Raw genomic sequence first — 72089 nt, 5'->3', positions numbered from 1 at the left:
GTAATTTCCCATTCCTGACCGAAAACCAGCATTTTATTTGTAATCATCAGCACTGCGTGATTTAAAGTAGCCTTGCAAGTATGCTTGTCAAACATCTCTTCCTGACTTGTGGTCCCTGGGTTTTACCTAGATGACCATTTCTATTTTAACTTTTTGTTTTGTGGCCCAGTTGAGCAGTTCAGTTTCAGAATCTATTACATTTTTCAGATATTCATATGAATAATTTAATTTTAAAATCCATTTTGATTTTTAAAAATGCAAATTCAACCTAATTTGAAAACTGACTTAGTCAAAAAAAAATTTTGGAGAGGTAAGGATATTCTCATGTCAGGGTCACTGGTTCAAATCTATGCCTATCATTAGCTATTATTATCAGCTAGAAATTCATAAAAATATGGCACTTACACTTTTAATTCCACCTTTCTACCATTGTTTAACCCAGAAACAACTCATGTACTTTTCATTCAGCCCAGTCGTGTCTGAATGCATTATGTCTGCTAGACTCTTTTAGAAATTTCAATCATTTCTCTCATAAAAAAAAATACTTTCAGAGATTCTGTCTCAAATTTTCATGAATACACAAGGATATTTTGTGGGAAAATAAATTTACAGAAAGGAATTACACATCTGTTTTAAGTTTAAATTTATTTAAAATAATTTGTATTTTTTATGTTTTTCAGATCTGAGGTTTAAAAATGTTACTTTTCAGATATGTCATTCCACTATAACAATTAACATGATAACACCATTATGCATAATAAAAATTACAATTTTAAAAAACATCATACACAAAATATTAATTCTCTTTTTGGCCAAATATTTCCTTCATGTATAATCATAAAAATTTGTCTTTACTTTATGTATAATTTTATGTTCATTTTCCCTTGGTCATTAACTGTATCAACACAGGGAAATGTCATCTGTGTTTTTCTAGCATTATCTTAGCACTTAGCAGGGACACAATGTATGTTAATTTATCCACAAACTCCATGTATATTTGCATCAAATTAGAGATACTTAAAATACTGACACTTGACAAAGGAAAGACTATGAAATCACTTTGAAGTAAACCCAAACATACAGCTGACTGCCAAGTTTGTGGCCAAATGTAATTAATCTTGGAAATGGTCAGCTATTGAAAGGCAGTTTCTTATATTTCTGGTATTTCAGTCATTTACTCATGAAATAAATCGTAGTAACAATTTAGAATATATATTACCAACATTGGTAGATCATCTTTCAATATTGCTATCCTCTCCAGAAACAAGTGTCAGAAAACTAAGGTAATATGCTAACTATAGATACACTTGCTCAAATGTCACTCATTAATTTATTATATTACAACTATGTGCAGCAAGAATTGGCTGAAATTTAATGCTCCTTCTGATTGCCACACAATGCTCTACAGAGTCAGGTCATAATTTCTGATTTACATAAATTTGCCCTGCAGTTTAGTATAAATTCTGTTTCCTGGTTACAAACATATATAAAATTGATAACTCTGGAAACTTCTTCAGAGAGGCATATAGATTGTGTATGGACACATACAACAGAGATTTAACTGATCTGCAAGTTCAGGGTAATTTTCCCCAGAAAACTGATGATTGAGAAAAAAAATAAAGTGTAATTATAACAGGATATGAAAAGGGCCCCGAGAAATGGTGCATGGCTCAGAAAGAGAACATTTCAAAAGTACTGTGTATTAGTGATGAAAAGAGCAAAGGAGAGCATACTATAGAAGAGACAGAACAGGTAGGAAAGGATCTGGGTCCCACCCAGAAAGCAATGGGAAGTCTTGAATGGTAAATAATGGATTGGGGCAGGAGAAGAAACGGTAGGTTATGCCATTTTAATAGATTACTTTGTCTTCAGGGAGAGAAATTCATTTGGAGGGCAAGAATGTGGGTTTTGTCAGGTCATTTGGAGAAGACTTCAGTTTGCTGAGCTAGGTAGAGATAAAGGTAGTTAGACTCTTGTTGGAGTAAAATAAAGGTAATGGATACATTAATATCTATTGATGATAAAATAGTAAATAGCTTTTTGACTTTGGGGGGGTGATTTAGACAATGTCTAAATTTAGTTATTTTTAGAAGTTGCTGTGCTGGGGCGCCTGCCTGGGTGGCGCCTGCCTGGGTGGCTCAGTCCTTAAGTGTCTGCCTTCGGCTCAGGGCTTGATCCCAGCGTTCTGGGATCGAGCCCCACATCAGGCTCCTCCGCTAGGAGCCTGCTTCTTCTTCTCCCACTCCCCCTGCTTGTGTTCCCTCTCTCGCTGGCTGTCTCTGTCAAATAAATAAATAAAATCTTAAAAAAAAAAAAAGTTGCTGTGCTGGGGTACCTGGGTGGTTCAATCAGTTAAGCCTCTTTGGCTCAGGTCATGATCTCCCGGTCCTGGTATGGAGCTCAGCTTTTACCTCCCTGCCAGGTGGGGAGTCGGGTTCCCTCTCCCTCTGCCCCTCCCCCCCTCGCCCCCCCCCTTGTAAATATATAAATAAAATCTTTTTTTAAAAAGCTGCTATGCTTATCATTTACAGATTAAGAAAACTTCCTTTGAATTTTTCACCACAAAGCACTGTAGATTAAGTTGTTTTTTAAAAATCTATTTCAGTGGCACTTGGGTATCTCAGTCAGTTAAGCTTCGGACACTTGATTTCTGCTCAGGTCATTATCTCAGGGGCCTGGGCTGGATCCCACATCAGACTCCATGCTCAGTGGGGAATCTGCTTGAGATTCTCTCTCTCTCCCTCTGCTGCTTGTGCTCTCCTTCTCTCTCTTCTCTCTCTCTCTGTCAAATAAATAAATAAATCTTTTTTAAAAATCTATTTTATGTTAGTTGAGTAAAATAACATATTGGACCATTATGCAAAAACAGTAAAGCTGTAGGTTCTTTTTAAAACTTATGCTCTAAAATACACTTGGTTTTCATTAAAAAATAATCCGATCATTATTTTAAAAATTATGCATGAATTTTCAGGCTTAACAAAAACATAGTTCTAATATGGCAATCTCTCCTTTTAAAAATTAGATTTATCCATTATATATGTTCATTTAAAATTAGATTTATCCATTATAAGTGAACATATTAAGTGCACTTATGGGTAGGTAAATTTAGTTATGTGCTGTTATTTTTAAGGTAGCAAAGATGTCTTACAAAGGACAGTTTTCCCTTAAATATGTGTTAGTGTATATATATGTGTGTATATACGTATGTATATAGAAACACATACATATGTATTTAAATCCAATTGAAAATTCAGACTTTGAAACTGTCATTGTGCTTGAACTTTGTCTAGTGCTGATTTCATCCTAAAGCAGCGAACCTTATGATGATTTAAAAATTAATTAATAATCTAAGTAAGTTCATTATCATTTAAGATCTATTTTAGCCACACATTTTAATATTCTGTTTTTGTTGCAGAGCTATTTAGACACAGCCATTCATGGATAATAAGTCATTTATTCCTCATTAACTGTTAGGATGGATGTAGATATTCATTACAGCCAGACAACAGACTCATTTAACTGCATACAGTACATGATTATATACCACACCAACGACTAGAATGCAAATTCTATTTCACATTAGCTTCATTTTTAACCTAAGTATTTGCCAATAACTCAGATATTCTCCTTTATAGCTGATCATTTCCTTTTAGCTTTTATGCCAGAAAATCTCTGGGTTTTTATTTTTAAGAAGGAAAAAAGAAAACTAAAGGGAAAAAAGAGGAGGAAAAAACCCAAATGTTGTGGACAGAGTAAAGTGTGTAATTTAGAATGATAGTTCTCTGTGCTGTGACTCACATGTTCTCTTAAAATTTGTCTTTGAAACCATGTTTTCCCTGTTGGAAATTTATGCCTTAGTCAGCTTAACCTTAAACCAGATGAGTTTTAGCTTTTAAATGCAGAAGACCTTAGCAAATCATCATAGAACTGGTCACAGTTGCAAACTTTGAGCCTACAGTGAAATGCAGGAATTTGCCACCTTCCTTCCACCAATAATGGAATACCACTTTACATTACATGAAAGTATATTAAAAATAAATTTATAATTTTTTATAAAATTAACATTTTAAAATTAGCAGCTGTGCAAAATATGGATTTCTCATGATGGTGGATTTTTTTTTTACCATTTAACAATAAATCCATCCTCTAATAACCAATGGCAAATCATTTTATTAATATTATTTGCCTAAGAGATAGACAACATTAAGATTACAAAACATGGATTTGGAAATATTTTACCCATTGTCTCGGATATACCTTTGCTGGAGAAACATACTTTATAGTTATGGTAGCACATGTGTAATTAAATTTTAATTTCTGGGTATTTAATACAACTGGGTATTTTTAATACAACTAACGTGGTTTGCAAAGTCATCAAAGAGAATAATGTTTAAGAAAATTTCAGAGTGAAATGATATTAAAATGTAGGTTGAACAAATAAAATACATAAAATAAAATATAGATTGAAAGATATATAAAATAAGCAAAAAAAAATAACAGGACAATCCAGATAAACAATAGCCACAATATATGCCAAGTTAAGGATGCTCTGTAGTCAGGTAAATAAGATAACTGGAAAAGCCTGATGACAGTAATTTGTTTTATAGTAGATTTGGACAGGTTACAAAGAAATAAATGGAGTTTCAAGATAACGTCACCCAACGTGACTACTTTTTAATATAATGGGAAAAAATATTTTCGGGTCTAATTATTTTACCAACCTTAAGAAAGAACCAAGTGGTAGTAAGGAACATTACATATTTTAAAAAATATCAAGCCTCATGTCAAATATGGTCCATCAACAGATAATCTGTATGTACTTTACTAACAATTCATGCTACATTGAAACACTATGAAAATGTATTTTTAAAGTATGCTGCACTAAAATTGGAATAAACTGTGATAGAGTCACCTTATTTAAATATTCACTTATTTTACAGAATGATCTTGTCAATGCACATTGCATATCACTATGTTGACTGATAAAAAGGAGGGGAAATATGGAGCACGTCATCTTTCTACTTCCCTTAACTCCTGAAAGACAGCTAAATTATCCCATTTGCTTTCTTACTAATCCTAGAAACATTTCAGAGAATTCTTAAATGCAACTACTGACAGCTGTTAACTAAATGAGCAGAATATATACCTGAACTGAGATCTGTACACTATGGAATCGTTCTGATTCCAAAATATGAATTGTGATTCTCCATTGTTTTATCTCCACAGTTGTATATTATGTGGTCTCCATATGATCTCCATAGAGCAATTTGAATTTTGTATTTCCATTTAGTAAAACACACATATCAAAATGAAAGTCCAAGTTGACCAGTGAGTGCAAAATTAAAAGTCTTGCAGTCCTCACATCCTTTGACAGGTCCTGTCCCCCAGAGCAATCTACCTTTGTCTATTTCAATTGCTTGAATGTTTACTTCTTTTTTCCTAATATGCTACTACCCTATTTCTTGAATCATCAAATTTCAACAAAATTAATTGAAATGTCTGTCTGAAAAAGTGATGAATTCTCACATATTCTCTTTTAGTACTTTTTTTCATTTATCAATTAAATGTTTGGTTCATTAGATTTTATCCCAGTGTGCAATATAGGATATAGATACAAATTTAGTTTATTTTTTCCAACTGGTTTGTCAGTTGTTACATCACACTTCAGGGAATAATCTATCTTTTCTGCATTAGATTGAGATTTCCTAAATTTCCGAAATAGTTTAAGTCTAGTCCTGGATTTTTCATTCTACTCCATTGATCTTTGCCTCTACATTCATGAATATCATGCTACTCTAATTATTGATACTTAAAATTTAATCTGGCTGAATGCTTTCTCTGCTTATTTCTATTAAAATTCATTTAAAAAATAAAAAATTAAAACTGACTAACCCATGGATGCATGATTCTTATACATTATTAAACTATATATAAACTACATGTCAAAAACTGCACAAATCTTAAAGAGAATGATTAATTTTCTCAAAATACACACTCCATATAATACCATCAGAAAAAAAAAATGTTATATTACCAACCAATTGTCTTTTCTACACTAACCTGTGTTTACACTAACCACTGTTCTCTCAACTATCAACATTAATTTTTTTTGCCTATTTTTGAATAATAAATTAATACAGGGATAGAAATGTCTGGCAACTTTCGCTCAACATAATGGTTGCAAGATCCATTCATGCTGTTGCTTCAGGAAGTAGTTCATTCATTTTTGTTTTATGAATACACTACAATGTATTTATAAATTATATTGTTTATGAACATTTGCATAACTTCCACTTTGATGGTTTTAAAAATATGGCTTGTGTGTGCAATCTTGACATATCTATTTGCGTACAAATATATGCATTTATGTTTCGTATATCTAACTTGTGTTTACTTGGTCATGGGTATTTATATGTTCGTCTTTAGTGGATATGCACCCTAACGGTTTTCCAAGTGCATGTGTTGATGTGTACTTCTTGCAGTGTCTGAAAGGTGCACTTGCTCAATATCTTTAACACTTGGTATTTACATTCTTCATTTCTGTCCATTTTTGTATTTGAGCTAAGAGTTGTTTGTAGTAATGCTTTATTAACCTCCTAATGTCCATGAGCTTAGTAATCAGGACCTGTTTCATTTCTAATATTAATTACTATTTAGGGGCTCCTTTTTTTTCTTTGCTTAGCCTGGCTAGATATTTATAAATTTTATTGATCTCTTGAAAAGCACATATTTTAGTTCACTGTTGTTCTGTTTTCATTTTTATTCATTCCTTTATTATTCATTTTCTTTTTCTTGCTTTAGGCTTAACTTTTTTAACCTAAGATGGGCCTTAGGTTATTAATTTCAGATATTTCTTCATTAACAAAATACATATTTTAAATGTTATAAATCTTCTAATACTGATTTCATTGCATTCCACAAATTTAGACCTATTGTATTTTTAGTTTTATTTAGTTCAAAATATTTGCTAAGTTCTCCTGAGACCATTATTATTTACAGATGTGTTATTTAATTTCCTAATATTTGGAGAATTTTCCAGTTACCTTTCTGTTATTGACACCTACTAAGGGATGCCCACTAAGAAAGTGTATGTGTCTTGCAGCACTTCAGCTGTATCCCCTATAAATACGCTGGAGCATTGTTAATGTGGTAGTAGAGTAAGCACCGGGGAGGAGAAGTAGCCTGCCATCTCATTATTAATTCTCAGTCTTTTACTGGGCTGTGTTGTGGAGATTCAGCCTTAACAAGTGTTCATAGCTCTTCACCCCTCCACCCCTCCTTTTAGATTAGGGGAGGGGTACCAGTCTGAGTCTTGGGTCATTGTTGCTATGAGCTATAACCTTCTGATGAGCTACAAAATTGATGCAGTGGAGAATTTATATGATGAAAATATTTGTTGCCCAGACATTTGTTGGCACTACAAAAATGACAAAAGAAATCATTTTAGAGATTTGATTAAGTGGAGTTATATATATTTTTATTGTTCTTATTTCACAATGGATATAAATAGTGATTGTGAACAATTTGGTTGTCAAATTAAATGTAGAACTTTAAAAAAGAGAGAGAGACATTTTTGTGGTATTGTTCTACAGTTATATTCTTTCTATTTCTCTCCTGGATCTTATACTCAAACCTAATGCCAAGTCCAACATTATTTAATGCTTATAATAGAGGTAATTCATGTAAAATATTTAAGACTATTCAAGTCTTATGTGATCAACAAATATTAACATATTGTTCATCTTTCTCTTTAGATATTGGTAGTAGTGGTGGTGGAATGGTCTTATTTGAAGTATAACTATAGTAATAGTACTGCCAAAAGCAAGTTAATACTCAGATTATTTTTATGACACTTATTTTAAATATAAGTATGCCTGTTTATTTTTGGAAAATAAACAGAAGACCCCATTGAATAGATAAGAAAATAACAAGATGATTAAAATGATCTTCTAACAACATATATATTCTTTAGTGTTAATGGAAAAACTTCTTGACTCAGATTTGAATTAACATATTTTACGCAAGGTAAATCCTATACAAGAAAGAGGTCTTTTTTTATTGATAAGATTGTTCTTTTACAAGAGAAACTGAGGCTCAGTAATGTTTCTGATTTTTAGAAAATCAGTATAATTCTGTACTTAAAAATTGGCACATTGTGTGAGTTCTGGTACCTTCAATTGCTACCTTTTAATATAAAATTAATTATATAAGAATGATAACTATATAACCTTATGTTCTCTAAATTCTTCCCATTAAGCTATTTAATTATTTTACATGTTTTCTATTCTTCATTCAGTCTTAAACACTATAAATTTTTTGCTTTATTACATGTAATAAATGTAGCCATATTCTGCTGATATTAATATTTAAATACATTTGTTATAGAAGAATACAGAATGATTCAACAGCTACATAGATATACATATGTGTGTATATGTGTGTGTGTGTGTGTGTGTGTGTTTTAAAGATTTTATTTATTTATTCGACAGAGAGAGAGACAGCCAGTGAGAGAGGGAACACAAGCAGGGGGAGTGGGAGAGGAAGAAGCAGGCTCATAGCAGAAGAGCCTGATGTGAGGCTTGATCCCAGAATGCCGGGATCACGCCCTGAGCCGAAGGCAGACGCTTGACCGCTGTGCCACCCAGGTGCCCCATGTGTGTGTTTTATATATCTACGTATGTGTGTGTATGTATGCATGTGTGTATATATTTTTTCTTGCCACCAACTCATTTTGAACTGAATAGCTGAAAAAAAAATTCCTAATTGAGACAGTTTAATCTGGATCCCACCTAACCCCTCTGATGATAAAAGAAAAGTAGGAGTAATATCATAAACACTTTGACCCCTAGAAACAAAAACATCAATGCAAGGATGAAAACTATTTTGACTTATCAGTCATATTTCATTTTTCTCCAATGATGATTTTTTTTTCTTCCTTCTGATGACAAGAAAAAAAAAAGTGCTTGGTTCCAACATTAAAGAACATATTTTATTTATAGCCAGGCAGGCTTGAAATTCTTCATTTTAAATCCCTGCTGAACTTTAGAGAAACCTTTAAAAACTCAATTACATTTATACTAGGCTTTTACCCCAGCCTTCAGAGTCCAGAATTCAAATGCTCAGGGAAAAGCAACCAGTGCTAAAAATCTACAGGACCATATGAGTGTCTTAAATGAGAGCTATCCCTAAGCTTTGTTTGCAAAAAAACATGGACAGTGTTCCTTTTCCTGGGAAAAAATGTTGGGTGGTATTCAAATGAAAATGGTTGCTGATTGCTGCACATGAAATAATTCTATATTGTTATATCTTTTTAGTGGATTTTTTTTTTTAGTTTTCATTATCAGAATGGCAATTTATCAGATTAACTTTTTAAGGATCAATCGTCAAAATTACTAATCAAAGTAACGTTAAAGGAAACTAAATAACTTCTGATCAGTTACTTTTTTTAGCAAGCATTTTCTAAACAACAGCTTAGTAGCCATAAGTCCATATGGATATTGCACTTCTATTTTACTTTTAACTGAATTTAGAAGATGCAGAAAAAGTATATTCCTACATTAATGAAGACAAGTAATTATTGTAAGATAATTAATCATAGAGATTTTCCGAAGATTGTAGCTAATCACAGAAGAAGACATTCTTCCTCAGGAATTCATATATTATTTCTTAGAAACTTCAAATGAAGAATTAGTTATGTTTATTTTTGTCTCTAAAGAAAATAGACAAAACCTGTAATTTTGATAAGAAAAAATGTATAAATAAATAAATTGTAATCTTTTTGAAAATATTTCTCAGTACTAAAGACTTATGTTACTTATATACAATGCTTATCTACTTATGTACAGAGTAACTCTAACATTTAAATAATTCTAATTGTGAAATCAGGTGCTGAAAGTTTGTCCTGAAAATTTCCAAACCTTCGATTATATAAAAAAAAATTTTGGCATTGACTGTCATAGCAGAAAAAAGTACATTATAAATTCAAGATATTAAAACATACTTAGTTAATTCAAGTAACAAATGTTTCATGCTTGAGTACATATGAATCATTTAAAGAAAGTTGAACTTATTGTTCATAACAACAGCAAGTCTTGGTTCTTATTTTTATGAATACAAGTAAATTTTTACCTATATCCAAAGCATTGATTTTAATTACCAAGTTTATTCCAGTTAATCTTCAATAACAAAAAGATCAAACAATACTCAAATAAAAGCTTTTCTTTAAAATATGTAATCAATATTATTACTAATCGTGGTCTTTATCATTTGATTTTGTTTTCTTATAAACATTGATTGTTGACTTGCAAGGATCTGGCACCTAGTAATTTGTTGGCAACATACAAGTGAATGCAAGTCTAATCTTCAAGTAACTCATAATGTCATAGGGAAGACAAGTTTCCCAAAAAAGATGTGTAAATAAAATGTGGTAGGTGCAGTGATAGGTATATTGAAAGAGTATTAAGAAATGTTCCTAAGGGGAAGAAGAGAAAGAAAGAAAAGTGACAGAATATCATGTTAGGGTAGTATCTAGTAGAATGTGATGGCACAGCTGATCGTAAGTGGTGAATGGAATTTAGCTGGGGGAGACATGAGACATGTAAAGTAGTACAAAAGTAAATTTATGGATTTAGGAAAAGAAGACGTTTGTGTAGACAACTGTGAAATGTCTACACTTAGAATATAAAGTGTTCAATGGTGTTATCAGATGAAGCAAGAGATGCTGGTAGTAGAGTTGGGCAGAACCTCATTTCCTCCATTGGGAACTCACTGTATATCTTATAATGATAAGGGAGCACCGGAGAATTTTAAATACAATAGTAAAATTAATATTCTAATGTTTACCTTTTTTCCCTCTCTAGTTACTGTAGGGAGGATGGATTTGAAGGAAATAAGAAAAGAGACAGGGAATTAATCAGAAGATGGCTCTGGTAGCTCTGGCATGGCTTTATAAAGGGAAGGAAACTACATTGGGAGGTCGTAGAAATAGATAAAGCAGGTTGTTTTCTGCGTTATTCCTTATGTCACTGTGATTTCAGAGAGTTATAATATGATTTGATCTTTTGCAAAATGTAATTAAATGGCAAGGAATAGAACTTATTGAAATACAATTTTATTTTTACACAATTGTAGCAGATAGGGTCATACATATCTCTCAATCGTTTTCTGATTTTTTTTTTTATAATAGAGGCTTAAAAGTTTAAAAAGTACGTTTCCGAACTTCAATTGATATTCATGTTGTGATTTTGGTTCTATCTCATGTGGTTCCATATGAGATTTGAATTCAGGACCAGTTCAAGGGGGATGGTTGGAAAATGAGTGACAGCCATCCTCTAGCTCTGGAGCAGTGTGATTTTCGGATCCAACATTCACAGCAGTAGGTTCTCATTTCCAAGATGATAATTAATAGGGTATGACTCCAGGGTCAGCAGTTAGGGTGGCAGTTTTCTGACTGAAGCAGAAGCAGCACGCCTTTGGTGGGCTAGTTCTGCTGATGTAAATATTGCTTAAAAATCATTCCCAAGGAGGGTGTCTGGGTGGTTCAGTAGGTTAAGCATCTGCCTTTGGCTCAGGTCATGATCCCAGGACCCTGCTAACCTCAAGTATTCTAATTAGAGTGCATGCTTATTTTTAAATAATTTACAAACATGTACATATTATGAATTAAATGTAGTAAATAAAGTAAAATAAAATAATGAACCATAGTAAATTGCCAAAATTTGATCATTATGACCTATAAACCCAGCAATTATGATTTATAGTTGTACTTCCTCAGTTTATATAAATAGTATCATTTCTTTCCTGCTTCTTACTGCTTTTATTTTTGTACTTAATACTGTGTTTTGATTAATTACTATTATGCAGCTATTTATTTAGAACTAAATTGTCTGGTTATCAATACAAAATATTTTCAAAAGATATAGAGCATGTTATTTACTCAGTTCATAATTTATATACATTCATGTTATTTTATAATTTATTTTCAGTTTGCAAACAATTGTACAATTATTATCCTTACACACTCTAATTTGTGTGCATATGTGCAAATGACTCTAGGGTATATACAAAGAGATATAATTGTTATATGTATTTATTCCTACTTTAAATTATGTATCTGAATTTAGTTTCACCACCAGAAGGCCACACATCTGGCCTATATAATTCTAGCACCTTGCAGAATTGCTTCACTGAGTTATGCTTAATGTTTTGTGCCCATCATTAACAGTAGTTTCATATAAAAAACTGCATCGTGGAAAGTACTCAAGCATCTACTGCAGAAAACGCTGTCACTGCATAATCCTTTAGTGTTTTGCCATACTTCCCACAGAAATTATTCCATTTTCTGAATTATCTCTAATTATAATGTATAAGATTTTACAGGAGAATGATTATGAATTCAATAATTGAAAGGTATCTATTCCATCATTTTCTACTTTACTCTGTAAACCAAAATGACAACTGAAGTTCAATTAAAACAATTATGTTGGTTGTTTAGACGTGTATGTTTGCTTTGCTTTACTAATTCTGTCCATACTATTCTTATCCAAAATGTATTATTCACATGATGTATTTATTATTTTATCAAGCATTTAGAAAGCCACAGTGATTTCCAATGATAGGCTTGAATAAAATCAGTCTTAATATCTAATATCTACCTTTTCTCTTGGTGTGTTAAATAGTATATTTTACACCCAGCTGAATATATATTAATAATTGAAGGTAAAAGGAAATGTCATTTCTTCTCAATAACAACATGAACAGCAAACAATATAGATAGATGAGACCGGCTTTCCGCAGGTATAATTTCATTGCAAGTGATGTGTAGTAAATTAGATACTCATGAGGATAGTTTGCCCCCACCAATGTTCTCAAAGGCCCATTAATTTAAATGTAAATTAATATAAAATGAGAAGGATCTTAGAAACCTTTCCAGGTTAATAACAAATGTGCTTGGACATGTTGTTCATTCAGTCTACATAATTGAAAACTCGAGATAAAATCTCAGTAATGATTCTTCCAGCATTATTTAAGGGAAAGAGTGAGAATCTCTGGAAGGCATGGGAATTCTGGAAATTATAAATGAGTTTTCCAAAGTATTTTATATATTCTTTAGGAAAATGTATAGTGATCAACCCTTCAAAATTCAACTGCATGTTATGAGTACATGAAAAATCACTTCCTAAGGAGTGATGTTAGTGAGATGGCAGAATAAGAGGTCCCCAACTTCTGTTCCCGCACATAAATGATAACCTGGTCACCATCCATGGACAAAAGTGCATTGATGGAAGTTTTGGAATCCAGGTAGGAAGATGCAAAACTTCAGCGAAGCTCAAGAACAAGGAACTCAGCTTTGAAAAAGCAAGTCTATGCTCTGGTGGCAGGTTTGCCAATGTGGTCCTTCTACAGACCAAAAGCAGACCTATTTCCTTTATAGACTTGGCTACAGCCCTATGTGGATTAGATCTGCAGTGAATTCAATCCACTAAGGGATCCAGGAACAGTCATGCCTACCCATACCCTTAGTGATTGGCTCAGTGGGTAGAGACCTGATTGCAGATTCTGAAATGGCTCTGTGACCTGGCTCGTGTAACACTCTGTCACAGTTCCAGAGCAGTTCTGCATGGCCAGGTGCCTCTCCAGGCACTTGACAGGTGTCTGTGCAGGGACCCAGAAGGACCCACACCCATCTATTTCCCTGGTAAAAGGCCCACTGTCTGTCCATGGCAGCCCCATAAGTGGTCCTGTTAACTGGCCTGTAGTCTCAGAGGCACTCTCATCCACCTGCGTATCTGACAAGAACCACGTCTGCCCATACCTTAGTAACAGGCCTGCTGCCTTCAGGCTCAACTGTAGACCTGGGAACAGCCATATGACCTGACAGCCCTGCTTGTCTAGATCCCAGATGCAGTCCCATCAGTTTGGGGGTCTTGCCCACAGGTACCTAAAAAGGTACTCGAAATCACTGATCATCAAGGAAATGCCAACAAAGACCACAATGAAATATCACCTTATACCTATTAGAATAGCGATATTAGAAAGATAAGAGATGGGACACCTGGGTGCCTCAGTCCGTTAATCATCCGCCTTCGGCTCAGGTCATGATCCCAGGTGCTGGGATCAAGTCCCGCACTGGGCTCCTTGCTCAACAGGGAGCCTGCTTATCCCTCTGCCTGCCACTCCCCGTGCTTGTGGATTCTCTCTGTGTGTGTCACAAATAAATAAGTAAAATATTTTTAAAAATTAAAAAAAGATAATAAGGATTGGTGAGAATGTGGAGAAAAGGGAACCCTTGTGCACTGTTGATGGAAATGAATATTGGTACAGCCACGATAGAAAACAGAATGTATATAATTAAATAATTATAATTACATAATTAAATGAAAATAAACTTTAAAGGTGCAATTTTAAATACATTCTAATTGCTTAGTATATGTTTACAGCTCCCATAAGTTCTAAATTCTTGACTTGAGGTGACTCATAAGAAAAAGGTTATCTTAAATTGCACAGAGGTTTATTTCCTACTAATTATATTTCTGTTTTCTTTTTTCTACCTCATCAACAGTAGCCTGAGTTTACCACATCTTTTCTAAAATTTATTCTTACAAAAATAATAAAATATAAATCACTCTGGAAGTAAAGGGAAAAAAGGATTACCAAATATATATTGAATGTAAGATATATTAAATTATTTGTGGTTTAATTTCAAATTCAACTGAGTGTCTTTTTTTTCTCTAAACCTAGAAGCCCTAGAAAATATCAAATCAACCAACACAAAATTAAGTGCAGCTTTGACATATGACCACTTTATAATTTGGTAACCAGTACAAAGTATGCAGCCATAAAGTCTAATTTCCATTTTTTCTTTAAAATAACATCCTGAATTAATAGTGCATCTGCATATATTGTTCTACCTGTCTGGAAACCTGTCAAGTTCCCAGTGAATTTAGTACTATCCTGAATTTGATCCTATTAAAATACAGAACGATGTAGCTTTTTTTTTTAAATGTGAAGCACTACAATATTTACTCCATTGCTTTTAGAATTCCATGATTCTATTTTATGATAACATGAAGCTGATTAATGCATTCACTCAGCAAATACTTATTGAGCACTTACCATGTCTCATTTTCTTAATAAATTCAATAATCCACTCATTGCTTTCTGCTTCAAATGTACTTGTCTAACTGACTAGATTCAGTTATTTGGAAAGAAAAAGACCCTCCTATATGAACACTGAGGCCTGTTATGGGTTGAATTCTATCCCCCAATAAAGCTATGTTGAAGTCCAAACCACTAGTATCTTAAAATGTGACCTTATATGGACATAGGACCTTTACAGAAGTAATCAGGTTAAAATTAGGTTATTAGTGTGGGCCCTAATCCAATATGGCTGTTGTCCTTCCTAAAGGGGAAATTTGGACACAGAAACAGACACATATAGAAGGAAAGCAATGTCAAGAGGAACAGGGAGAAAACCATGTGAAGCTGAAGGCAAAGATTGAAACTATGCCGCCACAAGCCAAGAAATGTCTGGGGCAACTAGAAACTGATGGAGGCAAAGAAGGAAACATCTTCTCCAAATTACAGAAGGAAGGTGACCCTGCCGACACCTTGATTTTGTACTTCTAGTGCCCAGAACTGTGAGACAGTAAGTTTGTGTTGTTTTAAGCCACCAAGCTGTTGGTACTTAGTTATGCCTGCCTTAGGAAATTCACAGAAAGCCTATTTAATAGACAACATAACTTACGTCTCCTAGACCTGACCTGATATGTTCTTAGCATTTTACCTCAGGTAATAGTTTATGATATTGAATCATAAGATTCTGAGTTCTTTTGTATTTGCATAACTTGACCAGTAAAATATACATAGCTGGGATGAGAGATAATATTTCTAATGTGTTTATTTAAAAAATTATTGAATGCTGACCATATGCCAGTCACTTTTTTTAAGGTTTTACGAACAAAACAGTGATAATCATCATCATCTCAAGATTTTCAGAATCATGGAGCTTTCATTAAAATTGACTCATCAAATAAAGGTCAAAAAGAGATTTAATATAACCAAGATGGAAAGTAAAATTAGACATGTTGCTGTTTTTGTTATTGCATATATCTCTATCCTTGTCCTGATCCTTATTTCTATATTTATCTCTATCTGAATTGCATCTTTGTATCTATTTCTTTCTTTAAAAAGATTTATTTACTTAGAGAGTGTGAGCAGGGGGAGGGGCAGAAGGAGAGAGAGAAAGAATCTTGAAAAGACTCCCCACTGAGCACGGAGCCCAATGCCGGGCTCGATTCCAGGACCCCCGAGATCATGACCAAGTCAGATACTTAACTGACTGAGCTACCCAAGTGCCCCTATATCTATTTCTGTACACACATTATCTAAGTATTTAGAAATGAAGAGAAGGAAAGCTTTATTTTCAACAGAAAAAAAAAATACTAATTCAATGAACTTAGAAATCTATGTACCCAAAGATAGTGTCACAATGCATAGTCCTCTAATACTAATATTAGAATTTCATTTGTACATTATGCAATGTAATATAACTGTGATTGATCATGTAATTCTTGGGGGAAAATCATAAACTTTGTATTACTATTCAGAAAATTTAATTAAAATGCCAATAGCATCTTAGGATTTACTTTTAGAATAATCAGAAACTACAATTATTCTATCTTGCATTCAGAGTTGTGCCATAAGAAAATGAAAGCAATTTTAGCAACAAAATAATACCAAAACAATGAGGCATCACAATGGTTATGTCATCATGAACTAACTGATTTTATATTAACTTTGTGAATTCCAAAGCATATGATATCGCCTCTGTCTAAACAAAAATGTTGACGTTGGTGTAAACATGCTTTCAATTACTTTCATGTATCTAAATATATTTTTTCTCTTTTAATTAATGAAGTATATCTCTCAGCCATAATCATATCAGAAGTTTTATTTTAAACCAAACTTAAACAAAACTAATTTTGTACTTTCTGAAGAGTAATATCTCAGTTGATAGAAATATAGAATATAATTTTGTAGCACTTACTATGTGCCAGACAGAATTCCAAACAAAGTGTGTGTGTGTGTGTGTGTGTGTGTGTGTTTGCATACATATGCAAACATGAAGAAATTCTCTTCATGTTTAGATAGGAATACACTGTTTTTATTATTAATTTTCAAATGAGGAAATTATAAGTGATGCAACTCAGATTTCAATTTTAGTAACCTATCTCCAAAATTCATTCTTTAAAAAACCATGCAAGAATTTGCAACATGAGTGGAGCTAGAGTGTATTGTGGTAAGCAAAATAAGTCAGTCAGAGAAAGACAAATACCATATGATTTCAATAATATGTGGAATTTAAGAAACAAAACAGATGAACATAGAAGGGAAAAAAACAAGAGAGAGAGAGGCAAGCCAGAAAACAGACTCTTAACTGTAGAGAACAAACTGAGGTTTAGTGGAGGGGAGATGGGTGGGGAGATGGGTTAAATGGGTGATGGGTATTAAGGAGGCCACTTGTGATGAGCACTCGCTGTTGTCTGTGAGTGATGTATCACTAAATTCTACACCTGAAACTAAAAAAAAATTCTATAATTTATAAATATATGAAAATATTTAGCAGATATATGTATATATGTATTTATTATATATGCATGCAAATATATATTAAAATATATCATCTTACTATTAAAAAACATACACGATAACATATGCTTATAGTAGAGCTATTTATATAAAATTACTAAACTTAATAATACATGAAAAAATTTTTCTTTGCAAATATTAGTACAGATTTATCCATGACTTCAGAAAATTATGTCTTTTGAGAGTACAGAAGAACTAATATCAGCATGAGTTACAGTCCCCTTAAATTTCTGTTTTTTTTTGTTTTGTTAGTATCTATTTGAATTGACTATAAAGTCATACCTCATTTTGTTGCACTTTGCTTTCTAGCACTTTGCAGATAATTGTGTTTTTTTTTTACAAATTGAAGGTTTGTGGCAACCCTGCATTGAGCAAGTCTGTAGGGGCCATTTTTTCCAACAGCATTTGCTTACTTTGTGTCTCTGTGTCATATTAGAAATTCTCACAATATTTTAAATTTTTTCATTATTATTATATTTGTTATGGTGATCTATGACCAGTGATCTTCGATGCTACTATTCTAATTGTGTGGGGGTGCCATGAACTATACCCATATAAAATGGCAAACTTGATAAATGTTGTATGTGTTGTGACTGCTCTACCCACCAGCTGTTTCCCCATCTTTCTCCCTCTCCTCAGGTGTCCCTATTGCCTGAGACACAATGACATTGAAATTAGTCCAGTTAATAACTCTACAATGGCCTCTAAGTGTTCAAGTGAAATGAAGAGTCACACAACTCTCACTTTACTTAAATCAAAAGCTAGAAATGATGAAGCTTAGTGAGGAAGGTATGTCACAAGCCAAGATAGGACAAAAGCTAGGCCTCTTGCACCAGTTAGCCAAGTTGTGAATGCAATGGAAAAATTATTAATGGTTGACACACAAATGATAGGAAAGTGAAATAAATAGCCTGATTGCTGATACGGGGGAAGTTTTAGTGGTCTAGATAGAAGGTCAAACCAGCCACAACATTCCCTTTAGCCAAAACCTAATCCAGAGCAAGGCCCTAATCCTCTTCAATTATATGGAGGCTGAGAGAAGAGAACCTGCAGAAGAAAAGTTTGAAAGTAGCAGATGTTGGTTCATGAGGTTTACGGAAAGAAGCCATCTCTATAACATAAAGTGCAAGATGAAGCAGCAAGGGCTGATGTAGAAGCTGTACCAAGTTATCCAGAAGCTCTAACTCAGATAATTAATAAAAGTAGATACACTAAACAACATTTTTCACTGTCCTAAACAAACTGTTTTGGAAGAAGATGCTATACAGGACTTTCATAGCTAGAAAGAAGTCAATGCTTGGTTTCAGAGCTTCAAAGGAGAGGCTGACTGTCTTGATAAGGGTGAATTCAGTTGGTGACTTTAAGTTGAAACCAATGCTTATTTACCATTCTAAACTTCTAAAGCTCTTAAGAATTATGGTAAATCGATTCTGTGTATGTTCTATAAATGGAATAACAAAGCCTAGATGACAGCCCATCTGTTTACAACATGATTTAATGAATATTTTAAGCCCACTATTGAAACCTATTGCTCAGAGAGAAAATTCTTTCAAAATATTAGTGCTCATTGACAATGCACCTGGTCATCCAAGACCTCCGATGAAGATGTACAATGAGATTAATGTTGCTTTCGTGCCTGCTAACACAATATCCATTCTGCAGCTCAATAATTAAGGAGTATTTGTGATTTTCAAGTCTTATTATTTAAGAAGTACTTTTTGTATGGTTATAGCTGGCATGGATAGTGATTCCTTGGATGCATCTGGGCAAAGTAAATTGAAAACTTTCTGGAAATGATTCACCATTCTAGATCCCATTAAGACAATGTATGAATTATAGGAAGAGGTCAAAATAGCAAAGTCAATGGGAATTTGAAGAGGTTGACTTCAACCCTCATGCATGACTTTGAGGGATTCAAGCCTTCAGTAGAGGAAGTAACAGCAGATATGGAGGAAATAAGAAGAGAACTAGAACTAGAAGTGGAGCCTGAAGATGTGACTGCATTGTGTAATCTCATGATAAAACTTGAATGGATGAAGAGTTGTTTTTTGTGGATGAGCAAAGAAATTGTTTTCCTGAGAAGGAATCCACTTCTGGTAAAGATGCCGTGAAGATTGTTGAAATGACTACAAAAGATTTAAAAATTTCATGAACTTAGCTGATAAACCAGTGGCACAGTTTGAGAGGATTGACTCCAATTTTAATAGAGGTTCTACTGTGGGTCAAATGCTATCAAACAACATTGCATGCTACAAAGAAATAGTTTATGAAAGGAAGAGTCCATCAGTTGTTGTCCTATTTTAAGAAATTATCACAGCCATCCCAACCTTCAGCAACCACCACCCTGATCAGTCAGCAGCCATCAACATCAAGACAAGACTCTCCATCAGCAAAAAGATTACAACTTGCTAAAAGCTCAGATGATGGTTAGTAATTTTCAGCTATGAAACATTTTTTAATTAAGGTATGTGCTTTTCTTAGACATAATGCTATTGAACACTTAATAAATTATAGTCAAGTGTAAACATAACTTTTGAATACACTAAGAAACCAAAAAATCCATTTGACTCTCTTTATTGCCATATTCACTTTATTGTGGTGCTCTGAAATCAAATTCACAGTGGCTCTAGATATGTCTGCATTGGATGAAATACCTTGATTTTTCTTTCCTCCTGCCTCATTATCCCCTATGTGTATTATGCACAGCATTAATCACACCTTCTGACTATAGAAATTTCTTAAAGAGAATTCTCCCTAATTTCCTTCTAAATAAAAGAAAGTAAGAAATAAGAAATTCTTCTTTACTCTTCCACTAAAAGAATGAAGCAACATTTATGTTTGATAGAACTTAAGAGTTTTTGCCATAATTTAATTTTTTAATTTATATCATATAGTAAGATAATTTTAAATTAGAATTGCCTTGAGGATTTTAAATGTTTTGTTGAAAAACTACAACTTCCTATGTGTTCTAAAAAATTTAGTGAAAGGTGTTCAGCAATAGATAATGTCTTTTTTAAAAAAATTTTTAAAAATACTTGACAATAAATTAGAGGATATAAAACTTAGTTTAAAACAGATTTTTTAGCAGGCATAAATTTAACCAAAGAATCAGTGGTTTTGTTGTTTTGTTTTAAGAATCGGTGATTTTGAACTTAGCAAGGATCTCTAACAAAACCATTTGTTCTAATCCTCAAATGCTAAGACAAAAATGAGATTTTTATCAGTATATTATAAACGAGGCAACAAGAGCCAGATAGATTATGTAACATTGGAAAATTGACTCATAGTTTCTGGAGGGCAGTGGTTTGGGAGGATAAAGGGGAAAGTTCTATGGTCCTTATTTCTGAACTTTATCTCTGATATAAAATATTTCACTCTATTTTTGATTGAATTAATGTTATTTCAAATTAAGTTATGCTCAAAACACTACATACCTAGTAGTGCCTTCTTTGAGTAGAATTTGAGTATATTCCTGTTAAAAATGAATTTATGTCTCCAATAATAAATTCAAAATCTTGCTGTGTTCATTTTATGTGTTTAAATACGATAGTATGGATTATATTTTGGAACTAATTGTGGAGACAACTTCAATTTTGTGTTTTGTCAAAATAATTTAGGACTGATCATAGAACACCGTTTTTACCTTCTAGATACAAAAACACATTTTCGTAACTTGAGTACTTTGGAGAACAGTAATACTTGACATTTTTTACTTCTTAAACCAACATAAATAAACATTAAAATTGATTTTTTAGTTTGTCCCACCCAAAAATTTAATTCTTGCCAATGAAAGAGGTCACATGTACAGGTTAAATGAAACTTCTTCTTCTAACATGAGGAAACTTGCTCGACAAAAAAAAAATATTTTGGTTCACCACATTCTTTCCTTCTCCTTACAGTTGCCCCATTATGTGAGCTTCATTTTCATTGTGAGACCTATTTTATATTTAACCCTTGTATTGAAATTTGACTGGATAAGAAATTTAATTTAGTAATTCCAAGGGGGAAAAAAAGGTTTACACGGTGCATGAAAAACATTACATAGATATGACAGTTTCTGCCAATACTAGAATACTAAAATTAAGTCAAAACATAAGATTACTGAATGCCCATATGGGTGGGTCTGCTGGAGTTACATTTTTTAAAAGGAATATGAAAAGCATTTACTTATATATCCACACAATCTGTATATAGTTACTGGGGACATGAATTTTTTTATGCACTGAAGTCGGTGTTCTGTCAGAGTACAAGGAAGAAACCCATCACATAGATAACCAAAGCATGAAAGGATAAAATGCAGATTATAATATGATTAGAAAAGAAATTTGTTATTACAGTAAAATTAACTAGATTAGATAGAGAAAAAGGGGTATCAGATAGAATTGAAGACTAAACAAATGCCATTTATACAGTAGTTTAAGGCAGAATAAAAGGTGAAACTAATAATTCTTTTATAATCACATAAATCAAGGTCTGAGTCTGTTATCTTTCAGCTGTGTAACTTCAGACAAATCTTTTAATATTTTGGTACTTCTAAATCTTGACTGTTCTGGTTAAGCTCTATGCTAATTTCTAACCGATATTCCATAATCTACAAACCCAGAAAAGAAGAAGTCACTGTCAGTGCTTACATAGAGGAATTAATACAATTAAATTGCTAAAGTAGATAATATAACTTGGAAGTCATGCATAAAATGTCTTCGAATGAAGTGATATAGTTGAAAGGAATCTGCAATGGTCTAGGTAAAAAACAAAAATTTTCTGCTCTGTTTTTGATACTTAAAATAGAAGTACGAAGATATAGTGAAGTCAAAACCCCACCCTGGTGCTATGCTCTGCTAAGTTTGCTACTTCTATAGTACTGTTCTAAATTAAATATAGGTCATGTTTTTGAATATTCAGCAATTCTCTATGAATCTAGACTCAGCACAGCAGCAAGGCAATATAGTTAAAAACAATCTGTAGTAATACCTTGTACATAGAGAGTTAGAGAAAATAACTATTGGAAAAAACTATCAGTAGGAAATTTGACACAATGGAAAGCTGCCACTTCCCATATTAGAAATGAATACTACTTCCTGCTCCCAGGAGCAGCTTTCTACAGGCTTAGCTTCAGAACTGGAGTAAGATATTTGGGTGGTGTCTACACCATAGTGCAAAGAAACCCAATTGTGGTATGAATTGCCTTCATTTGCATAGAAAATTCAGATTCATTCCTGTTTCAAATCAATGCTATGATTGAAAGACAAATGACTTTGTTTTATTCCTGACAAATATTTTATAGCATAATATTTGTATGATGTTATACCTTGCTGCAGAAGAAATCATTAAAACAAATACATATTAAAATACTCTTTATATATTTTGGAATTGACAACTTGATTAACGTACATCCATCACAGTGAATGGCAACATAAATGCCATGCCAGGAGTTCTGTAATTACCATGATCTTTCATAGAATAATTAGAGTTAAAGGGAAGGTTGACAGCTTTCCTCTAGAGAAACAGTAAAGTATATGAAACATCTTACCAGAGTTTAATTTTGATGGCATGCTTGCTACTACTTTATTAATGATGGGTTTCTACAATGTGAGTCATGAATCAATGAAAAAAACCCAAAAACACAAAAATTAATATGGAGGGGGAAATATGTTTTCATTTGTATCACCTAAGAATTTCTTAAAATTCTCACAGGAAACAAAAATTCCAAAAATAAATTTTATGTGATATAAAATCAATTTCATTTTTATTCCAAACTCAATTCAAAAGAGGAGACAGTAGGTTTATACATGCCAATAGTAGAAGCATGAGTAGAAAGTAAAAATGAGTAAAACGAACATGGTAATACCAGAAATAAAATTATTAGTAGTATTAGCAACAATAACTATTACATATTGCTCTTCTATTAGGTTTGAAGGCAATTAATACACAGTAAGTCTAATTTTCAGTATAAATACCTTTTATATTATTTCCTATTAATTCCTAAAAAATTTAGTTACAGAGTAACCAACAACTATATAATGGTAGTTAATATTTAGTTCATATCTTTCTAGCTTAAATGGATAAATAATCCATTTAAGACATTTCATAATAAAGTATGAAATTCAAAATTAAGTATGAGGTCTGGATATTTATAATCTAATGTCCTTCAATTCTAATTTCCATAGTACAAATAGTCTAAAGAACATAAGACCAGACTAACTTATAACAACTCAATATTTTTTTTTATTTTCTGTTTTCCATGTGAAATTAAGAAAGATATTTTTTGTGTCCCCTCTAAATAATAGTAAAATTTTAGATTGATGTATGTCCACTATCCAAATCATTCACTGATGTTTATCAAGTAATCTGTGAGAAATAGTTAAAATAATCCAGAAAATTATGTTAGTAAGTATATATTAAATACCAAAGAAGAAATAAAGCCCTTAAGTTAATAACAAAACACATTAAGTGGAGATAATAAAACTGAGCCTCCATCTCTAAATTATATACATGGCCGAGATGGATTGGGATTATGAATGTGACAAAATTGTTGAGGTCAGAGAAAGAGTGACAACCCATTTCCATGAAACAAAATTAGCCACACTAGGAGACTAGGTTTCTGATCATAACTCAAGCAGATTTGTGGTGAGGGTATAATGAAATAGTTCACATGTTTAATTTTTGTTTGTTTTTTTTTAAATATTTGAGTAAAACTGAAAGTTTTAGGGGACTCAAAAAGGAAATTTGGGCTGGAGCTCCAAATTTGTGAGTCTTCTGCCAGTGGGAAGGAATTAAAGATGTCTATCTGGGTGGGAGTGCTGTAAAATGAAAGGAAATCAGATCCAGGACAGAGTCTTGATAGTGGTCAATATTAAATAGCTGGTGGAGAAGACTTGTTTCTGTAAAAGACATTGACGTGGAGGAATATTAATGGAAATAATTTGTTTAGTGAATGCAAAGAAAGAAAATGTTTCAATAGTACATTATGATAAACAATATTAAATGCTAATAACTACATACTTTGAGGAATGAATAATAAGTGCTTGAAAACATGGCTTACATAATGCCATTACTAAGAGAAGTTTACGTGGAGAAATGGGCATAAGATCAAGAATAAGTGGGTGAATTTATTGCAGGTAATTGGTTACCTAGGTAATGGAAAGTCAGAGGTAAAGAAGTATGATGCCCAAATTAAGATATTATCAACAACAGAAGTCACTACAACTTTTACACTACAGGAAAAAAAGGAAGAAGGGAGTTACCCAAGACCCAGAGGGCAGGTTCATATATAGCAATCTGAAACCATGTGGGCTTTTCTGGTAAGAGTGACAGAGGAGGCCAATCATTGCTAGGGAGCTAGTCTGAGTTTGGGGATGGGGATAGTCACTCTTCTCGGGCTAGGAATTGCTAAGGGTTGCATGGAAGAAGATAGCACGTGATGAACTGGCATCAATGGTTTAGTGCCCCAACCAACAAACTTAACAGTAACAATTTGAGAGACACTTCAAAATTTTTGGAGGTACCTGAGAAGTAAAATATTGACTAAAGCAGTTCTCCTAATAAAGAACATTGGCTTTTTTCCCGTCTCTGCCTTATTCTGCTTTGTCCTCACTCCTTCCTTCTGGGATAAACTCCCAAATACTTGTTTGCTCCCAAATATACTATCTAGCCTGGGTACCAGACTTAGCTTTTGGGGGAAATCCCATTTAAGAGTTTGTGTTAAAAGTAGCCCCAAAAAACAGACTTTTGGTGTAGAATTCTTTATCCAGGTCAATGACTGGTCAGATGGCAAGAAAAAGCTGATTGTTGACGTGTGTGTTAATAATCCCAGACCTGCTGTGGCATCACAATGATTAAGAACTCACTTGTGGAGGTCTGGAATGGACCTGAATGGGAAACAATGGGTTATGTAGTGCTGTCCCCTGGCATTTGAAGGGTATGAGGGCAAAAGTGATTATAAGAATTGTGCTTTTTTGTTAACCACCTGTAGCCTTGAAGATAGAATGGCAGGCTTAGGGTAGCCAATTACCAACTCAGTGGAAATGTTGAAATCCAGACCTTCAAAATTATTTAAATAGACCCTCATCTCCTGCATTTGATTCAGACTGTGGAGAAAATCACATCAAGATGGCAGAGCTGGAAAGAAAACAAAATGTACAAACTTGATAGATTTCCAACGCTAAGGTTAAAGACCTGAAATGGAGTTTTAGGACCATTATTTTGGGTTTGGAGATTTTTGAATGGGTGTATCTAAAAACCTGTAAATGTCCTAGATTTCCATGAACTCTAGGAGAGCAGAAGAAGCTCTAACCTACTTGCTGGAGGAGATTGGCTTTATTTTGCCTGAAGACTCAGAAAAGATCCAACTGTAAGAAATACATTTCTTGATGATTTTCATCCATTTACTCTCATTGCTCTCAGAAGAAAGTATTTTATCATCATGGTCAAGGCAGGACTTGGCTAATACTGCTGGTGGAAGAAATAATCCATATGGGATTGGACCTTCACATGTTAGACTGAAGAAAGAGTTGATTGAAATTGATAAATAAGAAGTAGTAAATAGATTTGGACCATAAATTAATGGTCCAAACATGGAAAGTGAGGAAAAAGGCAATAAAAAAAATTAAAATTACACATTTGAAATACTAAATTAACTAATAAATTGGTTCTATTATCTCATTGAATGCATAAAATAAATACATTCAACAACTATTATAAAAATAAATTTCTTTCTAAATAGAATAATGTAACCACACAAATATGTACATTTAAATAAGGCAAAACAGAAATTTTCTATGTTGTTAAATTACAAATATGATTTACCAATAAAGTATAAATATTATAAATAAAATATGAAACTTTTAAAAATAAATAAGCAGGACAGTTGTTCTTGATATATATTCATGTACCATACCTATACTATATGTTCACTGGTAATTTCTGGGGGAAAAAAGCTTTCCTCAATCTGGGCTTATATGTTTATTATTTAAATTAAAATAATAATCTTCTTGATTTTGCAACTCTTAATCTTTGAACCTCCAAATGACTCTTATCTATAAGCATAATATTTTTTTAAATTAGGAATATACTCTCCCTGGAGGACAGAGTACCACATAAACTGAGTGTAAATTTTGCTATGTAGTGCATATTCCCTATTTTAACAGTTTTCATATTAAAATGTGTAAATAGGCCAGATCAGCTATTTTCTTATTATCTTCATCTGTATACTTAAAAACGTATTAGAAATTTTTTTTCTTTTTCTCCTTTTTTTATGGGTTCCTTATACTTTCATGGCATAATTTGTAAGACAATTTTACACTATTTCATATGATGTCTGTATAGGTTATCAAAATTGCCATTTTACAGATTAAAAAATGTAGTTTCGAGGACAGTTCCAGCGCTAGTGAAGAAGGATTGAAACCCCCATCACTCTCACACTCCTACGTGAGCTTCTGTGTCCAGTGCTCACAGGCTTGGCAGGCAAGGATCAAGGTCAAGTGTCTGTGTGTGCCTATGAAAGGGAGGGACCCTCCCACAGTCTGGCCAAGAGCAGAATTGAGAGAAATAGGCCCTGGTCTCACTGGATTGTGCCCTCACGAGGACTACTGTCCGTACCAGCTGGTTTAGCTGGGGTGACCTGGCACCGAGACTTGGGAAGGTCAGAGTTGAGTGCCTCGGGTGACTTTGAGGACAAACTTCAAATATTCCTATGCAAAATTTTAAAATTTTAAGTCTTACCAAAAAAGATACACCAGCTTTTTCTCTTTTTTTCTTTTAAAGATTTTATTTATTTGAGAGAGAGACACAGGGAGCAAGAGAGAGAGATCAAGAAGGAACTGGTGGAAGAGCAGAGGGAGAGGGAGAAGCAGACTCCCTTTCAGAGCAGGGAGCCCAATCTGGGGCTTGTGGAAGCAGATGCTTAACCAACTGAGCTACCCAGGTGCCCCTAGACCATCCTTTTCAAAGAGTCTTCCTTATCCCTTAATCCTAAGGTAAAGACCATTGAAGTTGAGTATTTAAATACAGAAAGAAGGTGATGGAGCCCCAGTGGATCTGGAAGCCTCTAATCCCCCCTTCCTGCCCTGCGACAGGCCACAGTGGCCCTCTTCGTGCAAAAGAATCACTGGTGTCCAGGGAGCCCTGCAGGTCTGGATGGCTACAGGGTGCCTTCCGGGGTGACATTTGCTTCCTTGAACACAGTTGAACTGTTCTCAATACTGGAATCAGGATGGGTGGGTTTGGCATTTCATCATTTCCAGTTAAGGCTGAAATAATATTTTCCTCTTCCACTCTTGTTTTCAAGAGTTGGTAACTTTTTTTTTTTTAAGATTTTATTTATTTATTTGACAGAGAGAGACACACAGCCAGTGAGAGAGGGAACACAAGCAGGAGGAGTGGGAGAGGAAGAAGCAGGATCCCAGCAGAGCAGGGAGCCTGATGCAGGGCTCGATCCCAGGACCCTGGGATCACGCCCTGGGCCAAAGGCAGACGCTTAATGACTGAGCCACCCAGGCGCCCCAGGAGTTGGTAACTTTCTAAGACCATTACGATCTGGGCTGAGATTTTGTTCCAAGCTCAAGTGTCTAGAGAATTTTCCTCAGCAAGACTGAATGCTACAAGGTGCTCTCAAAAGTCATATTCTTTTTTTTTTTAATTGAGATACAATTGACAGATAACATAGCATTAGTTTTAGGTGTACAAAATAATGATTTGATATTTGTATATTGTATATTGCAAAATGATTATCAGAATAAGTTTGTTATATCCATCACTACACATAATTACATTTTTTTCTCTTGTGATGAGAATTTTAAGATCTACTGTCTTAGCAACTAGAAAAATATTTCTATAGGGAAAACTCCTAAAATAAGTTGACTATTATGTTATTTGATTTTAGATTCTGCAAAATTATAGGCCTGATACATTTCATTCAGTTGGTATTAGAATATATGTATCCAATTAAAAAGAGCTCCTTCAAAAGATTACTCTCACAAATTGAGATATTTCAAAGCACACTTAAAAATTTTATAATAACATCCTATGCAATGTTAAATTTTTTTCTTTTCTTGTTTGATTTAAACCTACATATCAGTTTTTCCCCATTTGCAAGCTTTATTTTCAGTATTATCTAAAAACATCAAACCTAAAGTTTAATGCACATTTTTAATATTTTGACTTAAAATGTCTAATGTTTTTCTGTAAATAAAACTTTTTTTACAAAAGATTCAGTTCAATAGTAATCTAGTACCTCTGTAAGATCTTAGACTGATTTGACAGTTTGGAGTTTTTTTTTGTGTGTGTTGTTGTTGTTTTTATTATCATATTGAATATGGGCAGCAAAGAGAAAACTTGTTACCATGCTGTTTTCTCTCCCACATTTCACAAAAGTTTCATGTTTCCTTTCTGTAACTAGCTTACATAAGAATATGCCTCTGGTCTAACAACTAAATTTTATCACAATAGGTTGAAAGTCACAGGATTTTGCTTCTTGGGTTTTTTTTTCTTGTGTTTTGTTCTTCTTGAGGTAATTATGAACTGCATAATATATCACTATCAATTCAAAGTACATTTTTGCTTCATAAGTTCTTTAATTTAATAAAAATAATTTTTAATATGATTCTGTGTCCCAGCAAAATGCAAATATTCATATTAGTACAAAATATGCACTATTATTAGCACAAAATAAATTTTTCTTAATATTAGCCTTTTAGACTGGATTTATAATAACATTTACACAAATGTCAGATTTTTTTTATTGGCATAATTGGTTCCCAAAAATTTTAATTTGTTTATTTTAATTGGATGGAAAAAAATTAAACCGTTATTGGATTAATTGGCTTTTCTCATAGAAGTATCTGAAGACACTGATATAAAATTACTACGTTCTTAGGGCGCCTGGGTGGCTCAGTTGGTTAAGTGACCAACTCTTGATTTTGGCTCAGGTCATGATCTCAGGGTCATGAGACTGAGCCCTTTGTGGGGCTCCCACTCACTGGGGAGTCTGCTTGAGATTCTCTCTCTCCCTCTCCCTCTGCGCCTCCCCCCCCACTCTCTCGCTCACTCTATCTCTCAAATAAATAAAATCTTTAAAAAAAATAAATAATAAAGTAAATAAAATAAAATAGTATTTTTTTAACTGTTTGTTAAGTATTTCTTATGCTAAGGGAGCCAGTATACAAGAGCTATTGCACATACCCAGATGTTCTATGAATAGGGCAGCATTTGGATAAATAACAAAATAAAAATTGATATAAATTGTTAGTATATATTACATTGCCTTAGTTTTCACAAAATCTACTTATTATATTGCAGTAAGGTTTTCACATGATCAGGTTAAACTGATGTATCACCAAACGAGATTTGCCTTGAATCACAGTAGTTCTAAAAATTCTCTTATAATTTCAATTTGGAGAAATTTTGTATGTTGAGGATTACAATTAGATTTGTTAATAGAATTAGTAAGCAATATTTAGATTCAAAATTATTTGAATATAAAATATTTCATATCATTAACATTATTGTTTTAATTTTAGCATATAGATAAAATTCACTTTCATAAAGATTCATCACTGATTCTTAAAGTAATATCTAGATCCATGCAAAATTAATTTTCCTTCAGAATTGCATTACTGGGGTGATATAAATAAAACTTTTAAAAAAGCAGTATGTTGCCTCTCCTTTCAGTCGAGACTCTACCTTGATCATAGTTTGTTGTTATTGTTTTTCGTTGTTTTTATCATAGTTTCATTAAACATTTCTTTTTAGGATTAGTTTATGTGAATTTTTCTTTTATAGTCAAGCAAAGGGTTTCATTTATTTTTTTCTAATCTGCTTACAATTTATTGTAATGCAACTCTGTTGGAAATTTCCTAAGCATTTTCTTTCTGTTCTAAATAATTTTTTCTATCTTTAAAAAGTTTTTACACCTATTAAGAGCCAAAAAATAAAGCATAAATTTGCTTGTTTTTTACAAGTGTATGTTGTCATAATATCAAACAATGGTTCACACTACATGAGAGCCTATTGTGGATATTCAAAGTTTTCCCCAACAATGGCCATGATTTGATCCTTTTTTAAAGGATCTTTTGTTTTATTTGTCCGAGTGAATCTGTCTAAATTAAATCTAGTTGCTTTGTATTTAGTAATTTTTTCCATTGGATGTCTGAGAGTAGTTACAAGCTGGTCTTTGAAATATGCTTCATAAATTATTCTAACTTTTAGAGATTCTAGAAAATATTATAAATGATGTTTGAATATTCGAAAGACTGTCATTGTAAGTAGCACAGTTGTGATCACAGTTGTGAATGCCATGCATTCAATTACACACCACACATGTCACAAAGAAATCTTAAATTTTAGCCAAATTCTGGCTTGTAATTTTTTTCCTTTTTATTCTTAATTAACATATAATTATTAACATTTTAATCAAGGACTATGATAACTGGTTGCTTCTCAATCTTCATTTAAGTCAAAAGTCTGCGTTTTCACAAGTAAAAAGAAATCAATGAAACTAGTCATGAGTTTATACTTAGCTGTTTTCTTACTCTCATAGTTCAAAAATATGTAATATAAATCGTAGTTGTTTAACATGATATTGGCCTTGCTACAATCTACTTGACCTAAGTGACATTTCCTTTTAAACCTTTATGTATATTATATTATATACTTTTACTAACCATTAAACTATAATCTTGTTTGAGTCCTTCCTGAAGAGTAGTCATTTGTTTTATCACGTTTTTATCTAACATGTTTTGGCATGTTAGAAAGAAAGCAAGAAAAAAAGAGAGAAAGAAAGAGAAAGAAAGAAAGAAAATACTTATAGTAAACAATGAGTACTCTCTGTAAGTTTGGATCCCCAGTTATTTAAAAGTTTGGTTTCTTTTTTAATTAGAACCACTGACTGACATTTACTCAATGTTTGCTCACATACATCTGGATTCTTCTTCTTCCACTTAAATCTATTGCTTGAAACTGCTATATTTAATATTATCTTGGTTCTGAAATAGCATTTTTTTTCTGAGTTAGAGCCTCAGAATTGGGAGTAGAACAATCTTTTAATTACTGTTAGATTAATTTTCTAAGATTTTTATTTAGAATTTTATGTGTAGGTTTAATGTATAAAACTATATGTATATCCACACATATAAATGTATAAAGATAAATTTATAATTTAGTTTTATATCTGTTATCCTCTTCAAGCACTTTAAGAGTTTTGGAATGAAAACTTAGCAATCATCACAAAATCAATGTGAAATATTCATTATTGATTTACCTCAAATATATTTCAAAATTACACACACAAATGCACAAATCATGGCTAATATAGAGCCTCTAATGTTTTTTTGAACAATTAAAATTATACTTAAAATCAGCTAGATTTGTGGTGTATTGGCATTGATTGCACTTTGCATTATTCTTTACAGTTTGTCTTCCTCATATCACTTGGTATACTGCACTTCTCATTTCTAATTCTGTTTTCATTTGTAGCTTTGCATTTTTTGTTTATTAGATTGTCAAACACTTATCTATTTTATTTAAAAAACAAACAAGCTTCTGTATTTACTTACCAAGTCTTATCAAGTTGAGACTCCTATTTATCACTGCTGTGTTGTCAGAGGAAAGAATATGAATCACACACATAGAACTTTGTGTTGTTTTGTTTGTGAGGCTATATGGCACTGGGATAGAAGTCCATGAATAGTAGGTAGCTTGGAGTCTCAGTAGATAGAAATGTGCCTCTTTTTTAATCCTTATAGAAGGAAATTATAGATGTATTATATAAAAGGCCCTTCTGCAAGGATGCAAAGAACTGGAGGGTTGTGGAAGTATAGCAGAGTAATCACTTGAGAATGTAAATGTTTTTAAGGTTATTTTGAGTGTTTAGATACATTTTCATATGACTCCCCTTTTCTGAAGGATGATGAGGAGGAAGGGAGTTGGATTGTGTTGGATACAACACATACCTATAGACTATAGTTTTTGAGTTTCATTAGACAAAATGTTTATAGAATATTTGAACAGAATCCAAAGATGTTTCCATGAAGGACCCTTTAAGATATAGTGTGGTGGCAGTGGATGGAGCACAGGAAAAGGAGACCAGGATCTACATGGCTCATTCAGGGCACAAAATAATATCATTTTGATGGGGATATAATAGGGAGCTGAGCAATGCTTTTTTCTTACATACAGAAAACAAAATAATCTGACAACTCAAGGAATTCCAGATCAGTAGTAAAGAGTCTAATAGTGAACAACATTGGCAGAGAATCAAGAAAAATCCATGAATTGATGTAAGAGCAAAGAGCTGCTGTAAGTAACACCTAGATGCAAGATAAATGCTGATCAGCACATAGTGACCCTAAGCGAGTGCTACATTACCATATGAGGTACTAGCAGCAGCAGCAGCAAAAAAAAAAAAAAAAAAAAGAGTTACAACTTATCTGCCACTTTTCCCATAGAAAGTTGGAGTCTTTATCAACTCCTCTTGAAGTAGGCTTCTGACAATTTTGGTTAATACAGTATAGCAGGAGCAATGCTAAGTGACATCCAAGGCAAGATCACAAAAGGCCCTCCAGCTTCATGTTGGTCTTCTGACAAACTTGTGCTATTAGAATTGACTTTCTGAATGGTCCTTCTCAGATGCTACTTTTCTGGCACCTGTTTCAGACTGTGAGAATTTCAAGCCACATAAAAAATTCCCAACAAGTTACCTTGATCAACAATCCCAGCTGAGTCCAGCCTAAGAGCAATCCCAGCCCAGTCATCAAACATTTAAAAAAAAAGAATCTTCAGTGAATTCCAGTCCCCATCATTTATGTCACTGTCAGGTGTTAGAGTCCTCTAGGCTGAAGACCTAGTTATTGGGCAACAGGAAAAAGCTGTCCCTACTGTGTCCTCCCTAAATTCCAATGCAGAGAAACCATGACCTTGATCAAACGGTGTCTCATACCTTAAATCAGGCTCATTGGTTACATAACAAAAGGTAAACCAGAACAAAAATCACAAATATATAGTGGTTGATCGGATGGGAAGTTTTACAATGGGCTGAGACAGAGTATATATGAGCTAAGAATAGAAAAGCTGAGTTATTAATATGTATATTTATTTACCCTTTTATATTTCATTTTGAATTTTGTGACAGATACATATATACATCCATACACACATCAACATGCAGTGACTACCACCTCTATGCACACTTAGGTTAAAAACCAAATTTATGAGCTAGTAATATATGCCAAGTGTTGCTGTAGATTCTTTTACCAGATATTCTTATTATACTTTCTTGACAAGACTAGAAACCAAGTGAATATTTCTGTTTAGAAAAAATATGTCACAGTAAAAATATGTTTCAGCGAAAAATTGGTAGATTTCTTGCAGAAAATTAGATGTGATACATTGACATTTTGTTATCCTTTAAATAACTTTGACTTTATTAATTCTACAATATTCAAAGAGTTCAAATATTTAATTTTATTATTTTTGTTTTCATAATTTCATTAAAGTATAAGTGACAAAAGAAATTATATATGTATATATGTTATGTGTCAGTATAAATGACAAAAGATGTTATATACATGGTATGTTTCAGGTTCACCAATGTATTAAGTTTAAAAATTTGCAAATACCCAATTACCATCACCAAGATGGAGATCATTTCCATAACCCAGAAAAAGTTTCTTCATTCTTTCCAGTTAAACTTCACCTGCCATTCATTGAACATCTCCACTTACTGATTTTAGTCAGCATAACTCAAGTGTGCTTGTCCTTTTATTTTATATAAATGGAATCATAGGTGTAGTAGACCATCTCTAACATGACCACTAATAATTCCCACTTCCTAATATTCATGCCCTGATGTATTTCCCTCCCACTGGAATATGCTGGACTTAGTTACCAATATGGAATATGCCAAAAGAAGTTTAGCTTCTAATGTTAGGTAATAAAGAGACTGTGTTTTCTACCCTGGGAGCTCTTGCTACTTCCCTAGAAAGCCAGCCTCAATGTTCTGAAAGCTCCACACAGCAAAGAACTTAGGGAAGACTCGTAGTCCAACAGCCCACGAGAAAACAACTCCTCCCAACATCTGCATGAGTGAGTGTGAAAACAGATCCTCCCTCTATTGAGCCTTCAGATATCACATCCCCAGTCAACACTGACTTTAAGTCAGAGATACCCAGTTAAGTTGTGCTCAGATTCCTGACTCAAACTGTGAAACAGTAAATTGCTTTAAGCCGCTAGGTTTTCATGTAATTTGAAAAGCAACAATAGATAACTAATACATATATGATGCCTGTTTGCTTTGTTCAACATGATATTTTCAAGATAATGTGTATTTGAAATCACCATGGAAAGCATATATCAGTAGCTGACATTTTGTTATATCTAAGTAGTATTACATTATATGAAAATATCAGAATTTTTCAATCATCCCCAGTTGTTGGAATTTTAATTGTTTCCTTTTTTGGTCTACTATGAATAAGGCTGAATGATTTCCTATAGACATATATTTTCATTTCTCCATAAAAATTGCTCCTTTTTCATGACATATAAGTACGTTTCCCTTTTAAACTCAACAGTGTTAACATTTCACACACCCATTAGCAGTATATAAGAAGTTAACTTGTTCTACATCTTCTCCAATATTTTCCATTATAAGTCTATTTAATAGTAGTTGTTCTAGTGGTATGAAGCATAATCCATTGTGGTTCAGTTTGCATATAATGATGTTCAAGTTTTTATGTCCTTATTCAATATTTGTATGTTTTTAGTGAAATTACGCTCAAGTTTTGTACTGTTAATGTATTTATTTATTTATTAAATTCAGTGGCTGCCTTCTAAATACTGATTGATAAAAGTTCTTATCTATCTTGGAAATGAGTGTTGTAGATTTTTTTTTTTTCAGCTATACCTACAATGAATATTTTCTCCCAGTGTGTGGCTTATGCATTCATTTTTCTTATGGTGTCTTTTCATGAGCAGATTAGTTATGCTTATTCCTTTATTTACCTTTTACTTTTATCTTTATTCCTTCCTACATATTTGAACTTCTATCTGGTGTCGTTTAACTTCAGAATAAAGAAATATTCATCATTAATTGTTGTGCAGTTCTCCTGAGACAAATTAAATTTAATTTACTTCAATTTATTTTTTAATATACTTATTTTGTCTCATTTTGGAAATTATTTTCTGAGATAAAGAATTCTACGTTTACTTACACACTGTTGGTGGGAATGCAAACTGGCACAGCTACTGTAAAAAAAGTATGGAGTTTCCTCAAAAAGTTAAAAATAGAACTACCCTGTGATCCAGCAATTACATTACTGGGTATTTATCCAAAGAATACAAAAACACTAATCCAAAGGGGTACATGCAACATTGTTTACAGCAGCAGTATTTACAATAGTCAAGTTACGGAAGCAGCCCAAGTGTCCATTGATTGATGAATGGATAAGGGGTGTGTGTGTGTGTGTGTATAGATGTAGATATAGATATATAGATATAGATATGTATATATATATGAATATTATTCAGTCATAGAAAGAATAAAATCTTGCCATTTGCAATGACATGGACGGAGCTAGAGAGCATAATGCTGGGATGCCTGGGGGGTTCATTTGGTTAAGCATCTGTCTTCAGCTCAGGTCATGATCCCAGGATCCTGGGATTGACCCCCAAGTCAGGCTTCCTGTTCAGCAGGGAGTCTGCTTGTTCCTCTCCCTCTGCCCCTCCCACCCCACCCCCCTCATGCTCTCTCCCTTGCCCCCTTGTGCTCTCTCCCTCAAATAAATAAGATCTTTAAAAAGAGAGCATAATGCTAAGTGCTAAGTGAAATAAGTCAGCTGGAGAAAGACAAATACCGTTTGATTTCACTCACATGTGGAATTTAAGAAACAAAACAAATAAGCAAAAGGAAAAAGAGAGAGACAAACCAAGAAACAGATTCTTAACTGTAGAAAACAAACTGATGGTTACCAGAGGGGAAGTAGGTGGTGGGGGGGGGGGTTAAATAGGTGATGGGGAGTAAGGTATGCAGTTATTGTGATGAGCACCAGGTGATGTATGGAAGTGTTGAATCACTATATTGTACACTTGAAACTAATATAACACTATGTTAACTAACTGGAATTCAAATTAAAAAAAAAAAAGAATTCTAGGTTTACACTTTATTTTGCCCCTAGCACTTTAAAGATATAATTCCAATGTCTTCTTTCTCAGATTTTGGTTTTTTTTCTGATGAAACTTCAGGCATCATTTTTGTTTATTTCTTTATTTGAAATGTGTCCTTCCCCACTAACGCCAGCATTTGTTGTGACTTCCTCTTTATATTTAGTTCACAGTCCTTTGTGATGTGCCTAGTCTGATTTTCTTCATATTTATCCTGCTTTGGACAGACTAAGTTTCTTGGATTTCTGAATTGAGTCACTGATGACACTTTGGGAAAATTCTTGGCCTCTGTTTTCTTAAATATGTCTCGAATCCAATTTTTTTCTGCTCTCCTGAGACTCCAATTAAATGTATGCTAGAACATTTGATGTTTTCCACAGATCTTGGATATTTTCATAATTTTTATATTTTTACTCTTCATCTTTGATATAATTTATAGATTGGCTTTAAGTTGACCGATTCCTTTTTTTCTATTGTGTCTAATTCACTGTGAATTTCAATAATGATTTTTTAACATTATTGTATTTGTCAGCTCTCACATTTTCATTTGCTTCTTTTAATAGTTTCCATTTCTGCATTGAAAATTGCCATCTGTTTAAGTATGTATCAACATTTTCCAAATTTTTTAACTACTATTTTTTCCTAATTTAAAGTTTTTGTCTGATTATTTCTAAATCTTCTGTTGGTACTTTTCTCTCTTGATTATGGATATGTGTTTGTTCTATTTTGGAATTTCACAATCTCACTTGTATGAAGGTCATGGTCTATAAAAAACAAACAGCAGAGTCTGATACAAAAAACATGATTTCCAGAACAAATCCCATATTCTATCAGGCTGCTCTATTATGACTGATATCTAGTCAGTAGCTTAGCTGCATCTGGCCTTTTTACACAGCTTTTGTAAGATTTACTTGGCCACTAACTTCGGATATTTTGAGAGCATGATCAGGACCTACCCTTTCATAGGAATGGGAACTGAGTGTCTTACTTTGGTTTATAGCTCTGGTACAATCCAGCTCTACTATGGGAGATTCCCTTTGCTTGTCAACATACTACTAGATTTGGGGGGTGGGGGAGGGTTTCTACGCTCTCTGCTTCTGCTCAATTTTTAACTGTCTCAAATGTCCTCTCTTCACCACACCTGCCTGTTCACAGTCTTTATCAGGCTGCCACCTGGCACTCATTCTTGCCATTCTTGCTTTTGGAGTGTATCTCAGCCCTCCTGCCTCGTCCTGGGACTTGGTCTATTGCCTTATACCGTGGAGGGCCTTATGCACCTTTATAGGGAAGTATTTCAGCTCTGATTCCTGCTCCCCCACTCCTGGCATCCTCTTCACATTTACTTGGTGAAGACTGTCAGAAAAAGTGTTGCCAAGTGGGAGGAGACTCACTCCATGACCGGGAATCCTCAGGATTCTAATTCATCACGCTGGCCTGTGCCACACATAGCCATTAAAAGCCTGTGGGTCTTTTTCTTTTCTTTTTCTTTTCCCATGTGTATTCACTCCTCATTTTGTTCTGCTCCCAGAATAAAAATTTTCTGGGATAAGTAGCCAAGGGAATCTTATCTCCAATAAAAGGCAATTATTTTTCTAGAATTTATTTTATTTAGGGTTTTAGAATGCTTTGTGCTCTGATAAGGAAGAGAAGGCTATGACTTTGTAATTTATAGGGCTTGGTCTTACTGTTTTAATAGGAGTGATGGTCACCTGTAACTTACGACATCCTAACCAGATCAAAACTATGTTTAATAAACATTTAACTTTACCTTATTTACAAAGAAAAACATCCAGAATAATAATTTTATTTTTTTATTCTGTTTATTCATTTGCAATGCTGTCATATGTGAAAAGTTGAATTTTAGATGTAAGAGTAACTTCTTAAAATGTTTATTAACTTTAATACTTTCAGAAAAATAAGTATATTATTTAAATTCTCAACTTATATATTCAGTTTTACCTTGAGAAGTGTTTCATTCTAATATTTTCCTCCATGAGATTTAACCTGTATATAAATCTAGAACTTATATATTAACTTAATATTGGTAGAGATATCAAAATGCTGAGCCAATCAATTACTATATTTATAGTAATAGGAACTATCTCCAAAGGAAAAATAGTGTGAGAAAAAAATGAAATTTTGCTGAAGAAGTCAAATATAAAGCCTGGTAGCATATTATGCTTTTTTTTTAATACAATCATTTACATTTTTATCAACAGGCTAAGATTATCAAAAAGGACTAATGTCGTTTTCCATCTTATCTCTAGTTTTTAATTCTGCACATTAATTTTCTTTTTTATGTGAGAAATTTCATATTTACCAGTGGAGTATTTGTGGGTTTTTTTAAGGGATTTTTAAAGTATGAAATTGCTGGGGAGTTTGTGACAGCAAAATATTGGTTTTTAAGGTATTTTTCTTTTATATTGAATACTTGTCTATCCTTAGTACACCTGAAGTTAAAAAGCTCTAAGGGGAAAAAACAAGTGTGTGTGTGCTTTTAATTAAATTATTTACTTTTATTTTATTAAATTTCAAATGCACAATAAACACCTATCCACCCTTCAAACAGATGCACCAAATGTTAATATCTTGCGACACCTGTCCCTCTTTTCTCTATCTTTCTTTTTCCCAAATCACTGCAGATATGAGGACCTTCCACCCCTCAGGCCCTCACCATAGTAGGTCTCAGGAAAAAGGCTCTCAGTTTCTATGTAATCATAATAAAGTTATTTTAATTGACCTATGAAAATCAAGTGATGCAATAATTTTCCTTGGCTGGCTCCACAATTCCCTTCATATCTTCTAATTTTTCAATACAGATTCATGCATTGCATGTTTCTGTGAAGTCTCTTTTATCTCCCCCAACCTACCTCATTTCCATTGCTCCCTCTATTCTTCATGATAGTGAACTTTTGAAAAGTACAGACGAGTTACCCCGAAAAAAGTGTCCTGCATTGTGAATCGATCTATTTCATTTTGACTAGATTCTGTCAATAATTTCTGGAAAGAACATTAAATGGGTGATGCTCTTTAACTCCTGCCCATACAACATGCGTACCAGGCTGTCCCACACTGGTGATGGGAAAAATGGAGTGTTTAGTGAAGGAGGAGACTGATAGATTTCATTACTATCTGAGTGTATTTTCGATTTGTAATTAAGAAGTAAATGACAGGATTATTCTTTGAGACCATGTAAATAGTCTGTTCCTTAACATTCATTCACACAAAGATTTTTGTATGTCTTGATTATCTTTGCCTGAATCTTTAAAAAATGATGGTTTTAAAAGACTATCAATTGTTGTACATTTGTAAACTGGCATATCACTACACTTTCTTCACTTTTTTTCTCTCTCCTTCTCCTTATGGATTCACATAATTTTTTAGTTAATTCAGTTTGTTATAATCCATTACCTTCGTGATTCTTCATTATACTCAAATTGTCTGCAATATGATCATTGTCAGCTTTTTCATCCTTTTCATCTTTGTCTTACATCCTATTTTTTTGGAAATGTTATTGAAATATGAAACACATAAAGAAAAGTGCATAAGCAGCTTTGCTCCTTGATACATGTTCACAAAGGGCATGAATATTTTTATCTGCTAATCAGATTAAGGAAATAAACTATATAAAAATCTAAGCAATTCTCCTGATATCCTCTCCCAATTACATTTCTCCAGACAGCCACTGTCCTGACTTCTAAGCTTTCCAGGAGGGTCAAAAAAGCTATACCATCCCATAGTCCTGGTAGTCCTTATTCTTACCTTAACAGCAGGTGTATTAGTCCTTGGATCATGCAGACCCTTGCTTCAGAATTAATTATCCCTAATGCTACAATATGTCACTAATTGCTATTATCCCATTTTTCATTGGCTGTTACTGATATCAAGTCCAAGGATACCTGTAAATGAATTCCTAAATCTCATTTTTAAGGGTCTTTCCTGGGACCACTCTTTGAACCATATGTTGGGTAGCCAGGTCCCACCAGAAAAGCAAAATCTAAGTTAAGTCTATCAAAACAGAAAAGTTAATATGTGGATTTAATATGGGTTATTGGAGAAATGAACATGAAACAGGGACATGAGGGAACATTGAAATAGCCGCTTCAGGAAGAAGTCATTGCTTGGAGTAATAAAGAAAGCTTTTGGTTATTAGTACCTAGAAACTTGAAGAATAGATATAGTGCTTAATTCTGTGTGCCAACTTTACTGGGCCATGGCTTGCCAAGATATTTAGTTCAATATTTTTCTGAGTGTTTTCGTGAGGATGTTTTGAAATGTGTTTAACATTTACATTGGTAAGTTGAGTAAAGCAGACTGCCTTCCTCACTGTGGGTGGGACTCATAGAGTTAATTAAATATCTGAACAGAACAAAAAGCCTGAGGGAGAGGGAACTCCTGTCTGACTGCTTTGAGCTGAGGCATTGGTCTTTTCTTGCCTTCTGACTCAAAGTGAACCGCCAGTTTTCCTGGCTTTGTAGTCTACAGGGTTTTGGACTGAAACTACCATTCTGAGTCTCAGGCTTTGGGATTCATACTGGAACTATTCCATAGGTTTTCCTGGGTCTCCAGCTTGCTAAATGCTGATCTTGAGACTTGTTAGCCTCCATAATCACATACACACACACACACACACACACACACACACACACACACACACACACAGTGATGCTATTTTTGGAAGAACCAGGAAAAAAAAAACTTGAGGTGGTACTTCAACCACTGCCTGGGTAAAGAGCCATTTCTGTGGTTAAGTTAGGAAAAGCAAAGGAAAAAAATGGAGCAAATCATTTCTCCTTACTCCTACCTTCCAGTCTTCCTTCAGAGCCACCTTCCTGGTACTAAAATCTAACAAAAGAGTCAACCGGTAAGAGGAAAAATATCATTTGCAGAGATCCAACACTAGTATCAAAAAGTAGCTTAATAACCCTGACTTCTGAATTATAGATTAGATTTGTCAAAATTTGAACTTCATATAAATGAAATCATTTAGAACAAATAGTATGTACTACTTTGCATACCATCTGTGTGTCATTTATATATAACTCCATCTTGTATTATTTTAAGATTTTATTTATTTATTTATTTGAGAGAGAGAGAGAAAGCATGTGCAGGGGAATGGGCAGAGGGAGAAACAGGCTCTCCGCTGAGCAGGGAGCCCAATTCTGGGCTCAATCCCAGGCCCTGAGATCATGACCTGACCCGAAGGCAGATGCTTAACCGACTGAGCCACCCAGACACCCATAACTCCATCTTATTTAGTTTTGGCCAATACTGATATATTCTTTAACAATATTTATATTTAGCTCTTTTAGAATAAGTCAACTTGCCTTTAACTTGCTATCTGTAATTTCTGCAGTGGTCTTCAAAACTCCAGTTTATGATGCCTAACATCATTATATATGAAAAAGCTTCAAGTTCACCCGGCCTAAGGGTCCAACAGCAGGTCTTCAGAGTAGGCAGAGTATGAACTGTGGCAGCCAGAATCATGGTAGGACAATGTTTAGAAAGTTTCTTCCCCCTCTTTGACTGAGTTTTAGTTGAAAGGAGTGCAGCCACAGCTGTAACCAAAAGAGGCATTATGCTTCCAGAAAAATCTCACGGAAAAGTATTGCAAGAAGCAGTTGGATTGGGCTCTAAAGGAAATGTGGAGAGATTCAACCTGTTAGCGTGAAAGTTGGAAATAAAGTTCTTCTCCCAGAATACGGAGGCTCCAAAGTGTTCTAGATGACAAGGAATATTTGTTATTTAGAGCTGATGACATTCTCAGAAAGTACGTAGACGGAAATAAATCATTATAAATGGCATCACATGAAGCTGCCCATTCCACTGAAGTTGTGAAGTCTTTCATCATGTAGGTAATTTCCATGTCTCTCTTTTGTAATAAATTAATGGTATCTCCCCAAATAAATAAATAAATAAATAAGTAGCTTCAAATTTTTGTTTTCTGTGGTACGTTATCTTTTTTTTTAATGAATAGATTCATATTCGAGAACCACAGAGAACCACATAAACACTTGTAAGTATGTCATTCAGAAAAAAGATACAGTGAAATTTCTTCTAGATTAACTGCTTAACATGATTCATTATCCAAGATTGCTTTATATATAATTATATATGAGAAGATAATATGATTTGGTAATTTTACACTGTCATTTTTTAAAGTTTGTTTATTTATTTTTTTAGTAATCTCTACACCTAACATGGGGCTCAAACCCATGACCCCAAGATCAAGAGTTACATGCTCTTCCAGTTGAGCCAGCCAGGCACCCCACACTGTCATCTTAAACAATGAGTCATTAAAAAGTAAATTGCAGGGAGGGAGGCAAGATGGTGGAAGAGTAGAAGACCTCATTTCATCTGGTTCCTTGATTTTAGCTAGGTAACTATCAAATCATTCTGAACACCTATGGATTCAACTTGAGATGCAAGGAAAGTATTGCTGGAATTCTATAAATAGAAAAGCGACTACTTTTTGCATGGTAGGAGGTGCAGAGAAATGAATCTGAAGGGATATACTGGAAGATAAACGGTGGGGGGATTGGGGGAAGCCTCCACAAGCTGGTTATCTGAAAGTGACACAGCCCCTGAGCACAAAATCAGAACTTTTAAAAGTCCGCTCCAGTGAGAGACAGCCCTGCCTGAAAGGTGGTCAGGTGGCGAAGTGGGGCAGAATCCTAGGTGGGACAGTGTGGTCTCAGATCCCCAGGGTCAAAGAACAGGGGTACCTGAGCTGACAGAGTTCCCAACCATTGGAGCAGGGAAACTGGCTACCAGTCAATGAGCCAGGGAATGCGGTCTCAGCTCAGTTTGCCATAAACTGCAAACTGCAGCAGCATTGGGTGACTGCCCTCCATTGGGGGGGGGAGGGGCTGCAAGGCACAGCCCTGGGGCTACTCTCCTCCCCCCTCCTCCCCCCTCCCCCCCGGTTGGGTGTGGAACCCCAGGAGTCTGCAGAGTTTGGCGCACACAAAAGTGATGACTGCTTTCCCTGAGGGTTTACGGAAGAGAGGGAGCAGCTCCGGGGATGGAGATGGGGATGTGGCTTTTTTTATTTTCATCCTCTGCAGGGGCACTAAAAGCCTCAGGGAGCAAAAGCCACATGGAACAACCTGCAGCAGCTTACACTGAGCCCAGGCCCCTGGCAAGAGGTGATGCAACTCTGCCCAGGGAAAGACACCAGAGAATCAGCAACAGGCCTCCTCCCGGAGAAAACCAGCTGAAACATCAGGCAGATACCAAGTTTACTGAGCACACATAACTGCAACACTCCAGCGCTAGGGGAAAATGATATATAGAATTTGAGGGTTTTTCCTTTTCTTTTTTTTCTTTTCAACTAGTTTCTTATTTTATCAACTCTTTGCTTTTAATTCCTTTTTTTAACTTTCATTTTTACATATACTCTTCATTTTTGGCTTCCTTTCACTGTATTCAGTTTTATTTTGGTATATATATAAGTTTTGTTTTCTTTACAATTTTGGGATTTAGTGTCTTCTAACAAGCAGACCAAAATGCACCCAGGACCAAGTGGATCACAGTGTTTTGTCCACCTGGGTAATTATATTCTCTCTTTTTTCCTTTTTCTTTTTTTGGTTTTCTTTTTCATTTCTTTTTTGGTTTCTGACCTCTTTGGATTTGTCTAGTGCGTATTTTGCTTGGGTCATGGTGGATATTTTTTATTTCGTTTTCTCATTCATCCATTCCTCTCTGGGCAGAATGACCAGAAGGAGGAATTCACAACAAATGAAAAAACCAGAGGTAATACTTTCTGCCACAGATCTAATCAATATGGACATAAGTAAAATGTAAGACAGGAATCCATCAAAATCCTAGAGCAGAGCACAGGCGCAACCTCTTCGACCTCAGCCACAGCAACTTCTTGCTAGACATGTCTCCAAAGGCAAGGGAAACAAAGGCAAAAATGAACTATTGGGACTTCATCAAGATAAAAAACTTCTGTACAACAAAGGAAACACTCAACCAAACTAAAAGGCAACCTACAGAATGGGAGAAAATATTTGCAAATGTTTTATCAGATAAAGGGCTAGTAACACAGATATATAAAGAACTTATCAAACTCAACACCCAAATAACAAATAATCCAATCAAGAAATGGGCAGAAGACATGAACAGACATTTCTCCAAAGAAGACATACAAATGGCCAACAGACACATGAAAAAATGCTCCACATCACTCGGCATCAAGGAAATACAAATCAAAACCACAATGAGATACCACCTCACACCAATCAGAATGGCTAAAATTAACAAGACAGGAAACACCAAATGGTGAGGATGTGGAGAAGGGGGAACTATCTTACACTGTCAGTGGGAATGCAAACTGGTGCAGCCACTCTGGAAAACAGTACGGAGGTTCCTCAAAAAAAGTTAAAAATAGAGCTACCTTATGACCCAGCAATGGCACTACAAGGTATTTACCCCAAAAATACAAATGTAGTGATCCGAAGGGGCACCTGCACCCCGACATTCATAGCAGCAATATCCACAATAGCCAAACTGTGGAAAGAGCCAAGATGTCCATCGACAGATCAATGGATAAAGAAAATGTGGTATATATATATATATGTGTATATATATATATATATATATATATACAACGGAATACTAGTCATCAGAGAGGATGAATACTTACCATTTACATCAGCGTGGATGGAACTGGAGAGTATTATGCTGAGAGAAATAAGTCGATCAGAAAAAGACAATTATATGGTTTCACACATAGGTGGAATATAAGAAACAGCACAAAGGATCAGAGGGGAAGGGAGGGAAAACAGAATGGAAAGAAATCAGAGAGGGAGACAAACCATGAGAGACTCTTAACTATAGGAAAAAAACTGAGGGTTGCTGGAAGGGAGGTGGGTGGGGAGATGGGATAACTGGGTGATGGGCATTAAGGAGGGCACATGATGTGATGAGTACTGGGTGTTATATGCAACCGATGAATTACTGAACAATACATTTGAAACTAATGAGGTACTATATGTTGTATAATTGAATTTAAATTTAAAAATTTGCTGAAAAAAGTAAACTGCATAATTTCAAGGCAAATTTGCATATTTGATATTCATTATATGGTCACTTATAGCATGCTTCTGGTACAAAGTAAGTATAGTTTAATTTTCAGAATTGAGCAAATAACATTAACTTAAATATTTCAACACAAGTTACATAATTTAATATAATTATAAAATAAAATGGTAAATATATACTGTCCCAAACCATTAAGTTATTCTAAGTTGTTTAGAAAATACATTTTAAAGATTTATTGATTTATTTTAGAAGCAGAGAGAGAGGACACACGGGGCAGGGAAGGAGCAGAGGGAGTGTGGGGTGGGGGGCTGTCCTAAGCAGATTCCATGTAGAGCATGAGCCCTACTCAGGGCTTGATCTCACAACCCTGAGATCATGACCCTGAGATCAAACCTGAGCTGAAACCAAGAGTCCGATGCTTAACAGATAGCACCACGCAGGTGTCCCTAGACAATACATTTTAAAATGAAATGGCAATTTCCCCATTTTAAGATAGCAAGTATCTTTTATCAGTATTTCCATAGTTTTTCCCACATTCATAATCAGGATATTATCTAATAATTTGTTAATACGAACAATGTGCAATTCATGTTTCTAAAGCCATAAAGTGATTTTTCTGACTATATCATCCATTCTCTACTCAATTTCATACTGCATTACAGCTAAGAAATTTTTTACTAGAGACTAACTTGGTAATTTTACTTGCTTAATTGAAAACCTTTTTGTTATTCCTTATTACATTAGAATAATGGTTAAACTAAAAATCCAGGAATTTTCATAATAAAAAATTAAAAATAAGAAACAAACTATGATGTGTTGTTTGCTTATTGCATATTAGAAATTTGAAAGATATTGCTAGAGTTATTCTGCACTTTACTTAGTAAAGATCATTTTCCCCATTATATAAATGAGAAAGGAGAAGATTTAAAAAGTTTAATGACTTTCCCAAAGATACATACGTGCATCCAGAAATTCATCTATGCTTTCCAAATCTGGAGCCAAGGCTTGCCCATTTTCAGGATTGTTGTATTCAAGATAAATGTCTTCCCAAAGCAGTTAAGAGTATTTATTAATCTTTTACAATTTATGCCTATTCTCCCTGCTAAAAATGAAATCATAAATTTATTCCTGTATAGATGGTCACGACTTTTTTTCCTACCAATCCAAAATGTTGGTCATTCGCCCATTTCAAGGTTCTATTTCTTTCTATAACCTTTCTTGTAATACACTAGCCAAAAAGTTACTTTCTTTCTTCTTAACACCTTAGAATTTCTTATGTTCACATAATTCAGGTTCAGAAGATTTCCTGTTTCATCATGTCTGTATTTTGTATATGGGAAATACTTTCAAACGTTAAGCATGGTTCTCTCTGTCTAGATTCATCTCATGGTCTTCTATGTTTTTTTCCACTGCTTGAGAAAGGAGAGAAAGTTTTCTCTACTTTCAAGTGTCATAGATTTTCTCTCCTCTTTCCTCCATCCAGCCTAGGCAGTCATCTATTTTCCGTCTGGGAATATGTTTCTCCTGTCTAGTGTTTGAGCAGTATGTTTTCTCTCTGTGAATTTTCTCTTGCCATGTGAAAATGAGGGTAGGTAAGGCTGTGTTTGGCATCGAAGTTGTATTTGCCTTCTGCCCATTTACTTTGTGAACTATGCGCACAGGAAACTAAATGTGTTGATGGAAGAGGGAGAAGAAGGAGTCAATGGGAAAGTATTAAAATGACAATGTATTATGCCAGACACAGTTCCTCACAACAAATCTTTCTACCTAGTAAACAAAGTTCAATTACTTTTTCTTGTGTCTTCTTTCCATAGAGAATGTATCTTTCCAAATAGCAGTGCTTATGTGCAAAGCAGCATCATGCTATGAAGATGCTATTTTCCTTATGGTCTCTAAGTGTTCGAAGTATGGACTTAGATATTAGCCAAATATCTACATCCTTCTATATTTATGTTACTTTTTTCCTCACTGAGCTTACCCTTAGCACAGGTATAATCACTCCCCAAAATGGATGAGCTACATAGCAAGTGACTAGTAGGGGAATAACAGGAAAATGCTTGAGCAGCTAACTTGTTTAGTTTTTAGGTTTTGCATACAAAATTCCATCTGCACTTGTCAATCATCTGGTTCCGCAACCCATTACACAATTTCTTTTCTGAGACATTATTCTGCATCTAGTCTCTGGACTTAACAAACAAGGTGCTCCCTGTTCATGGTTTTCCACGTTGGGGAATAGATCAGGAAGAAAGCTGCTATGTGAGCAGTACCTACCTATTGTAGTCACAAGATGGAATTTCATGTCCCTCTCTCTTCTCTTCTAGATCACACATTTGGGCCTGGAGAATGGAAATGGGTGCTGACAGATCATACATGTTTGCCTGGTTGGAATGGCACCAAACAATTTTCCTTTGCTGATTTCCAAGGCTCCTTAGCCTTGGCCCAACTCAGTTAAGTTTTTCTTAGCTTTGACCTTTGCAGAACTGGGGCTCATTAGTGGGCATAGTTTGCCATGAACTCTCAAAAAAACAGAGGAAGTTCTTTCCTTAACATGCAACGGATAACTTAGAATTCAAACACATCATTATCCCTACTAACCAAAGGCTGGACACAGTATCTCTTTGAACTTTTTACTATCCTACAGAGTTTAGTCTTCTTCTCTAAGGCATGGTCTACTTTCAGGTAACTATACTACAGATGATTAATGGACATATATTCCTGGTGAAACACCAGGGTCCATTTGTGTTCTAATATTGCTCTTGAAATATTGTATTGTAACGTAGCTGGAGAAAGGATGCCAATATATATCACACAGATAACTTGCCTGAATACACAAAGGAACAAGTCTACATTCGTAAACTCCATCTGCACTTGTCAAGCTTGAGTTTGAGCTGTGCCCTATAATTCTAGGGAGACTTTTTCTTATCTATGAAATTCTGACTCCAAAGTAGGGGTCTTAAAAAAGTAATTCTATGCCTTCTCATTTCAGATAATTTCCTGAGATAACTAGAAAATGTATTCTTATTAACAAATCTAAACAATTTGCTTTTTTTTCCCTTTTCTTTCTTCCTTCCCTCTCTCTCCTTTCTTCCTTTCTTTTCTTTCCTTTTCCTTTTCCCTTTTCCTTTTTCTTTACTTTTCCTTTCCTTTCCTTTCCTTTCCTTTCCTTTCCTTTCCTTCCCTTTCCTTTCTTGTGTTTCCTTTCCTTTCCTCTCTCTTTTTCTTTCTTTCTTTCTTTCTTTCTTTCTTTCTTTCTTTCTTTCTTTCTTTCTTTCTCTTTCTTTCTTTCCTTCTTTCTCTTTCTTTCTTTCTTTCTTTCTTTCTTTCTTTCTTTCTTTCTTTCTTCCTTCCTTTCCAGCCACACTGTACTTACTCAGGGATTTTTAAAACATGCTTTCATTCGGTCACAACATTGTCAACTCAGTCTCAAAGTGGTCCACTGGTATCCCCACAATGGCTATAACTTATTACAACCTATTACCGTATATTTGTTATCAAAAAAGGCCCTTATTACATCAAAAGTAATTGGTTATAATTCTAGATGCTGTTAATATGCTCTTCGTGCATATATGTGATCCTAGGAACTTTTGTCTGTGATGTGTTAAGTCCCCGCATGAAGTGGGAGTGGATCTCTGCCTTCAAATTTAGATTTGTAAGAAATAAGCTTATAACATGCACACACACACACACAAACACACACACACACACACACACACACACATAAACAACTGAATTTCTTACTGCATCACCATTCTGATAGAATGGCAGGAAAAAAATTAAGCCAGTCTTTTCTGTGAACCATCCTTCCCCAGAGGAATTGGAGCCTCTAATGGATGGGTTTGGATTTACCAAGACAGTAGGAACTGGCAATCTAGAATGTTTCCTAATATTTGTATTCTTATTCAATGCATTATTTAATATTTGTCTCTTCAAATATCGGTTAGATCTTTGAGAATAATACCACATACTATTTAACTTTATCTTTAGAATATCTCAGGAAATTTTAGTGGAATAGATTATATCCTTTACTTTGTATTTATTTTTTTTTAAAGAGCATGTAATGAAATATTTTGAGGCAAATTATAAAACTGTGCAATGTATACAAATAAATATTCAAGACCAATTACACAGTATGATTATTAGTTGTTTTGTCTGAACCTATATAGAAGTTATTTAATAATATTTCTATAAAAATATTTTTAAACCCATTTCGAGGTTAAATTTTGATTAAGTTTATTCTCCCCTATCAAGTTAATTATCCCATTCCAACTTCTCACACCCATGCGCATATACATACAGATACATGTTTGTTTGATGGGTATTAGAGTTTATCAGTTGGTACCCCAAACCACGTCCCTTGGAAAATAACATGTATTTACGTGAATTTGTGTTTATGTATGTCTGAATTTGTTATTGGCATAGAAAATAAATAAAAATATTTGAAAGAAAACAAGGGCAATGCCAATTTGACTAACTTTTGCAAACTAAAGTAACTATTTTGGATTGTATAAAATCTCCAAGATTAATTGGATCAATCTGTTTATTATCCACAAAAGTATTCTTGAATAAACAAAATTATATACATCCCTAGTATAATCAATTATATTTTAAACTCTTTGTGCATTTTATGATATCCAAGTGAGTATGCATGTTAAACTAATCCTATGATAAAGAAAACATTGGCCCTGCTTTTATGAAGATATAATAGAAGAAAGTGAGCTAGCTAACTGAGATATTGCAAAATGCCGGACTGTTTTATATATTTCGGAACTAAACTTAGGCTAATTACCAGATACAGAAAAAAATAGAAGACAAATAGGAAAAGTCATTAATGTCTTATATTTATATATTTTGCTTATGGCTCTTATTGCATTGTTTAAATAATTTCATATGAAATTGACATTATTAATACTGGTTTCTACCAGAAATAAAGCAGTAGATAAAATTTAGAAATGTGTTTCACTCAATATTTTCACACTTGGCCATTCTCATTCATTTAAACTAACATACAGGTATTCTTTAAAATTAAATGAAAATAGTTTTAGCTAATGTCTCAAAATTCCCTGTTGGATGGTATAACCTAGACTTTAAATGACACATAAATGTAACCTTAATCAATAATGAATTAACATCTATATTTTATAATTTAGCTGAAAACATTTTTACGGCTTCATTAATGGTAAAGATAAGACCAGTTGCATCCTTGATTAAGCTAAAAATATGTCAAAGCTATCACACTGCATTCATCATTTACATAGAGCCTATTGATAGTTCACAACTAAAGAATCATGCACAAAGATAGTAACATCATGATTCAGTGCTAATTAACTGCTTTTGCTGGAAGTCTTCCTGTTAATATTATCATGTCATGCTTGAGTATTTTGAATTATATTTTGTGACGTATGTTTTATATAGTTTCAATTAATCCATCATTTTTTGCTTATTATTGGTAATATATAAACAAAGATGAGCCTTTAGCATCTTACAATTCAAATATGTCTTTAAGTACAGTATAAAACTAATATCAATCTAAACATATATATGAAATTATTCAGATTAATCATTATTACTTAAAATCAACTATATATTTTTATAGAAAGATATCCAAATTAGAATCTACCCTGTCTTGGAAACATTATTTCTTTAAAAAATGCATAGTTCATGTACACAGACTTGGCACCAACATAGTAAATACAGTGTTTAAGTTCACCTACCTAACCATAATACTTGACACATTTTTCCTTTTTAAAATAAAGGCTTTATTTTTTATTTATTTTATTATTTTGTTATTTTATTTTTTTGGATGTAGAGTTCCATGATTCATTGCTTGAGTGTAACAACCAAGTGCTCATTGCAATACATACCCTCCTTAATACCCATCACCGGGCCAACCCATCCCCCCACTCCCCTCCTCTCTGAAACCCTCAGTCTGTTTCCCGGAGTCCATAGTCTTTCATGGTTCATCTCCCCCTCCAATTTCCCCCCCTTCATTTTTCCCTTCCTTCTCCTAATGTCTTCCATGTTATTCCTTATGTTCCACATATGAGTGAAACCACATGATAGTTGTCTTTTTCTGCTTGACTTATTTCACTCAGCATAATCTCCACCAGTTCCATCCATGTTGATGCAAATGTTGGGTATTCATCCTTTCTGATGGGTGAGTAATATTCCATTGTATATATGTACCGCATCTTCTTTATCCATGCATCCGTTGAAGGGCATTTTGGCTCTTTCCACAGTTTGGTTAAGTGGACATTACTGCTATGAGTGTTGGGATGCACGTGCCCCTTCTTTTCACTACATCTGCATCTTTGGGGTAAATACCCAGTAGTGTAATTGCTGGGTCATAGGGTAGCTCTATTTTTAACTTTTTGAGGAACCTCCATACTGTTTTCCAAAGTGGCTGCACTAACCTGCATTCCCACCAACAGTGTAAGAAGATTCCCCTTTCTTTGCATCCTCACCAACATTTGTTGTTGCCTGCCCTGTTAATTTTTGCCATTCTAACTGGTGTAAGGTGGTATCTCAATGTGGTTTTGATTTGAATTTCCCTGATGGCTAATGATGCTGAACATTTTTCATGTGTCTGTTAGCCACTTGTATGTCTTCTTTGAAGAAGTGTCTGTTCATGTCTTCTGCCTATTTTTTGACTTGATTATTGGGTTTTTCGGTGTTGAGTTTGATAAGTTCTTTATAGCTCTTGGATACCAGCCCTTTATCTGTAACGTCTTGCAAATATCTTCTCCCATTCCCTGGGTTGCCTTTTTGCTTTATTGACTGTTTCCATTGCTGTGCAGAAGCTTTTTATCTTGATGAAGTCCCAAAAGTTCATTTTCACTTTTGTTTCCCTTGCCTTTGGAGATGTGTCTTGAAAGAAGTTGCTGTGGCCGATGTCAAAGAGGTTACTGCTTATGTTCTCCTCTAGGATTTTGATGGATTCCTATCTCACATTGAGGTCTTTCTCTTCAATAAAAGGTGCTGTGAAAATTGGACAACTAAGAAGAATGAAACTCGACCATTCTCTTACACCTGCCACAAAGATAAACTCTAAATGGAAGAAAGGCATTATTTTTTAAAGTTAAGATGTTTTAAACCATCTGTGGCCATACCACCCTGAACGCATCCAATCTTGTCTAATCTCAGAAGCTAAGCAGGGTTGGCCTGGTTAGTGCGTGGATAGGAGACCCCCTGGGAATACCAGGTGTTATAGGCTTTGGGGCATCTGGGTGGCTCAGTTGGGGTTGAGCATCTGTCTTCAGCTGGGGTCATGATCCTGGAGTCCTGGGATCGAGCCATATGTCATGCTCCTTGTTCAGCAGGGAGCCTGCTTCTCCCTCTTCCCCTCTGCTCCAGCTCTCTCTCGCTATTTCTCTCTCTCACTCAAATAACTAAATAAAATCTTTTTTTTTTAAGATGCTGTAAACAATCTCTAAAAATTCTTTGCACAGAATTCCAAACAACTGTTACAAATAAGTGCGTTGTCCAGTGTGTGTTCTATGTGTGGTGGATGAGTATTCTGGTATTAACCATTTATACCATCATCCATAGCTCGGTTTAAAGCACATTGTGGTGAAGAAAAATATGTGTCTTTACTATTCTTAGACCATCTCCTATTTTCATTTCGGTGGAGTGTTGATCAACTTTAGTGTTCCTCTGATAACCTCTTGGTTTCACAGCAGATGCACTGATAACACAATGTTAGAGCTCTCAATGGCAAATTTGAGTCTTCAGAGTAGAAAATTTCCTCAACTGCATTAAATGTCATATACTTCTAAGCTACTTATAAACCCTTAAAATTAAGTAAACACAAATCTGTTCCCCCAAATTATTCTAGTGTGAAGTATCCCAGCAGCCTGAGAAAGCCTTTGAATGTCCTCTGAGTGATAAGAAATATAGGGATAATTTTTGTCATTCCCCATTATAAGGAAGACAATCCTTGCTCCACTGCCAGCAATACTTAAGGGCCCCATGCTCTATTATTATTTCCAATATCCCAGAGACACGAAATATTATGTAGTTAAAATGAGTGAGTTGCTACTTAAACACAGTTTAATTCTTAGCTATTGATGCCAAATTATATTTAGTAAAGGCTATAGCAAAAGACTATAATAAAATTCGGGTCATCTAAGAATTTAAAAATACACACACAAAAAAGCATAAAAGTAAACATACCCTTACTACATGACTTAGCAATTTAACTCACACATATTTATTCAAACTAAATAGAAACACATATGCACCCAGACTCACATCAAAGATCACAGCAGTATTCTTCACAGTAGCTAAAACTTGGTAATGACTCAAATTCCAATTAATGGGTTAATGGACAAATTGTAATAAATCCAATACATTGGAATACTAATCAGCAATAGAAAATAGCGAACTGCCAATAAATTCAAAAGCATTTAAGATCATATTATGTTGGGCAAAACAAGCCAGGCACAAAACGGTGTGGTGTTCAAATACATTTATATGACATTGTAGAAGAGGAAATTAATCTACAGTGTCAGAAAGCTTATCAGTTTTTACTTGGGACTAGGGAAAAAGAGCATGAGGACATTTTTAGAAGTTATAAAAATGCTTTCTGTTATTGCGGTGGTGAAAACCATGGTATATGCATTTATCAAAACTCATTAAAAAGGCACACTTAAAATGGATGTGTGTTTTTTAATGTAAATTATACCTGCATAAAGTTGACTTAAATTTTCAAAAATACTAATATTCTTTCATTGCTTACTGTGTATCCTTCACTATCTCATAATTTTGCATATATTATTTTACTTTCATTTGGTGATTCAGAATGGTGTTAAAAGTTATTTAAATGTTGCAATTTTTTGGTTCAACACAAGTTTTAATTATCATAAAATAGGTGACAAAAATCACATAAGTAGGAATAAAAATGTTCAGGTCAAGCCAGTATTCCCACTTGCACAATAATAATAGAGTATTAATTTGAAAACTAGTCTTCTGAATAATACAATAGTTGGAGTGAAACCCACTATATAGTATAGCCTTTTTGATGTATTTTATAGGTTACTTAATTTGACTGCTGTCTTTAATGAAGGTTCCTGCCCATAAAGTGGAATTTCACCAATTCAAAACATTTTCAGGATTATATCAATTAGAGTGTTTTCAATATCTGTTTAGCAATTGCATTCTCATGAGAAAGGGTATATTTTATTTTACTCAGCAAGTCAACAAGTATTTATCGAGCTCTTACAGGATGTCTCATATTGCACTAAGCAAATTTATTACTTCCTTACAAGTACCTATGAAACATGGGGATGTTTTCCCAGAGTTGCTGTAAAACATATTTCATGGTATTGATTAAATGAGGATGAAAGAAAAGGGAAGAAATTGGCATTTCCATGTAAGATTTTTCCTTTTTATGGCATAGTATATGCTTTCATAGAAATGTCTCCTATTTGAGTATAGAAGACAAATTGTATTGTGAATATTATCATACATATATCAGACACTGACACTAACTTTAAATACGAAAGTCTTTGAGAAAGATTTCTGCTGTCTCTGTGTGTATCCCTATGAACAAATTAAGGGGTGGAAAATGAGGTATTGAGGCAAATGAAAATCCCTTTGGGTTTATTTATTTCATATAAGCCACCTAAGTGCAAGTTCCTTTCCAATGCTAAATCCGACAACACAATTTCCAAATTATGAACTTGCAACTACCCTGAGCCTTGATCCTTTGATTCTTCCCTGTAACAATACTCAATTCCTCATTCATCCATCAATCACCACCTACATGCCCACACCGAAAATTAATTTCAGACTACCCCAGAGAATATCTTCAATGTTAGCTACTTTCTAAATTAATGTAATGAGACATGTAAAGATGTTTGTTGGAAGATCATGTGCTGGTTTGGGAAGCAGAAGTACAATCATTCAGACAGGTGCACACAAAACTCTGAGATTTTACAAACATTTTTTTTCCTTAAATCAGAAATCATTGGTTATTTTCTGAAATCCTAAATACAGTTTTATCCAAATTACAGTTTTTCAGTTTTTCTTCCAAGTATCCAGTCAGAAAATTATATAAATGTATACTTGAAAACACCGCCCAAAAAGTATGACTGGTATAGTTGTGCTTCTCTAAACTATTCAATCATTAAACCGAAAAATGATACTAGGGAGAAGATGCAATGACTAACCAGTGGGTATTATTTTAAAACAGACACAAACTTTTATATTTCTTTTGTGAATGTTGTGGATAAAAAGATTACAAATACCTATTTTGCTGATCCTTATCATACCTAGTCTACCTGTAGTACAAGTACAAAATAACAACAATTAAAATGAAAACAGTATGCCCACTACTTTCTCTTTTACTTTACACTGGTTTAAATGAAATAATATAACAAAAAAAGAATACTTAAATGAAAACAATACACATGCTATTTATATGCATTGTTCAGCCCCTTTAGCTCAAAAGAAGGAATAGAGGAATGTTATTATTCCTATTAGAAGGAGGACTCCATTCATTTCTATGAGTGGTTGACTTCAGGGTAAGTTACAATTTAAAATTTCCTACTGGGTTAATAGCAAGTACCAAAAGTTCAGAAGAGCATTAGTAATTACTTCTCCTAAAAGCCAAGATTTATTGGGAATATCATGCCGTTTAGCATTACGCATATCCTGTTCTTTTCATTGTGGCTAAAAATACATGCAATTTAATGTTTCTGTTCGTAAAACATTCAAAGACTGTGTCACAATCAGAATAGTTTATTTGACTATTTCAAGTTATAATATATATATATAATTCTTATTATTGTCATTCTTTGTGAAATGCATAAAACAGTATTAGTATAAAAGATGATTAATTCTCAACATCTCTGATCTATGATGAATAGGTCATACATGTAACAGATTTCTCTGAATTGAACTAGTCCGGGTGAAGTAAGGGTCATAGTAGGGTGATTCGAGTACAATCTAAGGAATTGTCTAAGTTTTTAAGGACCACCATTAAAGTTACAAATGTATATCAACTGCAACTTCTGAGATCACTTGTGGATTCAATCCATTGACGTGCCAGAAAGTTCTATATTAGCTTTTTTTTTTTCTTCCCTGCTCCTCAGAGAATCTACTTGACTTGCTGCTCCGATCCTTGTCAGTGGCATTGTGGCTTCCGGTTCCGCTGTGTCCGTGATCCTTCTCATCATCCAGCACTATTGCTTCTCTAACAACCTCATTCTGTTCCCACTTCACTGAACTAGAGCAAACCCTTTCCTTCCTGGCTTTTGTTTCACTCTGTTACAGTGACAATAATTCGGAAATTGCTCTAAGCGCTCATTATCTCACAGTTATTTTAATGATCTATTTATTTATTTCTTGTTACAGACTTCTCAGGCTTCCTCACAGGGCTCAGGGGATGGGGAGTGAAAGAGAAGCCAAGACAGAGGATTGCCTGAGCAATTAGCCGTGGTGTCCTGAAAACCAGCCAGTGTTTGACATGAAGCTCAAGTGCCTCTGTTCTCTCTCCCCAAGACGCTAATTCCTCACTTTGAGGTTCCCAGGTTTTCTGTATGAAGAGAGGTAAGAGCTTGCTGGCTTTTCACATATATTGAGTAAAATGGCCTTACCCGTCCCCTCAGCTTGACTGAATTTTAGACAGATTTCCTCCCAGTCACAGGTCCCTGACCTCCTCTGTCTTAGAGCACTTACTTCAAACAAACAAACAAACAAAAAATCATCTCCATTGTAATTTTTTCCTCTGCCCTTTTGAAACGTAAATCTTCTCCCAGCCTTTTGCCAGTCTTACAACTCAGGACTTTTTTTATTCTTTTATTTATTTTTTTAATACTTAGGCACAGTCTCTATGAAGTGTAATCATCAAGATGGAGGCCTTATCTCCTCCTCCTAATCTCTTGTATTATGAATATTAAAAGGCAGAGCCTCACTTTGATTAGCACCTGTTAGCAAAAAACAAAGTAAACCGTACAATTCGATAACTGCTGACTACCTTCTTTCAGGGAGGGTTCCTATTTTGCTTTATACTAGAAATTAAAATTATATTAATTTTAATGGTATATATAATTATATATTCTAATAATATATAATCTACTATTATATTAGTGTATAATTATTAGTGTTACATTAGAATTATATAAGTATAGTATATGCTATACTAGATGTATATTACAGTCTTATACTCAAAATTGAGCATGCTGTTCTTCTAATGTGGCAAACTGAGGTGGTATGAGCCAATGCGGAATCAATTCCACCACTGAAATAATAAATTTGGAAGCTGGACTGGGAAAATCACTGGCTAATATGGACAGTGAGAATTTTGCATAAGAAGATTAAATCCTATGTACATATCTGAGCTGCTTCAAGTGAATGCCTTCCTTATTTAAAAGACACTTTGAACATAGCTTGGCTCAAAACAACAACAATAACAAAACATATCTTGGCTCTTAATTCTCTGCATCATCCTAACTCCCCAACATAAATAACCAAGATGGAGTTTGAACTAGATTAATCTGAGTTAAAGTAAGTGGCCACACTAAAAAACCCATTACATGAGTGGGTTAGTGGCACTATTTATGCATTAATGCACTTTTCCCCAATAAACAGGCATCTGTCTTAAGAGCTTAAAAAATAAAGGTGCTTATTTCAATCAGTTTATGTAAGTTTTTATTTGAGTTTGGGATAAGCCTACATTACAAGACATGAACTCAGGGCAAGTGAGAATCTTATAACTCTTTAGGATTTCAGATAACTTTTGAGAGTAATTACTATATTTAGGGAAAAGTTACATTTAGGATGGAGAAGAGAATAAAATCGAGAATTGCAGAAACAGTTCTGTTTTTATATTTCCTAAGTGATAAAGATCAATATGGGAAAATGCAATGAAGATAATTTTTACAGTAAAAGTAGCATGAGGCTAAATTATTATTTCCTTTTTGCAGACTACTAATGAGATGAAGGAGGGATATGGTGACATGGTTAAGAGCAATACAGACCCTGGGTCATACTCTGCTTTTGATTATGGCTTCTCCTCCATGTACTGCCTGTGGAACTTTGATACGTTACCTAACTATCTTTCATCTCAATGTAGATATTTGCAAAACAGGATAAAATATTACCTACCTCATCCTCTTTGTATAAATTTTAAATCAGTTGAAATTAATAAGGTCCTCAGAAAGAAAACTGCTCTGGCACATAGCAAACATTGTTAAATTGTTTGTTAAATAACATAAAATTTTTTAAAAAAATCATAAAACCAGTTTACCGTGAATAACTACAGAAGAAATGGGGCTCATTTCTATGTAATATAATTCAAAGACCCGGGATTAAAAGAAAGAAGATGGCACAAAGCAGAACTATCACACTAAGGATCCTAAAAGTGTCTCATACAGAAGAAGCCATGCCACAAAACCCTAAACAATCATCTTGAACATAGTGAGAAGTATACTGAGTGGTGAAATGTATATTTACTCTTCCTTTCCTGGAGAGCAAGGAAAAGGTCACTGATGACACTGAGAGGTGAGCAAGGGTGAGTGCCTTGGTGGAAACAAGGGGGACATGCAGAGATAGCATGTAATGTTAAGGAGCAGGTGCAAAGTGGACAGTCATAGGTTTGGGAGATGGGATCAAGTACCGTAAATTCAGATTCCCTCACTCATGCCCTCCAGCGGGGATCCTAAAAAGGGGGGGGAGGGAGGAAAAGGACGACTTTCATACAAGGGAAAGAGAGTCAGGAATTTTCTCACTCTAAATTTATTGTATCAGTTTTTGATTACTAAATAACCAAAAGCACTCTACCTATTATAAGTGGAAAAAGAAGTCATTAATGATTATTAGGGAACTTGCAGATTCGTTCGGAGGAACAGAGAAATTGTGATCCTGCTTCCCTTCCAGATGCTCCTCAGAAGCACACAGCAAGAACTCGCCTGGGGATAAAATGTCACCTCTGATTCTATGGAGAATAAAATAAGTATGTTCATTGGACGGCAGTAGCTACTGTCACCAGACTGATACCATTCTGCAAATTGGTAACCACTAGGAACCTGTGCCTTAGCTAAATATAAAAGCTAATACCATCATCCCTCACATCTGCAAAAAATGGAAATCCTGTCCTGAGTTTCTTTATTCATGCTGTTCCCTTCTGGAGAGAAGTCTCACGTGGACAGATCTGAGTGACAGAGGACTCAGTTCTAGCTGCAGATGGAACTGGAAATGGAAGTCTGGATTCCTTTGCCAGGATGGTGGGATTCATAACAAAAGATACAGAAAAAGGATATCCAAAAGACGTCATTTTCCATCCCTTCTTTTACATTAACCAATGACCAACATAAATCAACAACAAAATGTGTAACAAAACTTCATTTCATACAAACAAAAAGACACTTTCATAGCAGGCTGAGTGTCCTAAAATAATTAAAAGTTATTTTAATTTTAATTCAATTCTTGAACTTTCAACTCAAAGATCCTTATTAATAAGGATACATCTACTGGGGAATTTTGGAGATCAAAAAAAGATAATATATGTGAAAACACTTCTGGGGATAAGTTGATAAGTACTTTCACCTCTTAATTTTTTATTCTATCAGTTGCAAGAACAAAATCCTATATTCCTCTCCTGCTCTTTTTATTTTCTCATTTCAATTTTTAAAAATATGACACCATTGACTTTTTAATTATGCTTATTTTTTATTGTCAGTTTCCCCTGCTGAAATTTTAGGACTTAAGAAGAAAGACCTTTGTCTATTTTAGTCAATTGATGTTTGCCAAGAGCTTATATAAGCATACAATAAGTGGTAGACCCCTAATAAATATTTATGAATAAATTTATATTCTTTTTCTTTTCTTTTCTTTTCTCAATGATTCTCATTCTATTTTTTTTCTTATTCTCATATAAACATAATGGCAATTTGTAAAGTATCCAGTACACACTGAAAGGTTAGGCTAACATATAAATGGTAAATAAAGAAACAAGTTATGCACAGAATTAGTAAATAAAATGACTTTCAGTGTGGCTTTATAGAATAAGCTAAATTTTTTTACTTGAAAATTTTCCTAATTTTGAAATAAAAGATAGAATATAAAAGATATTTGAAACTACTAACTTCCAGCAGTGGTCTATAAATATTATTTTTATAAATTTGTGGAGATTATATGATTGAATATTTATTTGGAGAGATATGACTCTTACGTAGAAATTAAATGGTGTGTCCCAAGCACTTTTCAAATATTGTTTTTCACTAATATTATTTGAAGCACAAAATTGTGTTTCTCTATTGACAGTTATATCTGTTCTAAAGGTTTATCCCATTATGAAAAATGGGGTGTAATAGAGCTTAAACCTGAATAAGGCTTTAAGAATTTGATAGATCTGTTATTTTTCATGTTCCTCATTTCTAGAAAAAAAATATACTCCTGCAGTAACATGTATCTTTAGGCAAAGGTAAGATGAACAGCTTACCTCCTCAAATGAAAGATAGAATTCAACTTGAAATACTTGCCATCATTTATGCTCAACTTTCTTAGAATATTTTATTAAATCTCAAGCAGTTACACACCTTTAAAAGCCAGCCAAGTGAGGCTTATTTTTCTTTTCTTTTTTTTTTTTTTAAGATTTTATTTATTTATGTGACAGAGAGACAGCCAGCGAGAGTGGGAACACAGCAGGCGAGTGAGAGAGGAAGAAGCAGGCTCCCAGCAGAGGAGCCCGACGTGGGACTCGATCCCGAAACGCTGGGATCACGCCCTGAGCCGAAAGCAGACGCTTTAACGACTGCGCTACCCAGGCGCCCCCGAGGCTTATTTTTCTTAACTATATATGTCATTTTTATTGTGTCTACTCAATATAGTACTAGGCACTGTAGGGATACAGAAGTAAATGGATCAAATATTTTGGTGTGTGTGTTATATACCAGACTAATCATTTTATTTTATATTATCTCTTCCTCTTTCTTTTTAAGATTTATTTATTTATTTGAGATAGAGAAAGCATGAGTGGGAGGGGCAGAGGGAGAGAGAGAGTCTCAAAGCAGACTCCACATTGAGGATGGAACCCTACGTGGGGCTTGATCTCATGACCCTGAGATCATGACCTGAGCTGAAACCAAGAGTCCGACACTTAACGTACTGCACCACCAGACACCTTTATTTTATAGAATCTCTTTATCTTCACAATTATCTTTGACATTAATGTTACCCTTCTTATTTTACAGATGAGAAAGCAGAAGCTGATTAAGGGCAGAAGCTGATTATTCAAGAGCAAAACATTCCTACTAATTCACCATTCTCGAAAGACCAGCTAGAACTTTATGACTGAGAATCTAACCTTTCAAGCATACTATTTTTTAAAAGTGCCCTGAAATCTATCCATGCCCTTTTCTTTATATTCGAAAGGACTTAATAAATGTCAGTCCAGGATGCCGCTATTACAGGCCCCTTAACACCCAACACATAGTTGGCTTGTCAGTTTCCTTCTATTGTGCCAGGACTTAGAGAACAACAGGGCTTTCTCTCAAAAAATCTTTTCTGCATACAGGCAAATGCTTGATTAAATAATAACAATAATAATAATAAAATAAAATAATCAATATGACAATATTGTGTAGTTCCTTCTTTCAGATTCCTAGGATTTTTGCTCCCAAATCTACCTGGACTTCAACTGAGAAAATTTCATCGTACAATGGTAAGTCAGACTATCATCTTCATATTGAGAAGTATTCTTTAAGAACACTATATAAATACAAATAAATAAATGTGTAGTGTACATGATCTAGTATGTACATGTATAGCTACAACTATACATACACAGATACCATGTTCCTATTGCTGCTGTAGCAAATTATCAAAACAAAGAGATTTCAAATTATGCAAATATTGTATCTTATTGTCTGGAGGTCAGAAACAGAAAATGGGTTTTACTGGGCCAAAATCAAGGTGCTGGCAGGGCTATGATCCCTCTGGAAGCTCTAGGGAGGAATCTGTTTACTTGTCTGTTAATGCCCACATTCCTTGACTTGTATCTTCCATCTTCAGAGTCAACAACAGTTAGTCCCTTTCTCACATCACATTACTCTGACATTGACTCTTCTTTTATCTCTCACTTCCATTTTTAAGAAGTTTTGTGATTTGGGGTGCCTGGATGGCTCAGTTGGTTAAGCATCCCACAGGAGTGTGTCTCCTGCTCAGTGGGGAGTCTGCTTCTCTCTCTACCCCCCCCATGAACTCTCTCTCTCTTTCAAATAAATAAATACAATCTTAAAACAAAACAAAACAAAAACAAAAACAAAAAAACAAGTTTTGGGATTTCATTGGGCCAGCCAATCCAGGATAATTTCCTTACTTCAAAATTCTTATCATAATCACATTTGTAGTGTAAAGTAAGATATTCACAGATTCCAGGTACTAATGATGTGGGAAACAAAGGCAAAAGAAAAATTAAATCTCCTTACTAGTTACAGCCCATTGACAAGTCCTTAAAACAGGCAGAGTGACAGTCCTCTAGGACTCAACTGTCTGATGTTAATACTTTGCTAAAGGCAAAAGGCAATCTTAGCTGACCCCCCAGGATCCTGTGAGCCTACCTTAATGTATAAAAATGCCTTTGAAAACATTCTTTATCTCTACCCCCCCACCCCAAGATATTTGTTAGAGTTATCCCCCAAGCTTATAACTCAGTGATATACATCAGAAGGGTCTCATGACTAAGGTTTTATTGGACAGTAATAAATGAACTTTACCTAACAATAGCTAGCCCCCACAAGTTCCTGGAAACTTTGTTTCCAATATTCCTTAGGGACTTACTCTATCCCTAACCCCTTCCCAACTAGAAGGCATAGAATCGCCACCCCTCACGACCCCAATGCAGCTCTTTCTGCCTACAGGTCCTGTTCCCGCGCTTTAGTAAAACCACCTCTTTGCACCAAAGATGACTCAAGAATTCTTTCTTGGCCCTTGGCTTCAAACCCTAGCATTTTTCCTACATCATTAAGATGTGGACATTTTATAAGGGCAGTATTCTGTTTGCACATGTTTATCTATAATACATTTTAAAAATACAAATCTGCAAACTGACAGTATTTAATGGGCTACAGTCGTTGTGTGGAGAATCTAATTCTTGCCTGTAGTAAAAAATTGGAAGAAGTGTGTTTGATTTTTAAGTCCACAGGTGCTATTTAATAAATGACTGCTCCAATGAACTGGAAGGTCCACCCTTAAATAAGCATTAGTTCTTTCATAGTATTAAAATGTTAGAAGAGAAATTATAAGAAAAATGGCGCTCCAGGGTTGGACATTTGAATAAAATACATGCAAAATATATGGCAGTGTAAATACTACACTAACCTTAAAGAAAATGTTATACATAAACAAATATTTCATTCACAAATATGTATTTCTATTACATTTAAAAATAAGCAGATAATCAGATTATTCTTCAAATTGCTAAGTAAACAAAGGCATCTAGTGTATATGTGTGTATATTTTTTTTCCAGAGGATGTACAATGTTCTCTTTTTAAAAATTTTTACTTCTACCTGTGTATGAGAACAAATCATATAATTCTCCCAGTGTCTTTAGTAATTCATAATTTCTTTGACAAAATCATACATGAAAAATTTGTAGTCAAGCCCATTTTCATTTCATAAAGGCTATTAAAACACACCTGGATCCACCTGGAACAGGTAAGTATTGAATTAAAATCAGTTTTTAAATCTTCAGGCAAATATAGATGAGTAACTTTGAAACATCTTAAATGGTTAAAAAAAAAAAAAAAAAGCAACCTAAAACTCTGCCTGTACAGAGAAAGTAATTTAGCTAACCTTCAAATTAAACAATAGAAAATTATAGATTGCATGCAAAATTACCCATTTTGCATATGTAATTACATGGCGGGTTTGGGGTTTTTTTTTTGTTTTTTGTTTTTAGGGTTTTTTTTTTTTGCATCATTAGATATAACTTTGGAAATTTAACTTTAGGATTTGCCTTTCTTTTGATCAGAAATGTATAAACATATGGAAGGATTGCACTAATACTATCATGCCTCAATTTTCCTTCAAAACACACTGCTTCTTGACTATTATTTTCCTTCTAATTAAAAGCAATGCATTCATCTGATTTCCTCTCATTTTTTAAATTTAATTCTGCCTTTTTTCCCAAGCAGCCTCTCTTCCTCCATTTGTTAACTGTAAAGATCTTTACTGTGCGTTGTTGTTGACCTTGTTAAGGGTGGTTAATACTGAATTCGTCATAGTTATAACTGGAGGGGAGTAGCACATACCTCCCCAAGAATGCCTCTTTGGCATATTTTAGGCTGGTTATTTTTAAGAAGCAGCAGACAGTGGAGAAGTTCTGAAAACGGAGTAGAAGTTACTCTTTTGTAAGAGATATTTACATTTGTAAAGGAAATCTCCATTTGTAAGTGTGTCCCCCTCTATGTACCAGGAAGAGGGGGATGACTCTAAATTTCTAGAAACCCAAAGGAGAAGACAAATAAATCTGAATAACAACCCACTCTTGTTTACAGTGGTTTTCCTGGTAACCTCCCAAAACTAGCCTCCTCCCATCCTCTGCATCTCCTTTTGTATTTAGCTGGAGATGTTATTTAAGGTGGTGACTTGGGCCATTTCAGAGAGTTGCTCAGTTTTTCTGGGTATCTCCCACAGATATGGGAGGTATACATGTTATTAAACTTGTATTTGTTCTTCTCCTGTTAATCTTTTATTAGGTAGGTGTGTCAGCCAAGAACCTAGAAAAGTAAGAGGAAAATTATTTTCCGTTCCTTTACATAACTAAGAAATGACTAGGGCAATGAAGCAACAATACCAATTTGCTTTTCATTAAGTCAGTGATTCTCAAATCCGACTGCAATTTATAATCATTTGAGAAGTTAGAAATAGATACCAGTGCTTTGACTCCTCCCACAGAGATTCTAATTTAATTAGTCTGGGGAGTGGCATGGCTATTTCAACATTTTAACAGCCCTTCAGGTGCTTCTAGTATGCTGCCCAGATATAAAACCATTGAAGGAACCAGTGAATATCTCAATGCCTAAGAATTTTTTAATTCCCTTCTATACCAAGTACATTGTCACTTGTTTGACATAAACTCTCTTCAATTCTCAAAGTGGCTCAGTAAGATAGATGTTATTATCCCCGCTTTACAGATGAAACACAGATACTAAGAAAATTAAAGTAATATGTTCAAAGTCACACATCTAATAATTTTTAAAACCAGGGTTAAAAAAAAAGGTGTGTCAGATTACAAAACTCATCCTTCGCAATTTTCTATTCTCTAGACGCTAACACAATCTGACATTTAGGAGCCATTAAAATGCAAGTTAACGATCTGCCAGCAAACCTGTTTGTGCTAGTATTTTTAAGTTGAGGCAATACATACTATCACCAAATTCTAGGCAAAAGGAAAATATTCAAATTTGGAATAGCACTAAAAATTTAAAATAAAGTTTAGATGGTATTAGCTAGCTTTCATATATTTAAAGCATATGTATATTTATATTTAAAGAGTTTGACAATAAAACATTATTTCAAGAATAAAAACATTACAGAATATATATTTCTACTCAGCAGGTATGCTTTCCTAACTGAAACACAGTCTCCTGGAATCTTTAACACACAAGATTCTTTTAAAGAGATATGCCCTCTACCATTTCTAATTTATTCGATATTTATAATATTCATTATAAAAATCTAACTCCAAAATTGTCTCCGATTTTTATTTGAATACAAAGTTAAAATTTGATTTACTTCACTTTAAAAAATATTTGAAATATTTTTGAAAAGAAGCATTTTTTCTGGAATAATTCCTTGTAGTCTCCCCCTCAAATTGGCTATAGACTAAAGTTATGGGATGTAAAGCTTGAAAATATTTGGTAAGTTAATTTATTGTGTTGTATTTATTTCAAGAGAACCCAAGGATTACCTTCCTAAAAATTTTGCAGTGGTGTATTCCAAAATAAATCAACAATCACTGAGACACTCTGATAAAGGATCAAGATTCATGACCTGCAAACAGCAAGTTTTAAAATCTGACACTGACACTATGTTTATGACATCCATGGTGTCTCTTTTCATCCTTCAAATTCTGCCTTCCTTTTCCCCCAAAGATTGTGATTCTGCCTAGTTGTATAGACAGAGATTTCTGTTGTTTTTGCTTTCTAACTAAAATTTTCGGAATACTTATGGGCAAATTCATTTAAACCTGACTAGAATAACCTTTATTTCAGTGCTGAGTACATGTTGCATGTTAGCTCTTTTGTTAAATTTGATACCCCACTGCACATTCTTTTTTTTCTTCTTCTTGTTTTTAGTCTCCAAACAAGCAGTTGGGTCTATATTTTAAAGAAGGATGATTTTTTTTTTTCTAATTTGAAAACTAGGAGTGGGTATTGATTTTTTTAAAAAAAGAGGGACTGAGGTGTTAAAGAAAAATAGGTGATTATCAATGCTTAGGAGAGAATAACAAAATGAAAAACTTGTCTGATTGTAGGATCGAATTAAAGTCAGTAACAGTTCAGCTTTTGCTAAGGTCTTATTTTAAAAGAAGACTAAATAGGCATTTTTACTACATGTGGTTTTAATCAGTGTGATATAATTTTCAGTTCTTCTGATTAATGAGTACATTCTCAGCTCTTAGGTGTTACCTATTTGTTCAGAAGCCATAGAAACACTTCGATTTCACCGGCTTACCCACAATTTTTGACTTACTTAATTAGCTTCTCTAGAGTTGCTAATAACCATACAGCCTTGACTGTGAACCATGTAATTATTTTGACATTAATTCTCTCCCTGGGATATCTTATGCTTGATGTCATCATTTCTCCACTTCAACTTCTGGCTAGTAATTTTACAACTGTAATGAAACTACTACTGGAAGATGTGCGTGAATATTATACCTTAAAATTTTGTGGATAAATAGGTGTCAATTTTAATTTCACTCCTATAGCAACTATATGCTCTATGATATCTGATAACTATATGCTCTATACTACCTGAGAAAACTAGTTATATGCCTTAAAAGAAGATGAATCAATGTCAATCTTATCAAACATTTTTTAAAAGTTTGATTCAATTCTTTATATTAAATTACAAAGAAGTTGACATAGCAAAAATATAAGTTTAGACATTTTATCAACCAAGAAAAGTTCTCTTTTAAGGTACTTTCTTTGTAAATATATGTGAATGTTTGAGAGAGAGAAGAGAGAGAGAAAAAAGAGAGCAATAGAGCTGAGAAAAAGGGGGGGAGACAATGAGTGGTGAAACAAAAGAATGGTAAAAATTGTTGGGTTAATATGGCAGATTGATCCTCCATCACAGATTTTGCTTACTCAAAAAATATCAAAATATAGTAATTTTAAATTCAGGAAAAATACAATTTACTAACACCCAGCACACACACAAAGAAATGAAGCTAGCCAAATGCTGATGAATAAAGACCTAATGGATTCTGAAGTTAAGAGCTCAGCCAAGGCAGTGCTCACTCCCACTTGTACCACAATCCTCAGGAACTTTCTCTACCCTTGGAATCTCCAGTCCATTGAGAAACCCAACTTTTTCCGCTTCCATAATTCCGTGGGATCATCTTGTCCCTCCTTACCCAGATCAAATTCTGTGGTCAATCATTATAATTATTCTCCCTTGCCTCTTTCACTCCATCCCACTTGCTTGGAAAACCACATCATGGTAATATATCACCTCTACTTTTCCTGAACCTCCATTAGTGCAGCTCTTTGGAATGCTGGAAAATACACTTCGAATTCAAAATCTGGAACCTGAAGTGTGTCTTTATGTTTCCAGGCATCTTGACTATATTTTTTATTCCAGTAATTTTTCTACCACCTTAGACAACTATTCCACTCTTTCTCTCTCCTCCAATGATCAATGCCACCTCCTCTGCCCTTTGTCTAAATTGATAACCTTACTTTTATCAAGGAAAGTGTAGCGCTTGAAAGAGAACTTCTCCAGATTTCTCTGCATATTAGCATATTTCCTACCTCCCAACTCATGTAATCTGTTTTACTATCTGTTTTTATGTAGGAACCATTCGTGATCTTCTTTACAATTAATGTCCTAACTCGGGCATTAATTTGCTTCTCTTTTTGCCTATTCTAGCCTATAGCTCCAGTAATTTCCTGCATTGCCAATGCAGACTGTTTTTCTATCAGATCATTTTCACTGCTATAAAATAAAATATTATTCTTCCAAACTGAAAGAGGAGGAGAAGGAGAAGAAAAAAAGAGGAAGCAGTGGAAGAGGAGGAGGGGGAGGGAGAAGAATTTCCTATCGCCCAGGTGTTACATTTTGTTTTCCTCCCTTCAAACAAAACTTCTCAAATGGATAAACTATACACACTGTCTCCGGTTTCTTTTCTATTTTCTCTTTGAACCCGTTTTCCTCACCAAGCAATGATACCCTGTATTGCTATTTCCAAATACCACTTCTCAGTTCTCAGTATAGCTAAACTAATAGCAATAGTTGTCAGAGTTAATCACACTCCTTAACACAATTTAATCACTAGGGTAACACATCATATTAGTTTTGTCCTATTTCACTGGCTACCTTCTCAGAGTCTGCTTTATTGGTTATTCCTCTCCTTCCAGATACCTTAAGTTTGGAGTATCCTCTGACTTTATGATGTTCTTTTTCTTATCTATCTAATCTGAGGCCATACATCAGGTGACTCAGGTGACTGATGTGCTCTTACACCTCAAACACGGTTTTATGGAACAACTTCCAAATTTATATCTTCATCACAAATCTCTCTCCCAAGCCTAACACATATATTCAACTTCATACCTGAATTCTCCCCTTATGTATCAAATAACTGCTTTTCTAATTTAACATGTCCAAGTTAGGGGCACCTGAGTGGTTCAGTTTGGTTGAGTGTCCGACTCTTGATTTTTGTTCAGGTCGTGATCTTGGGGTCCTGTGATGGAGCTCTGTGTTGTGCTCAGTGTGGAGCCTACTTGAAATTCTCTCCCTTTCCTTCCACCTTTTTCCTCCCACTCACATGCACCCTCTCTCAGATAAATAAATAAATCTTAAAAAAAAAATGTCCAAGATAGAATTCTGATCTTCTGCCCCAAATCTTTTCCACTCATAGACTTTCCTATTCCATTTGATGGCAACTCTATTTTTTCCAGTTAGAATTCTCCTCGAATCCTTTTTACATATTCAACTTATTTCTTAAAACCCAGAATTTAGCCACTTCCTCCTATGTTCCCTGCTACCTTGCCAGTGTTTGTCACCATAATCTCTCAGATATACAATTACAGTTGTCTTCTACCTCGTCTTTCTGTTTTCATCTTTGCCCAACTCCCAAATTCTGTTCTCAACACAGTATTGAGAGTGGTACTTATAAAAATCTAAGTCTGATGACATTCATGCCTGTATTTAGGATCCTCCTCAAAATCCTCATTTCATTCACAGTAAAATCACAAATATTTATAGTCATCTAAAAAGGCCTTCATGATCTTAAAACATGATCCTTTTCAAATCCTGTCTCCTATCATCCCCCCTGCCCCCCGATACTTGCTCCAAACATACTGGCCTCTTGTTCTTTAACCATGCTTGGTAAACTCCTACTGTGAGCCTTTACACCACCTATTTCTTCTGCTTTGAATAATCTTCACAGGGGCATCTGCACAGATATCTTCCTCGCTTCCTTCAGGATTTTTTTTTCAATGTTACTTACTCAAAGCAGATTATCCTACTTCTGCCTTGCTCCTGACTCTTACAGTCTTATCTAACTTACCTAGTCCATGATCCAGCATTAGTTTCTATAACAGTGTAATGTACTTATTATCTCTGTAGACTGTATTCTTTCTCCTTCCCCTAGATTAAAAGATTGGCAGGGAGCAGCCATCTTTGTTCGGATCATTTTTATGTCCCACACATTTAGAATGGTGCCTGGCATTGTAAGATTCAATATTTTATTAGCAACAAACAAAACTGATTCCCATTTGTTGTATGTAATGCACTTTTTTTCTCATAACTTTTAGGGTTTTCTGCTTATCCTTAAGCTATTGAAGTTTCATTACAATGCCTAAATGTTAGTTGTTGCTGGAATTTGTTTGCATGTATTATTGTATTGGTGTTGTAGCTATTGTCTGAAGTAGTACATAATTCTGAAGACTCATCACATTTATTATGTAAAACTTGAGACCTTTATTTCTTTAGAGGTGGCCTACTTTCCACACTCAGTAATTTTTCTTTTACAATTCTAATTAAAGGTATTTTGAAGCTTTTGGGTTGACACTATTGCTGTAAACTGTTTTCATATTCCCCTTCCTTGTTTATTTTGGACTATACCATGATACAGTTTAAAATGATTTTTGTCATTTCTATACTTCCTCTTAATGATTTGTTGCTGCTTTGGTCATTTTAATATTTATTATTTAATTTTCCAGATTTCTGACCTTTTCTGTTTTGTAACAAATTTTCATTTTACATATCTCATTTCCTTTTACATGACTTGGTTCCATTTTGAATTTCTCTAAGAATTTTAAAGATTTATTTATTTATTTGAGAGAAAGGGAGAGAGAGTACACACTCTCTTCAAGCAGACTCGCCACTGAGTGTGGAGCCTGATGCAGGGCTTGATCTCATAATCCATGAGATCACAACCTGAGCCAAAACCAAGAGTAGGTTGCTTAACTGAGTGAGCCACCCAGGTGCCCCTCTCTAAGAATTTTAAATATATGAATTTCTACAATTTTTCTTCGTAAATACTGTTTATCTCTTTTTGCAGGTATTACATTTTCTATTTGTTTATATATAGAAGTAGAACTCCCTTGGATGAATGTTAATGTTAATGATTCATTGATTTTATATCTCCTTTTTATGGGTGGGAAGAATTTCCCCTGCATCAGTTCTGGATTCTATGTGCTTCCTTCCAAGGAATCAAATAGAACTAAATCAAATTCTAGTATGAACATTTATATTCAGTGTTACCTTAAGGAATAGAGTTTCAGTTTCCTTATCTTTATAACAGAAATATGTACCTACCAACTTGTGAAAATGGATTTAAGATAATATATGAACTTTCATGTATAGTAAGTGATTGATGTGTGATTAATGAGTATTATTAATAGACTGAAATTCTTGAGAACATGTCCCGTTTGTTTCTTTTTATTCTAAGTACTATAGTAATTATCATGCCATAGGTGGAGTTCCTATATGTGGAGTGAATAAATGACGGAGAGGAGGAGAGTTTTGTGTTGTTTTGTTTTTTACATTTATTTAGAAGGAGTGT

The sequence above is a fragment of the Ursus americanus genome, chromosome 15 (genome assembly GCF_024610735.1).
Source record: "Ursus americanus isolate L20-20 chromosome 15, mUrsAme1.1.p, whole genome shotgun sequence".
NCBI lineage: Eukaryota > Metazoa > Chordata > Mammalia > Carnivora > Ursidae > Ursus > Ursus americanus.
This window is presented reverse-complemented; position numbering follows the sequence as displayed.